Source organism: Strongylocentrotus purpuratus, unplaced genomic scaffold, assembly GCF_000002235.5.
Source record: "Strongylocentrotus purpuratus isolate Spur 01 unplaced genomic scaffold, Spur_5.0 spur5_scaffold_8, whole genome shotgun sequence".
NCBI lineage: Eukaryota > Metazoa > Echinodermata > Echinoidea > Camarodonta > Strongylocentrotidae > Strongylocentrotus > Strongylocentrotus purpuratus.
The window spans coordinates 22,898,530-22,970,618 of NW_022145614.1; the positions used below are offsets into that span (position 1 = coordinate 22,898,530).

At 37.5% G+C, this 72,089-nt stretch overlaps 2 protein-coding genes across 2 annotated transcripts; one reads left to right on the forward strand and one right to left on the reverse strand.

Moving 5' to 3' along the window:
- Positions 1-25,668: 25,668 nt before the first annotated feature.
- On the forward strand, positions 25,669-26,187 carry LOC115920383. The gene has a single exon (XM_030976103.1). It carries the CDS (start codon positions 25,669-25,671, stop codon positions 26,185-26,187), a length of 519 nt encoding a protein of 172 aa, XP_030831963.1.
- A 16,054-nt stretch (positions 26,188-42,241) lies between these two features.
- LOC115920166 lies at positions 42,242-52,516 on the reverse strand. The gene is made up of 3 exons (XM_030975184.1): positions 50,452-52,516; positions 49,266-49,367; positions 42,242-48,288 (listed from the first exon to the last, which is right to left on the reverse strand). Exons 1-3 carry the CDS (start codon positions 52,274-52,276, stop codon positions 47,993-47,995), a joined length of 2,223 nt encoding a protein of 740 aa, XP_030831044.1. The 5' UTR covers positions 52,277-52,516; the 3' UTR covers positions 42,242-47,992.
- Positions 52,517-72,089: the final 19,573 nt, after the last annotated feature.

Consider the following 72,089-nt stretch of genomic DNA (forward strand, 5'->3'; position numbering starts at 1 on the left):
TTTTTTTTTTTCGGGGGGGGGGGGCGGTTTGTTGGGTGACCTTTGTAGACAGGTTTAACTGTATTTAAAACTCGTTCTGTGTCCTACCGGTACTTCATGGAATAAATTCGTACTCCGGCTCAGTATTTCCATTGGCCACTCCTAAGTTTGATTTCTTCACTCCATTTGTTTGATTCACTATTGTTTGATTTTCATTTTCTAACCCCTCAATTGCATTTGTGTGGCCTCTATTTCCATCTCTAGTTGCGTTTATGTCCTCGTAGGCTGCCTGCTTCATAGTTGTTGCATCTAAGGACGTGTAGGGATCAAGTTCCTGGCCCTCTCTATCACTGACCGACTGCTTTAGAGCGATGTTAGAGCGTCTGAAATAAAGGAAAGAATGATTTTTGGTGAAATATAACATTGTATTCTTTTGAGATTAAAATGACTATATATATCCAATCATTAGCATCAATATTGTTATCATTAAATATATTTTATTGTTATAATTTATATCATCTTGATTGTTATTATTATTAATATCTTTATATAATTGATATTTTTATTATCATTGTTATTATCATTATCATTGATATTAGTATCATTATCATTATTATCATCATTACAAATGTTATTATGTTAATTGTAGTTCTTCTTTCTTAAAGTTATGAATATGATGATGATGGTGATGATAATATTATCAGTATTTTTTAGTTATTGTGTGAGGAAGGGGGAAATTATATTTATGTACTATTTTTACTCAATTTTTGCTCAGTTATATATATACTGCAAATGTTTTTTGTTTAATTATGTTTATGTACAAGCAATCAATGTTGAAAAGATTTATTAATTTTATTCAATTGTATGTTTGCATTACACGATTGGAGGAATAAAAAAATATATAAAACTAGAATTTAATTCGTCACGAAGACGAATAAGGTGGTCTGTCTAAGTCTTATGATAGATTTGAGAACGGGAGAAGTTATATAGACATGTAAACAATGATGATCATGATGAACTTGATGATCATGATAGTAAAGATGATGATGATGGTGATAATGATAATGTTATATGACGATAAAAACGATAATGTTAATGATGATCATGATCATGATGAACATGGTGATGATCATGATAGTAAAGGTGATGATGATGATGATAATGATAATGTTATATGACGATAAAAACGATAATGTTAATGATGATGATAATGATCATGATCAATGATGATGTTGATGATGATCATCTTCAGACCATGATGATGATGATGATGAGCATGAGCATGATCCTGACGTCTGATTGAAAAAATGAGGAAATATTTAGATAGCAAATAGTCTCATCTACAACATACTAAAATTTGGGAGAAAACTTTTGAATAATAACCGACATACTGGTCAAAATACATTGTCATGCAGATTCATGTTTTGAAAAAAGTGACCTCCCATAGACATAACACGCAAATATGACAAATTATGCATTGTCGCCTTTAATCGAATATTTAACTATGATGACGTCATCCAAATGAAAAATAAATGACATATTTCTAATAGAAAATTATCTCAGCTACAACATATCAAAATCTGGGAGAAAATCGATCACAAATAAGTGAGATAATTTCAATTAAACAAAGACAAAAATGACGTCATCAACAAAATACATTTGTTTGAGTTTAGATGCCAATATGATGACTTTGTTTCACTTTGTACGAGTCAGGGTGGTATGAAATCATATCTCCAACTCATTCTTTCTCCAACCATGATATAAAAATTGGGGGTCAATGGACTCTCTGAAGAGCTATTTCGATTTTTAAAATAGCATGTTTTTGATCCAATTTGCATTATATTGCCCATAACAGCACGTGCGGATTTTATACTTTGACGCGCGCTCACGGCCTTATGAAAAGTCAAGAGGGACTGAAATTCATGTAAATTGTCAATTACGTTAAGAGGAATCCAAATCATGTAAACATTTTGAATTTGACCTTTTCCGCGCGCTGTGAGCGCGCACACCGCGCGCGGGGACACGTACGGACGGAAAATTTTGATATGCTTAAAATGACCTGATTCGTATTCTCGTTTAATAGTTAAATGATTTTGAGCAATTTTAAATTTTGACGCGCGCGTTTGCGCGCGTCATGACCTTTGTTTGACCTTTGATGACATGACCTGTTGACCCTTGACCTGAAGTATATGTTGTATGAATATGAATGAACTTTGAGTACGCATCATGAAGATATGATGGATAATGTGATTTCACAAAATGGCGCCTGGATGACGTCACGATAATCTGATGAACTTGAAAAGTTTCCTGTCACGTCTCATGATGATGACCTATGACTGTGTCAAAATAGAGAGAAATTGGGTGGATGGATATTGAGAAATCGGATACACAAAAAAGTGGAGAAATAAATAAAAATAAATAAAGAAAGAAAATTCTGACGAAATCAATAGGTGGTCTGTTGACAAAAGACCACCTAAAAAGTGTGTTTGGAGGGGGTAAGTTTGGCTGTTCTCTAAGTCTATTGGGTAGGGGTGGGTCAAATGTCAACTTTATCTCACCTGAGATGCAGGTACATCAATGTTATGATAAGACCATACAAGGCAACAAAAGCAAGCAGTATGCCCACAGCGATAATGCTGATCATTTCTGGGGAAGAAAAATATAAAATAATGAAATTAAAGACAATGTACAAGGCTGTTAAACTTCACAATGCACAAACATCATAATCTTTATAGTCACTACCCCATATGGATACCTAGAATCACAGCAACTTTTGTGTTTACACTAATATGAATTTTCACCATTAAAATATGTTTCTAAGTATAATCTCGTTGTCTAGGCTAGGGGCCATTCTAACAACTTTCATGACTTTACCTTTAAAGGAATCCGGCAACTTTTTCTCAGATTCTGAAACAGAATCCTGGATTTAGCTCATGCTGCAATGGTAATTATAAACCTGTTGGTCAGTCAGGAATCCCATGACTTTTACAAGCCGATCGCCTGTCTGGTTATCAAGATATTTATGATTGCAAATCGAAACCAAATTTTGCATTTTCCTAACGGTTTTCATAACACTTCTTGATCATTTTCAAGCGCAATTTTTTTTAGGGCTTCAATATTACACATCATAGACACTGATAACATGTAGGGCCATGTATCTCAGATTTAACGTTGTTTAACGATGCCTTTAATATCAATTCACAAAATGATAAACATAATCATGAATCCTACGAATCAAGAATTACATTTGAAAACAACCACTTATGATGATAGCTTAGATTTACTTCATTACTATCGCTTTGTTATTGTTTTAGTTGATCTATTCATGTTAAAGTACAATTGGCTTTCCAATTTTGTATACCGGTTCTGAAATTGAGGGAATGATGTTTGAATTTAGTGTGTTTCATTAGTGCTCTTTATCATGAGGTTCCATTGCTTGAGGGACAAGCCTATCAGATTTGTCACTTAAATCCATTATTTCCCAAAAAAAACTAGAAGTTTATTGTTAAAAAACTGTCCCCCAGAAAAAAAAGAAATTTCATTTTCTTGAGTATACCAACTACTCAATAGCCCTTTTTGAGAGAAACCAGATGAATGATTTAAAGGGATCCGGTAACTTTGTCTCAGATTCTGAAATAAAATTCTGGATTTAGCTCATGATGCAATGATAATTATAAACCTTTAGGTCAGTCAGGAACCCCATGACTTTTACAAGCCAATCGCCTGTCTGATTATCAAGATATTTATGATTGGAATTACAAATTTTGAAAACCGTTCGCCTGACGGTTTTCATAACACTACAGTCTATTGGGGAAAACGAGTATGGTAAAACCGGTCACTCAAAGATTTTTACTTTGTTGAGGCACTTCTTGATCATTTTGAAGCGCAATTTTTTTAGGGCTTCAATATTACACCATATCACAGACACTGATAACACGTAGGGCCGTGTATCTCAGATTTACCACTGTTAAACGATCCCTTTAAGTTATTGACTGAAAAATAACATGAACGACCTTAACAAGATTTGAGAACAACTTTTTGAAAGGCTTTAAAGATATTAATCAAAGGCAATAATTCTATACCATCACGTATAGAAGTGTTTGGATTATTATGTAACATGTCATAGTAATTTTCAATCATTCACAAAAAGGTGACGGACAATTAAGACATTATTATTATTATTATCATTTTCATTATTATTATCATTATTATTATCATTATTATTATTATTATTACTACTTATACCATGCTTTTTCTTTGCTCACAGCGCTTACGGTAAATGACAATCACATAAAAACATTCAATAATAAAAACATTCAATAATAAAAACAATCTTACAATAACAAACTGCAAACAAAAAATTATTTTCAAGGCCTTCCTCAAGGTAATAACCAATGGAGACCCAATGTTTAATTTTAAGTAGTAGATCATTCCAGTATTACAATGAATCTTTAAAAATGTCATTTGTTCTAGCTTAGCAGCGGTATCATTTAGAACCAACCATCTCATTTACAGAATGATGATGAGATAGAAATTGTCATGATATGGACATACCAAATCATACAAATTGATCTTGCATGCATAAGTTAATAGTCACTTGCCATGCTTAGTGCCAATTGCTTGTCTTATCATATTTATTTTCCTTTTATAAAATGTTTAGTGGCTATTAATTTTTATATCATTAATCAATGTAATTTAGCTTTAATTTGTTCATTGCATAATTCATTAAGAAATTATAAGAAAAATCGTATCTCAACTAATCTTAAACAGCTGTGCATGTAAAATGAAAGATTTTTATTTAAAGCTGTGTAAATAATATGATGCAATGCTTTTTAGGAAGATCTATCTATCTCTGTTTCATAATTTGTATCTTGTATGGACATGTTAACATCTACCAGAGATCATGCTTGTATATAACCTGGTTGCTGATGCAAAGATGACGCTCTGAAGAACAGGCTGGAGGCGAGGGAAATTAGCTTGGACTAGATCATTAATCTCAAATAACAAGTCAAACATCAACAACTCTATAACCACCCCCTTTCAGGGTTCTTTAAACAGAACCCGTTGTCCACCCCCCCCCCCTCAACAATAATTTTAGCAAAAAAGCATGTTATAGATTGAGGAGACTGAGGACACATTCAAAAGACAACAAAAATCAAGGTGAAAAATAATCAGTTCATTTCAGCATTCTATTAAAGTAACTATCAGAAAATATCCAAACCTTACGCAGGGAGAGTTTCAAGCTTGATATCACTGATAGTGCAATTTGTCTAAAGAATACAAGATTTTGGAGAATAATAGATATCAAAGACAACTACACGTTTAGATCTGTTATTTAGTTTTACTTTTCTAAGTATAATTAATGCAAGCGTAATCATTCGCTAATTATAGTTATATGAAGTTTGTCTTATTTTTCTAAACAATCACTTCCTTTTTCCTATATGTTCTCGGGATGTGGCTTTCCTCATAATGTCATACAATGAATAGGAATGAAAATGTATTTTTTATATCCTAATTGCATGCTTGTCAAATCATGACTTCATTGAATCCCAATGAATTATGTATTCGGCGTTAGTAACTCTTCCTCTTCCTACTACACAGTGCCACCATTTTGAAAGACATTTTGTTTATTCAATATCAGTCTATTTTTGCATCAACAATTAATTTCTTTAATTTTTTTTTCTACTGTTTAATTTATAGAAAATGTTTTATCAATATTTATGTCATCTTCAATGTGAACACATAATTCCCACACATAGTTGACTATGTGTACAAATTATTTTCATATATTATCACTGTTTAATGTAAGTCATTGCGAACACACTTATTATGTCAACATATGGAAACGTTTGCTTGGATTTGTCTCATAAAAGAACTTATGTGAATGGGTAAATTCTGACAAAAATATAAAACCAATCAATAATAATAATAATATTTTTGCTTATACAGTAAGTCCCAGAAAAAAAGAAACCGAGAATTATCGAAGTTTTATCATAACTTAATCACATTTATAATTAATAAATGACACATATTTGGAAAGCTTAGATCCTCCTCTTTGATTTGATGTAAGTCATAGGATGCATATTTCATGTATGAGTGATTAAAATCAATTTGAAGAGAGGAAACCGAAAAGTCATTTGGCGGGCGGTATCTAAATTTCAAAGAGAAAATCACAATTCTAGAAAGTTGGGTTTCTGCCCTGAGAGGGGTATTATTAGAAAGCAAATTTTCATTTTACTTTTACCTTGGATTTAGGCCTGTTTTGACTTTTTGATTTTATAATGAAGCCAGGAATTTCAGCAGTCTGATGTAGACTCATCTCTAGACCCCCTATGGATTTTATTTTTAATCAAGGCAGTGAATCCCATGGATTTTTTTGGAAGCCTGCAAGGTCTTAGTCTAGAACCAACATAACTCTAGATCGAACTCTCGTACATAGACTCTAACGTAGATCTAAACTTTTGTTTGTTGCTATTTGTGTCGCTATTTTATAAAACAAATAACGCACTTACCCTGTTGTGCGAAACGTAAATGCAGTGTACGCTCGGTTTCTTCAGGTGGTGCGCACTATGAACTCGGCGCAAGCGGCTCGTTGCACAGAGCGGCACCAATCTAAAGAAACCTCGCATGTGCTGCATTCACTGCTTTTGCACGTTGGGACATGCGTTATTTGTATAGTATGTTTATTTGCATTTGCTGTGTGTTTTATGAAAATGAAATGAATAAAGGAACGATTTTGTCATTTAAATTGTATGTTCTTTCAAATTTGACACTCAGTTTTTCATTTTCACATAAAATTATTTTGTGTAGCGCCCTCTGCAACAGTACTCAACTATCCCTTAAGCTAGACTACTTACTTGTCTCACAGTTGGTCCCTGAAAGGCATTCTCTGCAGATACACTGGTAGTTAGTCAGATCTGTTGGTACACATAAGTCACCATTCTGACAGCGATTTGGGTTGCAGGGGGTACCTGAGGGGACTTTTAAAAAAAAAATCATTTGGCAACATACATCAAGATACAAAAAACGATACATTCACATACAAACAAAAATGAAATCGATTGAAAACAATTGTTGTGATAAATTGGCTAGCAAATATACTTGGGGAAATTCAATTCCATTGATATAAAAGTGAAATGCTCAAGGCAGTAATACAGTATATCTGAATGAATATTTCTGCTTTTCTATTGAGAAATATCACAATACCTTTCATCCATTAATCGATAGAATTTCAAATATTTCTTAAATGTCATTGATCCTACTGTTTGCAACCGATGCACGTTTCTTCAATTAACAAGAATTCTTTCAAATCTGCAGCAAAAGGTACCGGTAAGTGTGAAATTGCATCTGGATCAGTGAAGCCATCTGCAGGCCATCATCATTTATCTGGATAAATCTATCTTTGACTCCACATACATGAAATTTCACAGCTATCTCCAGCCGAGTACATGTACATACATATATCAAGTGAAAACCATTAGTAGTCTTTATGGTCCACAAATGGCCGACACAACCTCTAATCTACCCTATGCATTTCAAAGGTTCTTTGACACTTGATGTTGTACATGTAGATACCTGTGTTAATGGTGACTGTGAACGTGCAGCTGTTTGAGTTGCCAGAGAAGTCAGAATATGTGTAGGTGACTGGAGTCACTCCAACGGTGAAGAGGTCACCAGAACTGGAGGAGGACGATACAAACACCACCGTGCCAGAGTTATCCGATACAACAGGAGGGTCCCAGGTTACGGAAGTACCATTTGAGCCTGCTATCACAGTCTGCTGAATGTCTGCAGGACAAATCACTTGTGGTGGTATATTTTCCGCTGTCAGTGAAAGTAAATGGGATGTGTATTGCTGAGAGTTACCTAAATATCTAATTGGATAATGCTATAAACTGCTGTAATTATCTGGAAATATTCAATTAGATAATGCTATACTCTGTAACTTATGTAAAACTATCTGGAAATAAAAAAGCAGTAATAAAGGTCTTATTTGTTTATAAAACAACATTCATTTAATTTAAGTTACAGACGTTGCAATATTTCTGTATGGAAATATTTATGAATGATTTTAATACAAGCCTGACAATTCCAGATGTAACTATACACATTTATTCCAACAAATTATCAAATCATACTCAATTTAAATGTGTTTCACAACATGCACTATCATTGTTAAGTATGGATCTACTGTACATCCACATTTATAAAGTGAATATTAGAAAAAAGTATACCTAAGTTTGCCATGGATAGCTGAGCAGCAGACTTTTAAAAAAATGATGTTAAAATCCTTTTGTACCAAGTTTGTGCTGAAGCAATGAATGAGGGTCAAAAGCCCTTACCCATTGTTATTTCAGTCCGAAAACAAATTGCTGATATCATTAACCGCATTAATTCTGTGCATTATAATAGAAAAGGTAGTGATGTCAACTCCTTTTCAAGGAAAGGCTCATTTACAAGCAATGTTAATGATATCCTCTTTGTTATGATGACACAACCCTGGCAACTCACATGTCCCTTGTTTAAGGTAAGCCTTGTCATTGGGTCATTCAACACGGACACAGTTTACTTGTATGAAGGCTATATCTACCTATCATGTAAGTTTATGAAAGTCTATTGTCAATATCTTCGGTAGTTATTATCATGACTTTCTTTCTTGCATTTACTGAATCTTTAAATATAGTAAACCTCCATTTTGTAGTATGCACCTTTAATACATGCACGTCAAATATTGCAATGGACAAGTATGAAGTGAGATTTTGGATATTATGAAAGAAAAAGTTTTAAGGATGTTTAGAAAAAGTTTAGGTTATCGTGTGGATTGAAACAAGGTCCTGTAAAAGCTTGGATACATTGGATCACCTTAAACAATGAAGCACAGAAATATGTAGCAGTACTTAACTCTTAAAAGGATTTCAGTACGCATACATAATAGCCTGACCCACATTCGGTAAATCAGTCAATACTTGGTGAAAGGAGTTTTTGATAATATCTTTGTTATACCCTGCTGCTCAGTCATCCGTGGCAGTTAAAATATGAATAGGATATCCTTGGACATAAAACAAGTTAATCTTTGCCATGAATTAGATTCTAAGCTCACATTATTTATGACTTTTTTAATTTATGACTTTATTGATACATTACTCGCATTATTTCCAATGGTTCATACTTCCCCCAAAATGAAATATGGGAAAAGATCCTAAAGAAACAGTTAAAACTCTGTTTTATTCAAAATGAAAAGAAGTTGCTAGGGCCTTGTTCAAAATAAAATTGACAATTGAATTTAAAATGCTCATGCTTGAAAACAAAATGGAAGTCAAGCAATTTTACTTGTAAAATCACTGTTTTGAAACCATATTTTTTTTCACGGTTTAAAAGTTATTATCTCCATCCTTTCTCTAGAGTTGAGTTAAATATCAAATGAAAGCTTATGATGTAAGGGGTGTTGTTTCTAATGGCATAAATGAACCAAGTGTAGTAATGTAAGGACACAGTAACCTGTAAGTATCCTATAGGTGGTGATATTAATAATAATATTTAATTTTTATAAAGCGCTTGATACAAATGTCTCTAAGCGCTTTACAAATATACTATTACCCCGGTCATTGGATACACTTAAAGGGATCGTTTAACAATGTTAAATCTGAGATACACGGTCCTACATGTTACCAGTGTCTGTGATATGGTGTAATATTAAAGCCCTAAAAAAATCGCGCTTCAAAATGATCAAGAAGTGCCTCAAAAAGTAAAAATCTTTGAGTGACCGGTTTTACCATACTCGTTTTCACAAATAGACTGTAGTGTTATGAAAACCGTTTGGTGAACGGTTTTCAAAATGTGTAATTCCAATCGTTAATATCTTGATAATCAGATAGGCGATCAGCTTGTAAAAGTCATTGAGTTCCTGACTGACCTAAAGGTTTATAATTATCATTGCAGCATGAGCTAAATCAAGGATTATTTCTAAAGGATCTACAGTGTAAGACAAAGTTACTGGATCCCTTTAATGTGAATTATGTTTAATACTGTGATGATTAAACCAGTAAGTGACTTCTGATTTCTTTCATTCCCATTGGCTTGATGAAGAGACCACCTGGTTCCAATAGGAAATGGGTTAAAGAATGTGTCACAAAATGACAACATACGTTGGATTGTCTTACACATTGAAATATATACAAATCATGGTCTATACAAACCTTGTGTAACTGTGACCTGGAAGGAACAGCTATCTGTCAGCCCAGCTACATCCCTTGCTGTGTACGTAACCGTAGTTACACCAACAAAAAACTGACTACCAGGTTGGAAAGAAGCTGTTATTGCTGGTGTGCCAGAATCATCAGTTGCAGTGGGTGGTGTCCAGAATACAGCAACTGAGTTTGCTGGTGGAATTAAAACTCCAGAAGCAGATGCTGGGCAATTTAAAAGCTGCGGTGCCTGGTTTCCAACAGTTCCTTGATTATGATAAAAACATTGAAAATAGAATGAGTGTGTGTGTGTGCGTGTGTGTGTGTGAGAGAGAGAGAGAGAGCGAGAGATACCGAGAGAAAGAGAGAAAGAGTCGATTGCATTTTCTGAAGCAAATTAGGGAAACTGAAAAGCTAAGTTACCCAGTTAAACAGAAGTTCCTTTAATATGATTGAATCATCAACAAGATAATGTATACGTGTGTGTGACAGTAAGGTACATACATGTATAAATTCTGCAAAGACTTTTTTAAAATAATGGGATATCTGAATACCGTACACTTAACGCCTTTGTACCATATGGTGTTTAATAAGTACTGGTGTATGTAATGCATGTTAACATGTATCCAATCAAGTCATCCTCTGTATTTTGATAATATTCTTTCTGCCCAAAACAGAAGAAAACATGATCCAATAACAAAAATTTCTTGCATCCATAACACAAAATTATCTTTAATCTGACTGATTTTCAGCATTATATCCCAAAATATCATCACTACATTGGTTCAACTTTGAAGATAATTATCTTTTTTAAATCTTGTTTATTTCACGGGAACAGATACTACCGAAAACGATAAACTAGGTTTTATTCAAATTGAAAAATGAGAGCTTTTTCGAAATTAAATTGACAGGAAATTGAAGAAAGGATCAGACTCAAAAAAAAAACAGAAGTCAAACTTTGGAAGCCTTTTTTTCTTCATAAAAACACTTTTTTAGAAATTGCATTCCTCTCAGTTTAAAGCTTTTATCTTTACGAATGCTCCCTCGCAAGTATTGAGTTATATAAGCTTATGAAATGAAGAATAAGAATGAACCACAAATTAGAATTTGAAAAATGCGACTTTTCTCTCATTTTGACGGATTGGTCGTATATTAGGGGTCTTGTGGTTTTTGATTGTTTGCATGGTACTTCTCTGAAGTACAACTCTACTTTGTTCACTTGCAATAATATTTTTAGACAAGTCAGGTCTTCAAACCATATTTTCTAGTAGTTCCCAAAACAATAAAATCATGGGGGATCGATCTTTTGGCCATGCTGGATCAGCTCAATGGAATTACAGCAGCCTCTTAGCTGAGTTGATGAGATAACCACCTGTCAGTGACCATGCTGGGTGGTTTAATCCCTCCAGGCCAAACTAGTACAGATGGGCTTTAAGGAAATATATAATGTAAACTCATTCAAGTCTTCTCTCAAAACTCACCTGTTCAAAACTGCTTTAAGTCAATTCAATATTTCCACAGTTTCATCTTTGTCATTCATGTATATTTTTGTCAACCTATTTTTTCATTGTACCGTATACTTTAACTGTATTGTTCATGTGCTCTGTATTGCAATTTACATCTATAAAATAAAACTATAATTTTCATCTAATTTGACCACCAACATTTAACATTTGGTCTTATTATCCCGAAACTAGCCAACCTATTTCATTAAAGCGCTCTATTGGGATGACACATACATTTATTGCATGAACACTGATATTCAGTGGGAAGAATTTCAGGAACCAGACTTGTAAAAATGTTCGGTCATACAGGATGAATCCAGTTTAAATTGACATCCCAAAAAGTGTCAAATTGGCCATGCATACACAAAAAAAAAGTTTTAAAAAAAGATGGTAATCACAATTTTGCTCGAGGGGGGGGGGGGGTGTGTTGAGTAAAGAAAACAAAATTAGTGGTCATTAAAAAAGGCTTGTCTACTCGTTACTTAATCCAACCTCCACCTGTGTATCCGCAGGGCATGATACAACAGGTAACACTCCATCAACTAAAAGATAAAATTTGGGAAGCATGAAGGTATGAGGAGTTGGACAAATGTCATCAAAAGATTTTCATATCTGTACCGAGATGGTGCTTGCAAGTATCGACCTGCATGGTGATGTAGATATACAGTAGGCTTGCGGTTGCACCATATGAGGGAGAGGGAGGATTGAGGAGTCCTGAAAAGGACTCGGTAATCTTTCTTGAGGATGTGTAGTCCTGAAAAGGACTGTTGGTGTAGTCTTGAAAAAGACTGTTGGCTATCTTTCTTAGCATATAGTTCTAAGGAGAACTATAGTGCTGATTGGAGAGGATGGGTGGCGGGAGTGGCTCGACGTTTCGAACAGGTTGACTATCCGTCGTCAAGAGTGGGGAATAGCTGGCGTGCCTTAGCTTAAAGCTTATCAGTACTAGTTTTGAAGGGATTAGACCGCCCTAAAAGATCACTGGAGAGGTGGTGGTTATCTCATCAACTCAGCTCTTGGTTAATATAAGAAAAAGAGGATCCTGGGGGACCAATGGTCACCGATTAGGCATTGTTTAATATAGAGAGGGCGCAAGTAGCTACAAGTAGGTGCAATGGGCCTTTAAGTCACCGGGGTGCGGACGTGGGGGTACTACATGACCGTGTGGGCTTGAGTCACCAGGTAAGGACTTGGGTTGTCTGCTTGTCCGTTTGGACTTGGAGGTGCCCAAAAACCATGAGTGGGGTGTGTGTTCCTGACGTAGGCGGCGTTGTGGTGTTGGCGAGACGTAATTGTCCCCGACGTAGGCGGCGTTGTAGTCTCTTGTGCATTAAAGGGACACTATTGTGCATTGTAGCTGGGAGGCTGGCGGCTGCTTTGTGGGTTCGGCGGGTGGCGGTGGTTGATGTACAGGTGCCTGCGGCAGAGGTGAAGGCGGTGGTGGAGGTGGTGGTGGAGGTGTGACAGGGTACTTGTTGATGAGTGGTCTCCAGATGTTGTTGATGTATAATCCTGAGTCTTGGGGCACGGTGAATTTCGATGGCTTCTCGGATTCTCGCGTGTATGCCAGTGCTTCATTATGAAGATGAGATGACTGTTATCCCATTTGACGGTGTGTTCGTGTTGTTGGGCGTGTTTGACAGTGGCGGACTTATCTCAACCGCTGAGTCTGAAGCTGGTTTTATGTTCCTAGAGTCTTGTTTCCAGATTTCTCCCCGTTTCACCAAAGTAGACTTTTCCACATTCGCATGGTATTTTGTAGACTCCAGCTTTCTTGTGGTTTGGATGCTTGTCTTTGTGGGAGTGGAGTATCGAATAGAGTTTGTTGGAGGAACTTGAATGTCTGCTGCTTGGAGGATACGTTGAATCTTGTGAGAAGCTTGACCGATATAGGGTAGAACAATCAGTGGTGTAGCTGCGGGTTGGTTCTCTTCAGGGATGGTGTTGGCTGCAGGCTTGCTGGCGGTAGTCCTGGACTTGATATTATGTCTTGGGTATTTGTTGATGGTAGTTAGGGCTGTGGTGACATGCTGGATTTCCTGATCTAGATGGTCGGCATCGCTGAGTTAATGGGCTCGGCGGATGAGGGTGTTGGGGACTGATTGTGGTACGGATGGATGGTGGAAGTATCTGTATTGAAGATATCAATCGGTGTGCGTGGGTTTCCTGTAGACTTGGTGAGCGGCCTTGCTGGATGGCGATTTGGTAACGCGGACGTCTAGGAAGGGGATGCTGTTGTTTTGCTCAGTCTCCATGGTGAATTTGATGCTCGGATGACGCTGGTTGATGAGGGCGAGGAAGTGGTCTAAGTCGTGTCTGCTATGCGGCCAGATGACGAATATGTCGTTGACATATCGGAGCCAGAGAAAAGGGCGTGGAGAGAGAGTTGGAGTGCCGTTGTTTTGAAGTGCTCCATGAAGATGTTGGCTATAACCGGTGAAAGAGGCGATCCCATGACTGCGCCTTGAAGTTGCTGGTAGTAATTGTCTCGCCATTTGAAGGAAGTTGAGTTCAGGCAGAAGTACATGAGGTCATGTATTTCATCCCGTGTCACGGGAGTTCTGTCGGGGAGGGTGTCATCAGCTTCGAGGCGCTCTTTGACGATTCGGCAGGATTCGGTGACAGGAACGTTGGTAAAGAGAGATTCAACATCGTACTGACCATGATGTCTGTATCGTGTATGGTGGTCTTGGAGAGGATTTAGACGAAATGCTTGGAGTTATTGATGTGGTGCTGCGATTGTCCTACGAGTGGTTGGAGACTCAAGGTCAGGTATTTGGCTGTGTCATAGCAAGGCAATCCTCGGGTTGAAATGATGGGGCAAAGTGGAATGGTAGGTTTGTGTATCTTTAGCTGGCCAAACAGGATGGGGCTGAAGAACGAGTTTGAAATAGAGTGGCTTGGATATGAAATTCTGTTCTGTGAAGAGAGAGGAGTCGCTGGTGAGTTTCCTTTCCGTTGTTAGTGTGGGATCCTTCTTTAGTTGTTTGTAAGTCAGAGTCTCGAGGAGCGCACCGATCTTGTTGTAGTCCCCTTTGTTCAGAAGTACTGTAGCGTTGCCCTTGTCTGCCTGTAAAATGTGTATTGGGTTGTGTACGGGTTGCAGTGTAGATCTTTGATAGCGGCTCGTTCTGGTTTGCTAATGTTGGGCTGTGGTGGCTTAGCTGTGGATAGGGCTTGGGTGACTTTGAAACGGATTTTTTCCGCTGCGGTTCAAGCTCAGGAATCTCGGTTTTGGTTCTACTTGTTTGATGACTTCTGCCGCAGGCACCCGTACATCAACCATCGCCACCCGCCGAACCCAGAAAGCAGCCGCCAGCCTCCCAACTACAACAGCAGACGACAGCAGACTACAATGCCGCCTACGTGGGGAACACACACACAGCGTCTTGCCGACACAACGCCCCACTCATTGATTCAAAGCACCTCCAAGCATCCAGCTTAGTGAAGATAGTGCCTCTTCCCAGGGAGGTGAAAGAAAGGAGTCGAAACTCTTGTTATTTATTCAAACGCATTCGTGAGTTCTAAACAGGGTTGGCATATTTCCTGCTTCAGAGGCTAATTTCCCGGACGCCGGGAAATAAGCGGTATTTACCGGTATTTCCTGCTTTTTACCGGTATTTCCCGCTTTTTACCAGTATTTACCGCTTTTTACCGGGGAAATACTGGGAAATATATTTTTCCACTCACTTGTTCATAGGAATTGTCCAATTTTGAACATAATAACAATGATGGTGAGTATGGTTGCTCTGGTGTGTACTATTTGTGTGTGTTTGTTCGTGTGTTTGTCTATGTCTGTTATTATGAAATGCTGGAAAAAATACGGGAAAAAGATCCCAAATATACACCTAATCTTGACATGTTCTTCATTAAAGGGAACCAAAACCTTCATACTAAGTTACTTTTATTGTAAAGTTTAAGATACTGTATTTGAATAAAATCAGTGAAAATTTGAACAAAATCGGGCAAGGAATAAGGAAGTTAAAGTGTGTGTGTGTGTGTGTATTTGGTTTTTTACAGACGTGTATCAATCAGATATGATTATTTACGTCTGGGGACCGACCTTTAACGTCACCATCCGAAAGACGTGACTCAGTTTCGAACCTGCGTCCTCGGCTGAATCAGTTTGTAACTTCCACTGTTAGCTGGATTACAGGCGCACGCCACAACGCCTAGTTAAAGCATTTTGAAATGACTAGTCACTAGAGGGCGATATTCAATTTGATGACATCATTTGTGGACAACTCTCCATGCCTTTTGTACATCAAATTTCACAATTCTTTTGTTTTCTTTGTATTTATTTGTGTTCTTGATCCGACTTCATAACATGTGAAGCAGAATATCATTTTGCATGCTATACCCAGCTTTCAGGAGAGTAGATTATCTCAATCACAAGAAAGAAGGAAAAACATGAAATTTGATGTCCAAAAGGAATAGAGAGTTGTCAACAAATGATGTCATCAAATTGAATATCGCCCTCTAGTGACTAATCATTTCAAAAAGCTTTAACTTCCTTATTCCTTGCCTGATTTTGTTCAAATTTTCACTGATTTTATTAAAATATCTTAAACTTTACAATAAAAGTTACTTAGTATGAAGGTTTTGGTTCCCAGTTGCTAATTACCATATTCATGAATACCTACCTATTAATTAGCATATGAACAAAATGCCATGTGTTTGGGTGTGTACATGTACATGTATGCAGTGAGGGTTTTATAAATCTGTTTGTGTGTTTCTACTACATGTATGAGTGTTGCGCTGCTAATTATTTCAGAACTATATTTTCAGCTGTGAGGCTAAAAACAAGTAAAATTATTAATAAATAGAGAATTAAAATCATATATCCTGTTTTTTACATATTTACCGGACGCGCATTTTATTTACCGGACAGTATTTACCGGTATTTACCACTGGTAATTACCGCCACCGGTATTTACCGCCCAACCCTGGTTCTAAAGCGTAACAATGGGATGTGTAACATTCCACTTGGCTTTGAAGTTCCACGCCCCGAACCGCGCTTCCACTGCGGGGACTTTTGGAAGCCAGGCACCAGTTTTACATTAATTACAAAATATTAAATTACCGGCAAAATTTCACTGTAAAACAAAAACTTTATATGGGGATTTTATTGGGAATAGTGCATCAAATAAATTTTCAAATTTAGAACTCCGTCCTTCCTATAATTTGTGCCAGAGTTGGTAAAAGAAAAATTATATCCTGACAAAAACTCAATATTTTAGGATGATGTGCTAATTTGTGCATGCTTTAATGTCCCGGTATTTGATCCATGATTTACAATCTTCAACGACATCAAGTTTGCTGATGCGTGTTTTCGCATGTTTTTTTTATTTTTGAAGTTAAAAAGGATGAAATTACACAAGTTTGTGTTCGATTGTTCTACTCTTTACACATTCAACAATGGATGAGAAATCATTGGAAGGGACAGCGAACAGTTGCTGTGATGCCATTTTCTGAAGTAGGAATTCTAAATCCTGAAATTTCATGCGCTCTTTTATCTCACCACCTGGTCAACAGTTGCATGTTAGCGCATAACTTTTCGGCGGCTTGGAGCATGGGGTCAAAGGAGAGCGGCTTGATTCCAGTCCTTCTCTATCAGGTTCCTGCTCTCCCTAGCTTGACAAGGCTTTCATCAACTGATACCATGTGATGCACTTCCCGCTCTACTGCTTTGTTGATTTGTGTAAGATCAACACAAATCCTGATTGCTCCGCTAGGTTTTGGGACTGGTACCATTCCGGAGCACCATTTTCTACGCTTTGTTACTGGAGAAAATACTCCTTGTTCTAACATCAAGTCAATTTCCTTCTTCACTTTTTGCAAGAGGGGGTGAGGAACTCTCTGATGTGTGTAGAGATGTGATACTCACATTCTGGTTTCCCCAATCCAGTGAATAGCTGTGGTAATTCAGCCCTGAAATTCGCCTCTTAATTCTGGGTATCTCCAAGCTCCTCGACTCTGGTCAATAGATTCAGCTCTTCACGTAGACAGTTTCTGAGACTCTCCTGTTTTTGTGTTGGAGAATGGCTTTTATCTCTCCAAAAACTTCAAATTTTATTTTTCCTGCTCCACAAAGTCTCTTATCTGCAGGCTTCAGTTTCCTTCCACGAAGCCACTAAAGTCCATCTGACAGGCACGGTCATGCTTCTGTCTCCCACAAAACATACAAACACCTCACATTTGACTTGTACATTTGTCTTGCTGACTGCGTTTTGGTCTTACGTACATTTGTGTCAGTTACATTTCTTTGTTTCACTTTGAACAACAGTTCCATTTGCTTTTCGAGCTTCTGCTTGCCTGGTCAATTAAACGGCTTTCTCTAATGTCAAATGATCCTTCGCTTGGAGTCGACCAGATCCATCATCCAGCACACCGACATGCAACTATCCTATCTCGGATCGCTTCATCTTTTTTATTTTTTTTTGTACTCAGTCTTGAGCTAGCCGCTATATAAATAGTTACCTAAATTATCATCATTTTCCCCAGACTGCTGGCTATGCCTGTTCAACTTTGCCCTTGCAACGATAGTGTTCTTTTTAATGTTGAAACGTGCTTCGAATGCTGCGACAACGCTGGTGTAAGTTGCGGTGCTTTCATCAATAGTCATGTATAGCAACAGTGACGTTTAAAGTCTTCCTAAGTTATAACAACATTCAACATTTACAATTCTATAATCTATGCCACACTTATTATAATGCAAGCATGTTAAGAACACTTACTGGTACAACACTACCGGATTGAAACATAAAATGGTAGAGATATACAAGGTGATTTTTCTGCAAAAGAATCAAACAAAAATATATAATATCTTTAAGTGGGGAAAAAACTACTATTACTTGTCGAATCGACTTAAAGCTGACATTCTAAGCAAATAAATGTCCATGAATTTGGTACCTTAGGCAAGCATATTTTACTCATAAGTTGTTTATTTACATAGTATATCACGAACCAATTTTGGCTACTCGATATCCTCAATTGAAATGTCAAAAATGGCCTCCTCTCTTTTCATAGAAAATCAGTCATGGAGCTGGTCCACTATTTGTGACATCACGACCGGGAAAGAGTATATTTACGTACCCGGATGTTCCATAGAAAGCCTGTGCAGAGAGATACGATTTTCTGATTATTTCAAAGGCTACAAAGTCCAATAAATCATAATTCTATGTACAATTCTTTACCTTCCCCTATTTCAAAGTACTTATATAAATTCCCCTTTTTAGAATTATTACATATATATATACCAACGACGTGCTATTAGTCGATATTTTCACCGTGTAGTTTTTGTGTGTGTGTTAAAATCAATTTGGTGAGATCAATTGTGCGTGTGCTAGCTAGCTAGCACGGTATATGTATCGTATATCCGTCTGTTTGCCTTTATACTTTTCGCGTTCGGTCTATTTGCTCTAGCTAGCTTTATACACGTACGGATAATGGCTGGTGAATTTGACCAACACAATCTTTTTATGGATTTTGAAGAGTTTATGGAGGAAGATGATGAAAGTGATGAAGGAGAAAGGGTCGAGAGTGCAGACGAGGACGATCTTCCAATTCTGAAACCAGTAGTCACTGAGGAGCAGGTCTTTATTATTTGTTGTCCTTAGCTGGTAATGTCGCTTTCATTCTCTTGTAATTGCCGATATACAGATACCTAGTGCACGTATGTTCCACAAGCCGAGAGCAGCGGCTTGGTCTTACCTGCCGATTCCGCTCGCTTCACGAACGTTCGTGCAAGAGCCGTATCACTCCACTCACGGATGAATATTGTTCAATCACTAACCACAGAGGTCGTCAGCTATTATAGAGGAAGCGCGCTTGATCTCGTTCAAGTTTGATATATTAAAAATAAAACATTTAACAGGTACTGTTTCCTCAGGCTTTTTTGAGGCAGTCACACACATCTATTATCATAGTTTTAGTCCAATTCGTTTTACAAATCTACTCCTGTACCTTATCTGTTGACAAGATAATGTATTCAGTAAACTCAAGCAGTCACTCGTCTTAAAACTCTACCAAAAGGAGAATATGAGGATATAAAAAGAAATCAGCGACTGGAAAATGTTGCTTCGTTATTCTTCATTCAAATGAAAACAGATAATCACATGTACTCATTAACAACAAAAATCTAAGCTCTGACAGGATAGCATTTACGTAGGCATATCTGCCATTCACTCTCATGAAGCCCATGATCACCGTTAGTGACGTCACAAATAGAGGCCCCGACTCTACGTGCAATTCCATGTTCCAGACTTTGAGATTTTGGTGGAGTTTACTCGCATAAATTCACCATTCTGAACTTGTTTTGTCGGTTGGACACCACTTAGTGTTATTCTGGGGTTAAAAGCTTTCTATTGATGTAATTATCTCAATATTTTGGATTGTCTTAGAATGTCAACTTTAAAAAAAGATATATGATCATTACATACTCTATTCTATATTTATAAAGGATATCATTTGGTTTTTAGATAGACGTCTTTACATTCAATTCTTAAATCTAACCTTTTTTTTGCCCAGTAATACTGACCTGTATGACAAACAAAGCAGTAATTACTCTAATATGTTGTCCTTGCAATCTACAAATTAAACTGCAGAAAACGTCAGTGTAACAAATTTTAAACATATTTCGCAGTTACAAAGGAATTTGAAGGCTTATACTATGTCTGACCTCAACTTTTCCTTATTTCATTAATACTGACCTTGTACAATAATAACATTGAAGCTGCAAGAATCTTGATTTCCATTGGCATCAGCAAAGGTCCAGGTAACTTGGGTGTTACCAAGGTCAAAGAAATCTGTTGTTGAATGACTTTGAGAAGTAATTGTCGGGACTTGTCCACTGTTGTCTATTGCAGTAGGTGCAGTAAAGAAGACTTGAGTCCTCGTTTGACTTAATCCAACCTCCCGCAGGATATCGGCAGGGCATGTGGCAACAGGTGGCGTTCTATCAACTGAAAGATAACATTGGGGAAGAATAAATGTACGAGGAGTCAGACTAATTTCAAATATTATCACAAGATTTTCACATTTTTACCTTCATACATGTGAACATAGAAAATGTCCTTCCCTACATTTTCTCGATAATGAGACCCACAGTTTTCTGGAAGCTTCATAACATTTTAGTTGTATTATCCCCAGAGCTATCAAAGAGCTGCTAATTATACCTCAAATAAAGTTATGGCCTCAAACGATTCTAGAGTTATATAGCAATGACAAATAACACTAACATTCAGTGGGTAGCATTAACACATATATAATCAGTTATACTAGGAACCAGGATTGTAAAATTATAGTAATACAGATGGATGTACTTTAAATTGACACCCAAAAGAGTCTAAAATTGGCCATGTATGTATAGCAACAGTAACTCTTAATGTCTTCCCAAGTTATAACCACATTCAACTTTTTCAGTTCTATAATCTATGACACAGTTCATATACATGTATGCAAGCTTATAAAGAATACTTGCAACACTACAGGATTGAAACATAAATTGGTAGAGATATACAAGGTGATTCTCCTGCAAAAGAATCAAACTTTTAGTTTTGTTGGATCAAATTTACTATTAAAAAAGAGATGATCATTAGATGCTTTATTCTATTATTATAAAGGATATCATCTATTTTGTAGGTTGATGTCTTTACATTCAATTCTTAAATCAAACTTTATTTCCCAAGTAACACTGACCTGTATGACAAACAAAGCTGTAATTACCTTAATGTTGTCCTTGCCATCTACAAAGCTGCAAAAACGTCAGTGTAAACCGATAATACAGATATTTTGCAGTTACAAAAGGATGTTATTTTATTTCTGAGGAAAATCCATGCAGGTTTATGTCATTAACTCAAATAAGCATTATTTCAGTAATACTGACCTTGTACAATAATGACATTGAAGCTGCAAGATTGGCGCGTAGGGTATTTGCGTATAGTTTTATTTTTGATGAACATTGAATTGAAGGCTGAGGGTAGCGTATTATTATTTAACTGGTACATAAACTGACCGAGGCTATAACGATATAAATCATTTATTTTCAACACATTATTTTTAACAAATAAAACGTCAGTATGAGATCTCCAGGAAGTGTTACAAATAACACGCATAGCTTTTTTTTGTAGAAGTAGTATTCTATGAAGATAAGAATCGTATGTATTACCCCAAACAATAATACCATAATTTAAGTAGGGCAAAATTAATGTCGAGTAAAGCATTAGTAGGGAGGAGGTTGGCATAAAAAACTTAACCTTATTTACAATCCCTATACAGTGTGAGTCAAAAAAAAGTTTACACCTAGAAAATTGCTAATTATTTTAAATATCATCTATGAACGATAAATTATTGCACATCTTATGAAAGAGTGTTTTATCCCAAATCATTTGGTATAATTTTTGTGGGGTATGTGTTCACGCTTGGATGAACAGGGGGCATTGTTTGCGTAAGTGAAAAAAACGACCTGCGCCAAAGTTGCTTGTTTGATGTTTGAATAAAACAATTTGGATTTGGGTATTAATTCTGTCTTTGCAGATCGAAATAACATCCCTAACAAAATTAATCATACCACACATATCAAATATCAAAAATCAAATATCAACGAACATTTTGTCGGCGCGTGTGTGACTTTGCTTTTGCAAAAAACATTATGCTATGCATTTCATTTGATACATTCAACTCATTCTCTTACTCTTTCATAAGATGTATAATAATTTACTGTTCATAGATGATCTTTAAAATAATTAGCAATTTTCTAGGTGTAAACTTCTTTTTTACTCACACGGTATTGCGAGAGATTGTTCGGCAAATGCTATCAATATGACATTTCCATGGGAGTTTATCGTCTATTATCAGACCTAAAAATTTCATGGAAGTGACGGCTTCTATGTCAGTATTATCTTGTTTAACATTATGTGGTAAGTTACCAATAGAATTGCTGAAGAGCATACATTTTGTTTTTTGTAAATTTAATGATAACTTATTAGCTCTTATCAATTGTAACAATTTGTCTAATTCAATATTTAGTGTATTGACCAAAATATCAGGATCTGCATGTGAGAAGAGCACATTCGAATCATCTGCAAATAAGAGGAAGGAAAGGATATTAGAGGAATTTCGGATATCGTTTATATAGGAAATAAATAAAAGTGGGCCCAGTAGACTGCCCTGTGGAACACCACAATCTACATCTTGCATAAAAGAACATTGGTCGTTAATACACACAAATTCCGTAATTGTTCAATTTGTAGAGAAGTATTTTATGATCGATGGTATCAGAGGCCTTGGAGAAGTCCAGGAAAACACCCACAGTATGCTCGAATTTTTCAATAGCTTCTGTAACTTTTTCGACAAGGGTAAGTAAAGCATATGGGATGTACTATGTTTTTGGCGAAAGCCAAACTGAAAATGAGAAATTATGTTGTTTTTATTCAGAAAATTTAGAAGTCATGTGTATATTATTCTTTCCAGAATTTTTGAAAGAGCAGGCAGCAGAGAAATTGGACTAAAATTACATATTATCCCTTTCTCCTTTTTTGTAAACCGGCATAACCTTAGAAATCTTCATACAATCGGGAACAACAACGCTAGTCAAGGATAAATATGCACCAGCGGATAGACAATGTAGTTTATGACGTTTTTCAATAAAATATTATCAATGCCATCGTGTCCAGTACTCTTTTTATTTTTTCAAGTTATGAACTATATCTATTAATTCATTTCTATGTACAGGGACAAAAAATTGTGAATTGGGATTTGCCTGGTCTATTAAGTCTAAAAATGTCTTTTGCGTTGGAGGAATATCCTCTGCAAGGCTATGTCCTATTTGAGAGAAATATTGATTGAACGTATCGGCTAACTGCACTGAATCGTGAATTTCTACGTTGTTATATGTTATTTTTTCTAAAAAAAATTATCGTTATGCTTATTAATGGCACTATTTATGATTTTCCATGTTTTACTAATATTATGTTTGAATAGAATCAACTGATTTTGATTAGTAAAGCGTGTAGATGCGCAACTTCAGCCGGAGTCGCCTTTTCACCCCCACCTTTCCCTTCCCTCTCTGCATGTATCCCTGCATGGCTGTCCCTTTACCTTCCCTCTTGCTTTAATTCCTACTCTATACCCCTCCTTTTCCCCTCTCCATGTTGTATGTACAGATAGCATTTTTAGTCTATCTGTCCATAATCACCTCTCTGCATGTAACTCAACCCCTACCTCCTCGTGGTACTAATCGGATACCTGGGCCTCGCGGTCTGGGGAACTGACAGAGGCTCTGGGTAGGGAAGGAAAACCCGATAAAACCTCAGGTGTGGGGTGGTGGCCTTCTCCTTGAATCAACAGAACATCGTGGTACCAGACTGGGAATTCATTGACCGCGTGCCCAGTTTATGTGCTTTAACACACAGGTCAAAACTCCTTCGGGAAATCTACCAATCATGAACAAAAATCCAAAGCCATGGCCCCGAGTCCCGGTGGCTGCTACACGGCAGCATAGCGGCAGGGGTGCTAAGAATCTGCCGGTATTTTCAAGGCTGCCACCCTCCTTACAGGTACAAGTCGCAGAAGGAACAGCATACAACCCAAGGAAAAAGACTGCAGAGAACACAGCAAAGAAGAGGACAACAGAAGATCCATCAAGGAAAAGTAGGACTGCGCCATCAACAAGGAAGGCCAACAAAGTACAGTCAAGAAGAGCAAGTGTAAGTAGGCCAATTGTGACAATGCATCCCGCTCGTCACGGGAAGCTACCTGATATGACTAAGGATACACCTGGTGGGGTCAAAGTTGGAGAGAAGATGAAAACTAGAGGTTTGAGTATAGCAGCCTGGAATGTGAGGACAATGAAGACAACCGGGCACTGGGACATTTTAATGGAGGAAGCAAGGAGATTTCAACTAGACATCCTTGGCCTTAGCGAGACACACCTCACTGATGCAGAGACCCTCATTACTAAAGATGGGTACACCTTTTTACTGTCAAGCCGGAAAGACAATAGAAGCTGTGAGGGAGTTGGCATAATGATTTCACCAAATATACTCCACTGCCTACTGGGTTATGAAGCAGTATCGTCCAGAATGATTACAGCAAAATTCCAGATGAAAGGAGGAGTCTAGCTTGAATATCATTCAAGTTTATGCACCCACAAGTGGACATAGTGATCAAGAGAGTGATGAATTTTATGATCTGCTTCAACTACATATCCAAAAAATCCCAAAGAAAGAGAAGTTGATAATTATGGGGGACTTTAATGCCAAGATAGGATCAGACTATAAAACATGGGCACCTGCCTTAGGCAAGTTTGGACTTGGAGTGATGAATAGCAGAGGAGAGAAGCTAATGGAGTTCTGTATGATCCATATGCTAGCAGTCAGTAACACATACTTCCAACATAAGGACTGTCGAAGAGCAACTTGGACTTCGCCAGGTGGCCTATATAAGAACCAGATTGACTTTATCTTGGTGTACCAAGATGACTTAAAGAGCGTCAAAAATAGTAGGTCGTTTTGCTCTGCTGACATTGGGTCAGATCACAACCTTGTATTTAGCCAATGTACAGTTTCAGCCACCAAAAGCTAGAAGAATAAAGAGCGTACAGAAATCATATGATGTGGGCAGGTTTAAAAACCCATCTGTTGCTGAAGAATTCCAAGCCCGAATTGGTGGAGCGTTTGAACCATTGTTACTGCTGGAAGATACAGACATAGATGAGCTCTGGTTGAAGTTCATGAATACAACCAACGAGATTACCAAGCAAGTTGTTGGCATCAGGAGAGGGAAACAAGTGAAACATCTCCCAGAACATGTAAGAGATGCTTGTGAACTCAGAAGGAAGGCTAGGGTAACTAAACTGAACTCCCCTCATAATAATCATAATATTATGAAGTACCGGCGCCTTAAAAAAAAAAGTTAACAAAAAAAAAAAAAAAAAAAAAAGTTAAATATGAAGTCAAAAAGTGGAAGAGAGAGAGACTCTCGAGAAAGAAGTAGAGGAAATGGAGGCAGCACAGGCACGAAATGACAGCCATGAGCTATTTAAGAAAGTTAGAAAACTAGCTGGTGAGAAGGAGAAGATACAGCCAGCAGCCAAGAACAAAGAGGGGGTCCTCAAGACTGTTCCAGGAGATGTTTTGGATTGCTGGAAAAAACATTTCAGCACCCATCTTAATACAGAGTTCCCGAGAGACACCAACACACTTCGCAATATACATGTACCCGAACCTCCTCCTACTGAAAACCAGACTTCACCTTTTACCATAGAAGAGGTTAAAGCTGCGATCAAGGCTCTAAAGAATAACAAAGCAACTGGATTTGATAACATAGCAGCTGAAACACTGAAAGCTGGTGGTCCAGCAATGGCACAGATCTTGCTGAAGATCATCAACACTGCTTTTACACAAGGCAAGACACCAGTTGAGTGGAGCAAAGGCCTTATTACCCCTGTGCACAAAAAGGGGGATAAACTTGACCCAGCTAACTACCGAGCCATAACACTGCTATCAGTGCCGGCTTAAGTTTTCTGCAGGATTGAAGAGCATTTATCGGAAGAGCAGTGTGGATTCCGGAGCTCCAGAGGAACCACTGATGCTATTTTTATTGTCAGGCAAGTGCTGGAGAAGGCCAAAGAGAGACACATCCCATCCATTGGAATTTTGTGGACTTGGGATGCTTTATGGAAGTGCCTTCTTTCAATAGGAGTTGAGACGAACCTGATTGACCTCATTAAGTATATGTATGATCAGACCAAATGTGCTGTCATCGTAAATGGTAAAGTTACGGAATGGTTCCAAGTTAAGACAGGCATCAGGCAAGGCTGTCTTCTTTCCCCAAGTCTATTCAACATCTTCCTAGAGTTCGTGATGGCAGATGTCAAAAACCTAGACAGTGGAGTACAGATGGGTGGCATACGCTGTTACAACATCCGCTATGCAGATGACACCACTCTACTCGAACTCATCTATGACAAACTCCAAATATCAACAAACAAGCTGGTGGAAGTTTGTGGCAAATGGGGAATGAAAATCAACACAGCTAAATGCAGAATCATGACAACCGATGATGGGGAGACTTCAATAGATGGCAACCCTATAGAGAAGGTAGAAGACTTTGTCTTCCTTGGAAGTGTAGTCCCCTCTGTTACCAAAGATGTCAAGAGACGCACAAATCTAGCTTCCTGGGCATTTGGCAGACTGAGAAACAATATATGGATCAACCAAGATATTTCAAGAGCCCTGAAGGTCAGGATTTATAATGCCCTCATTCGTCCTATAGCCACCTACGGGTCTGAGACGTGGACGCTAAGGAAAACTGACCAGGATAAACTGGAGACCTTTGAGATGAGATGTCTGCGGACAATAGCAGGAGTCCATCTTCTAGATAAAATCAGAAGCGTAGACATCAGAAAGTCATTGAAAATCTCCAAGACAATAAATGAGGAAATATCCAACCGCCGCCTGAAATGGTTTGGACATGTGGTACGTATGCCACAGGAACGCCTACCAATACAAGTCCACACCAATGAATTTACTGTGCCACGGCCACCAGGACGTCCTCCCCTGAGGTGGAAAGACCAAATCCGCCAAGACTCTGGATTAAGCCTGGAGGCTGCCCAACACCAAGCCCAGGACAGAAATGAATGGAGGCAGACCACCCGTAGGAGCGCAAGGGGACACTCCGTCCTGAGCATTTAAGTCAAGTCAAGATTTGTAAAATATTTTCGTTTTTCAATACGTAATATTTTAGTGTGAATATTTTTGTAAGTGCTATATTTACGGTGAGACTTTTCAGAACGCTGAATTTTGCTTGCGTAATATAAGTTGTTTTTTCGATTGATTAATCTTAAAATTGGTTTGCATGGTCATCCATGGAAGTCTGGGGCTCTTTTTATAATTAGAAAAAATTGTCACTAATGGAATGTGTCTATCTAAATGAGACATAAAAATTGTCATAAATTTATCATACACAGTATTCGTATCATGCGAACTATTAACTTCAGTCCAATCAGCCAATTTGAGACTTTCTTTCAATCACGCTATTTAAATAGGTGTTACTCTTCAAAAAGACTCTTTAAAATACAATGACTTCGTGAAAAAATTGGGTAGTGATCAGATATGTCAGATAAAATTATTCCTGATTCAGGTAAGGGAACAACATTGCAGAAGATATTATCAATAAGGGTTGCTGTTTGGTTGGTAACTCGGGTTGGTTTTGTGATTAAAGGTAATAAGGATGAAGATAACATGATGTCCAACAAATCTTGTGAACTTTTTTGAGCTGAAGATTTAGATGTTTGGATGCATTTCCTGATTTAAATTTTGCATGGAATATTTAAAGGAAATAGCAACTTAGCAGAACAAATGTTTGCTATAAATACCATGCTTACTGCATAATGTACAACAAATAAATAAATACTACGACTACTACTACTACTACTACTACTACTACTACCTTTATACTACTATTCTACTACTCTACTACTACTACTATTACTACTACTACTTAAACACTATTACTACCACTACTACAACAACTACTCCTGCTTCTCATACTTCTAATACTTTAGTATCATTACTAAAACTACTAGTAGTACTACTACTTCTACTACTACTACCTTTATACTACTATTCTACTACTCTACTACTACTACCTTTATACTACTATTCTACTACTCTACTACTACTTCTACTACTACTACTACTACTACTACTACTACTACTACTACTCATACTACTACTTATAACGGAAAAACTGTGCATGTCATTACAAACTCGTAGCTCATGCACAGTTTTTCCTTCATAATCATTTTGCCTTCGGCGTAGACTAGAAGGGATGAGATTTCTGCTTATTGCGCTTCAGCAATGGCGCATCGTGTCGATATAGGTACTGCCAAATGAAGGAAAATTAGCATAATTTACATATTTTAGTCATGTTGGGGGAATTATCATGTTTCGTTTGGGCAATAAATAAACTTCCTTGATTATTATATCGAGGGATTAAGTGAAATAAAGAATCTACTACGACTACTACTACTACTACTACTACTTCTACCTTTATACTACTATTCTACTACTCTTCTACTACCACTACTACAACAACTACTCCTGCTACTCATACTTCTAATACTTTAGTATCATTACTAAAACTACTAGTAGTACTACTACTTCTACTACTACTACCTTTATACTACTATTCTACTTCTCTACTACTACTTCTACTACTACTACTACTACTACTACTCATACTACTACTTAAAATGATTATAACGGAAAAACTGTGCATGTCATTACAAACTCGTAGCTCATGCACAGTTTTTCCTTCATAATCATTTTGCCTTCGGCGTAGACTAGAAGGGATGAGATTTCTGCTAATTGCGCTTCAGCAATGGCGCATCGTGTCGATATAGGTACTGCCAAATGAAGGAAAATTAGCATAATTTACATATTTTAGTCATGTTGGGGGAATTATCATGTTTCGTTTGGGCATATTGTTTGTGTGAAAGTTATCTGATCAAGAATAATGGGTTGTACCGAAGGTTATATATGATAATTTAATGAAATTAGCAGAAGTGTTGTTTTACTAACTAGTACATAATGCATGTGTCATTTGTAAGACGCACCTTTTGACCCCCGGGGATGTTAGTCATGGTTGCGTCATGTTCCCCAAAATCGTGACGCACAGTACCGTCATGGCCGCAAAATGTCCGTCACAATACTGACCCATATGTGCGTCATAGTAAGTCACTTTACCACGTTGCGTCATTTGGTGTTTCAATGGGACCGTCACTTTCTCCAAGCAGAAGCGTTTCTCAAATGTGCGTCATTGGCTAGTCATTTTCATGAAATGGTGTGTCATATGTTTGACTCAAATGTGCGTCGATGGAATGTAATGGTGTGTCACTTTCTGTGACGGAAGGTGCGTCATGGTATCAAAATGTACAACTCACATCGGTACAATGACGCACCATTTCCGGGGGTCAAGAGGTGCGTCTTACAAATGACAAGTGCATAATTGCCTTCTTATACGTGTAAGTAAAGGGAAGATATTCAGGAAAGCTAGTTTTCCATGCAATCAAAACCGCGCTGACCAGATTAAACTTATAAAAAAGCAGAAACACGAAGTTGCAAACCATCCAGAGACTCCTTATAAATTGTGTTACTGACTAATTAATTATATCATTACAAATCTTTATTCTCAGTTTTCTTCTGTATAACTGATTTTCTTATAAAACTGAAGATAGGGCATATACATTAAATACTGAATGAACGCTATTAAAGTTGATACTTATAGGAAATATTACCAACAACAACAACAGGAAGGCAGGATTGTATATTTAGGTATTTCCACTCCATTTAATCCAATACGTCCATCCTGGCCAGCCTCACCGAGGCTAACTTTAAGTTGGTGTTTACAGTCTGCACTTGCGTTGAGTTCACACTAACTGTTGTTTAGGTAAGCATTAAAGCTTTTCGACATATAACTCGAGATTCTGGTCTGATTTCTTTAGAGCAGTGAAACGTAGACAAAAGGGTGAGAATCAGTGACTGTTAGGTGATTACGAAGCATGGATTATTAATTGCTCGAAGGTTGATGCTGTGCATAAGAAGGGTGTAGATTTACTGCCCACAGGGTGTGAAATCAATCATATAGGGTATAAAATTCAACCGCACGGGTGTAAATTTGAACCCATTTTTCATGAAAATGGAACCAAAAGGTGTTAATTAAGCACCATCGGGTGCAAATTTCAATCCTCAAAGGGAGTAAAATCATAACCTTGGGGTGCAAATTTACACCTTCTTGTGGGTTGTAAATTTACTCCCTACATTGGGGAGTAAATTTACTCCCTGAGGGGTGTCACTTATGCATCAAGCATTTACTCCCTACAGGGAGTAAATTCAAACCTCTTTTTCTCTGTGTGTACTTATTCAAATCGTGATATTTCAATCATTATGACTCATGGAATTTACTGTAGATAATGACCAAACTTTTTTTTTTATTGAAGAATAATGTGTTACCTAGTCATCTCAAATAATAACAGACTACCTGCACTCTTACAACTTAACACTTATATGTATCAGGTAATCCTAAGAAGAAAAGAGGAAAATCCAGGACAATACAAGAAGTCCTACAATCAACTGTCAACAAGACAGCTAAATAATCCTGGTCCTCATTTGAATACAACTGTGTAACCACAGAATAAAACTTGTATATAGCCATGTAAAACCATGAAACGTTTACTCTACCTAATGAGAATAAATCAAATAAATAATGAATGAATAATAATAACGAAATGAATAAATAAATCTACTTCGAAACGCAGGCATAATTACAAATCAAAAACTAGAGCTCCAATCATCTTACAAATATATACATGCGATGACATCCATATTTGCTGTCACTGATTTTGAAACAGGTAGAATTGCAATCTTATCACTGGATGAAGAACATGCTAGGGCATGCACTCTCACCCAAATTGCCTCCATATAAACAGCAGTATTCAGAGGATTACCAATGAGGTCGAAACCAAGTGAAATCCAAATTTTTTTCAGAACTTGCGTCAATTGCAATACTTAAAATAATAATAGTAATAATATCACATTATAAAATGCGTCCCAGAAAAAAAGAAACCAAGAATTATCAATGTTTTATCATAACTTAATCACAATTTTTAAAAAAAATGACACATCTTTGTAGAGCTTAGACCCCGTTCTCATTCACTTCGTTGGAGCCGTCTAACTAAGACCCGTTCCTCAGGAGCAGTTCTTAGGTGAGTGAGAACGGTCAAAGTGGTCCAGGAAGTGGACTTCTGGACCGCTCCAGAAGACCACCTCGGGAGGTGGTCTTGAGGAACGGGTCTTATTAAGAGCGGTTTGGACCGCTCTAACGTGCAATGTGAACGGAAGCGTACTTTGACCGGAAGTGAGCTAGTGACGTTCCGTGCAAAACATGTAGTACGGTACATACGGTTTGTATTCCGCGCACGAAAAAATTGACCTGCTGACCTAAGCTGCCATAGCAACAAGACCACTTTGACTCGTGGAGCGGTTTGAGCCATAAAAAACTGCTCGGAGTGTGAACGCTCGCAAACCGTTCCTCAAGACCTGTTCCTCTGGAGCGGTCTAACTAAGACCACTTTCAAAGTGAGTGAGAACGGGGTCTTAGATCCTCTTCTTTCATTTGATGCAACTTATATGAATCACATTTCACGCATGAGTGATTAAAAACAATTTGAAGAGAGGGTACCAAAAAGTCATTTCTAAAAAGTGTATTTTCTGCCCTTTCTTCCGACACCTAAATCAAGAAAAAAGAGCCAGCAATTGCACAGTTCTGTTTGTTTAAAGGAATGCTTGCATTTCCATAATTGACAAAAGACTTAACTCTGTTTTCTTGACGATCAGCCGTGCACAAAGAAACAGGGATCAAGTCATCTCCCTGGTATAAGTTCACAATTTTAGAGCATGTTGAATTTAATTTTAGAATTTTCCTGAAAAGCATGATTTCATAATTGGTAGGATTGTCGTCCTATGGTGATATCAACAGGTTTGAAGCCCATACCTCTTGTGGTTCTTGAGATACCGTGACAATGAGGATAATACCTGTAATGTCATAAATTGACTTCTTACTATGACCTTTGACTTTGATCTACTCAATCTAAAATCTAATCAGACAGTCTTCCTATGGTGAAACATACTATCACCAAGTTTGAAGTTCATACCTTTAAAGGGACTATGTCCCATTTGCAGGCCAAAAAAATGAAAAAGTTAAATTCCAACTGCATTCGAAAGATAATACTAATTTAGAACTTCCCTAAAAATGGTGGGGCTTGAAAATGTCTTCAAGTGGGAAAATAATGACTATTAGTTGTCAAATCGACTTTAGGGCTATAGAGCCCAAAAGTAATAGTCTTGATTTTCAGACAATTGTACCGAATGGTCATACGTTTTATGCTGCGCGAAGATTCAATCAGTTTAATCTTGGCCATCACAAGAAGTGGGTTATTGATGTAGACAAATACTTGTGTACCCTTTACAACTCTTTTCATTTATGTTATTACCAAAGAGGAAAAAAGCCAGTCAGTCACTCAATAGTGTCTGACAGTGAAGTCTAGCAAGTAAACGGTTTTCCTTGCATAATTTGAATATTAGGACACTGCTAACGTTTAAATTTCACAGATAGGACATACATGACATATTCATAATTCCTGCAAAGTTCTACAGCATTTGAGGTTGGCTGCAAAAGGGACATAGTACCTTTAAAGGGTAATCCAACCCTTGTAATAAGTTCATTTGCATGAAAGCAGAAAAATAAGAGAAACATAATGGCGAAAGTTTGAAATAAATCTAACCAATAATAAGAGAGTTTAAATTAATGATTGAAATATGAAAATCACTAAAGCTATGCAAAATCTCAAATTGGCAATTTTGTCAGTGGATCTTAACGTAGTCACGGACTACTCTTCCGTTTGCCGTGTACAAAAATATCATAAATTTCAGTTGTTCACCCTTGGGGCAGTACTCCAAATATGTTATGGATAGTGTATTATTATAGGTCCTTTAAAGAGAAAAGACCCTCCTGAGTCATACATTTTGAAACTAGATGGATGTTCGACTGCAATCAGTCGAAAACGATGCCAAGTTTGGCAGTAATCAATTACTCGGTTCTTGAGATAACGCGATCACAAGCTATTTTTGCATACATAATTAGCTCTGTGACCTTTTACCTTTTACCTCATGACTCCAAAATCTAATCAATTCATAAGCTATGCAAGATAAATACATGACCCAAGTTTGGTGGTAATCCATCCATTTTTTCTTGAGAAAACGCGATCACAAGAACGGGACGTACCGACAACCAGAAAACATACATGTAATGATAAAGACTATATACCGGTATTTTAGTAATTTTGTGTATTGGAACAAATGGGACAGTTGTCCGGCACTACATCACAGTGACATCACTGATTCAGCCAATTTGAAGTACTCATATGTACAGTGATTACAACTAGTTTCAAATATTCATAACTTTTTTATTTTATGTCCGATTTTGTTCAAACTATCACCAGTCTGCTTCTCTGATTTTTTTTGCTTTCTTTTATAAGATAACGAGAAATCGGGACAGATGGACATACGGAAGGACAGATGGACATACATGTAGGGAAGGACAGACAACCAAAAGACAGAATGCCTCTGGCACCACCTCAGGTGGGCGAAGGCATACAAACCTTTTCTTCCTAAATATAAATAAAAAACAACAATTAGGCAATTTAGTTTTAACTAGATGGAACTTCGACTGCGCGCAGTCGAAAATGATGCCTCCGTCATTGAGCAATTTTACAAACCAAAACAGAAGAAATTTTTCATATTCAAGTTCGAAAGTAATACATTAAAAGGTTCTCAGAATATCTTGACTACAAGCTATTTCTCATTTACATGTACATGTATGACCCTTTGATCTTTGACCTCATGACCCCTAAATCTACTCAGTTCATTGGCTCTGCAAGATACATACATGTCTTGAGTTTGATGGTAATCCATCCATCGGTTCTAATGATAATGCGATCACAAGCTATTTTTGCATACACAATGAGCCCCATGACCTTTGACCTCATGGCACCAAAATCAAATCAGTTCATTGCCTCAGCAAGATATATACATGTCCTGAGGTTTATGGTAATCTGTCCATCTGTTCTAATGATAATGTGATCACAAGCTATTTTTGCATACATAATGAGCCCTGTGACCTTTGACCTTGTGACCCCAAAATCTAATCAATTAATTGGCTCTGCAAGATACATACATGACCTAAGTTTGGCCGGAATCTATCAATCGGTTCTTGAGATAACGCGATCACGAGAACGGGACGTACGGACGGAAGTTGAAAATGATGCCCTTGCCATAAAGCGATTTTCCAACCCAAACTGTATTTTTACAACTCAAGTTTGATTGTAATCCATTTCATGTTCTCAAAATATCATGATAACAAGCTATTTTCTATCTTTGATCTTATGACCCAAAATCTAATCAGGTCATTGGCCCTGGGTTTGACAGTAATCTATCCGTATGCTGGGTATGCTTGGATAATTACCATTCACCTCTCTCATCCTAAGAAATCTGGATATTGGACATTGTTGGTACTAGACTATTTTTATGTATTTGAACAAATTATCTAGCAGCTCAAAGATAATTATCTGCACAGCCATCAACATCAGAAGATTAGAATGGGGGGGGGGGGCATATTAAGGAGGAGACTAAATAAAGATATTGTCACCAGGGTCCTAAAGGCAAAATAATATAAATACAATATACTTACATATTGCCGTCCAAGTAACTTCAAAGCCCTGTAGCTCAATATTGCTGTCAGTTTTCCATGTAATGAATGCAGAATCCGTGTTGAACAGCGTTAGAGCTGGTGGCACAATACTATTCTCGTAAAAATATATCTGTTTCGATGGCGTATCTGTCCCGTTCAAATCCAGTATATCATCATACGTTAGACCTGCTCCAATATAAAGTTCATCCTTGCGTGGTTCTACTTCAAACGGATCACTGAAAACGAAGGTGATTTCAGTAGCTCCAGGAATGAACAAGAGGTAGACCCTTATATCCCGGAAATTATATGTATTTGGGTAGTTTGGTGAAGAGTATCTACCGCTTTGACACTGTGTTCCATAGCAAGTGTCTAAAACCCTGGTAACTGGTTATGCAAACAAAAAGAAAGAAAAAACATAAAACAACAACAAATTTAGTTTCAGATTCAAAAGTATGTTATATGTATGTTTTGATAAATATTTGTTCTGCCATAAATACCGGTAAGAAACACTGGTTAAGTTTTTTGTCATATATATATACATATACACACACACGCACACACACATACTCGCGCGCGCAGGAAAACGTGGACCTGCCATTCTTTCTGTCAAACCGTGGACTTCTTTATTTCAGGGGGTATTATCATAATGTTGACTACACATGATCAGTAGATGTTTCTCATTTAAAAACTTCATTTGAAAAAAAGAAGTTCCTTCTAAATCTCTTTCGAATTTTCCAAAATTTCAACAGTACAATTGTGGACTTTAATGTAACCTAGGGCTCAATGTGGTGAACTGTGGACTTGAGATAACGCTTGACCCCTACATGAAAACGCAAACCTGCTCTCTTATTCCTGTCAAAACGTGGACATCTATATTTCAGGGTGTATTTTGATAATGTTGACTTGGAAATGACTAGTACAAATTTCTCATTTAAAAACTTCATTTGGAAAAAAAAGAAATTCCTTTTAGTAACATGTTTAAATCTCTTTCCGATTTCAATAGTACAAAATTAATGTGGACTTTAATGTAACCGAGGACTCGATGTGGTGAACCAGGCACGGATCCAGGATTTCTTAGGGGGGGGGGGCCCAAATTTGAAATTATGCGAGCCAAATATTGGTACGTAATGGTGACTAGCAATGACGTAATGGGGGGGGGGGGGTGCAGGAAGGGGCGATTTTCCCCTCCCTCCTCCGCAAAGCGCCGAAGCTTTGACGTTTCATTAAATTATTAGAGAAAGAAGACGATCCGTTGTACCGCTCTCGAAAATAATCCTCGTCTGAATACAGTTTTCCCCCTCCTGCGCGAAGCGCGGAAGCTTTTACGTTTCATTAGATCATTAGAGAAAGAAGACAATTCGTTGTACCGTTCTCGACTCCTAATCCTCGTCTGAATTCAGTCCCCCCCTCCCCCTCCCGCGCGAAGCGCGGAAGCTTTGACATTTCATTTAATTATTAGAGAAACAAGACGATTCGTTGTACCGTTCTCGAATATAATCCTCGTCTGATTTCAGTTCCCCCCCCCCTCCTCCCGCGCGAAGCGCGGAAGCTTTTACCTTTCATTAAATCATTAGGGAAAGAAGGCGATTCATTGTACCGTTCTCGACTCTTAATCCTCGTCTGAATTCAGTTAACCCCTCTCCCGCGCGAAGCGCGGAAGCTTTTACGTTTAATTAAATTATTAGAGAAACAAGACGATTCGTATTACCATTCTTGACTCTTAATCCTTGTCTGAATTCAGTCTCCCCCCTCCTGCGCGAAGTAGGGAAGCTTTGACGTTTCATTAAATTATTAGAGAAAGAAGACGATTCGTTGTACCATTCTCGACAATAATCCTCGTCTGATTTCAGTTCCCCCCCCCCCTGCCGCGTGAGGCGCGGAAGTTTTTACCTTTCATTAAATCATTAGGGAAAGAAGGCGATTCATTGTACCGTTCTCGACTCTTAATCCTCGTCTGAATTCAGTTTACCCCCCCCCCCCCTCCCGTGCGAAGCGCGGAAGCTTTTACGTTTCATTAAATTATTAGAGAAACAAGACGATTCGTATTACCATTCTTGACTCTTAATCCTTGTCTGAATTCAGTCTCCCCCCTCCTGCGCGAAGCAGGGAAGCTTTGACGTTTCATTAAATTATTAGAGAAAGAAGGCGATTCATTGTACCGTTCTCGACTCTTAATCCTTGTCTGAATTCAGTCTCCCCCCTCCTGCGCGAAGCACGGAAGCTTTGACGTTTCATTAAATTATTAGAGAAAGGAGACGATTCGTTGTACCGTTCTCGACTCTCAATCCTCGTCTGAATTCTGTTCACCCCCCCCTCCCGCGCGAAAGCTTTGACGTTTCATTAAAATTATTTAAGAAAGAAGATGATTCGCTGTACCGTTCTCTTCTCTTAATCCTTGTCTCAATTCAGTCCCACCCCCTCCTGCGCGAAGCGCGGAAGCTTTGACATTTCATTAAATTATTAGAGAAAGAAGACGATTCGTTGTACCGTTTTCGACTCTTAATCCTTGTCTGATTTTCAAAACTGTTTTATTGTCTGCTTCTTTTTCTGCCTACGTCCTCTTCCTTTTCTCTCCTCCCTTTTTTTGGCCAGCGTTATTTTTTGGGGGGCCGCCCCCACAACCCCCTGGCTACGCGCCTGCGGTCAGATGAACATATTTTGCTACTTTGTCCGCCCCCGGAAACTCAGGGGTTTAAGGCAATACATTACACACAGATAAGCATTCAGGGGCCCGCCTTAGGGCCCCTGGTGGGGTCGAGGGTGCGAACACCCCGGAATATCAGGGGTTTTAGGCATTTGATTACGGTCAGACGAGCATATTTTGTATCAAGTACCTTATTTGTGACACTGGCAGAACACTGATTGGCGTGAGGTCCAGCGGGCGGATCTCCAGAAGCTCAAGGGTTTTAGGCACTAACTTACGGTCAGATGAGTATCAAGGGGCCCATCTTAGGGCCCTTGGTTTGGTCCCGGGGGCAGAGCCCCCTGAAGCTTATGGGTTTTAGGCGTTTAATTACGGTCACATGAGCATTTTTTAATACCGTATTTTGTTGTGACACTGGCAGTTAACTATTCTTTCTAGTAGAGGTGTTGTGGTCGAGTGGATACGTCGCCGGACTGTCGATCACAAGGCCCGCGGTTCGAGTCCCGCCGCTGCACTTATGTCCTTTGGCAAGACATTGGTCTACATTTGCCACACTCCACCCAAGTGAAGTAAAATGTACCTGGTAGGAATTTATTCCTTGAAACGCAGCGCGCGTAACAGCTGCACTGCTAAAGCCAGGGTAATTATGCTGCATTATTGTAGAGCGCTTAGAGACTTCTGACAAAGTAAGTGTTAGGCGCTATATAAGCACTGTAATTATTATTATTTCTTTCTTGCTCTCTTTCTTTCTATTTCTTTTTAATATTCTTTTTCAAAAAAGTGGGGAGGGGGGGGGGGAGCTGGAGGCTCCCGAGCCCTGACATGTAGGCATCTCAAGAAGCATATTTCTTGCCTGGCTGTAAATTTAGGAATTTGTCATTTTACAACAAGCGCATAAAAAGTATAATTTACTAAAAAATGAGGAAAAATCTCTGAAAATTATGTAATTTCAGCATTATGTGTAAACCACCGTTATGGAATTAGAAATAAACTACGTTAACATTTGATTTCCCCCGAGCCCCCTCAGTACGCCAGTGCCCCCCCCCCTCCCCCTTCCCCCCCCCCCCCTCTGATCTACACTTTGTTGGCGGAAAAATCGCAACTGATCTCCCTTACCTTTCTTCTTTCTCTTTATTTCTTTCCCTTTCTCTCCTCTTTCCCTTCCCTTCCTTCTCTCTCTTTTAGGTTTGCTGGGGGGGGGGGGGGGAGCAAGGGCGTTTTGCCTCACCCCACCCCGATCCACAACTTGTTGGCGGGAAAATTGCAACTGATACCCCCTTCTTTTCTTTTCTTCTTCCTCAATTTTCCTTCCGTTTATCTCCTCTTTTCCTTTCTTCTTTCCATTTCCTTCCTTCTCTCTTATTTTTTTGATTGCGGGGGGGGGGGGAGGCAACAGCCTGGGAGGCGAGGCCCTTTCGCCCCCGATCTCCTTTTCTTTTCTTCTTCCTCTTCTTTCTTTCCCTTCTTTTCTTTCTCTCTCTCTCTTTTTTTTTCATTCTTTTTTTTTCCCTTCTTTTTCCCCCCTTTTTTTTCCCTTCCTTTTGTCCCACTTTTTTTCTCCTTCTTTTTTGTGCCCAGGGGGGGGGGGCGCCCCCCTGGATCCGCCACTGTGGTGAACTGTGGACTTTGGGTAACGCTTGACCCCTACATGAAAACGTGGACCTGCTTTTCTTCCTGTCAAAACGTGGACTTCTTTATTTTAGGGTGTATTTTGATGTTGACTTGGAAATGACTAGTACTAAATTTCTCATTTAAAAGCTTCATTTGGAAAAAAAAAAAAGGAATTCCTTTTAGTAACATGTTTAAATCTCTTCCCGATTTCAATATTACAAAATTACTGTGGACTTTAATGTAACCGAGGGCTCGATGTGGTGAACTGTGGACTTTGGGTAACGCTTGACCCCTACATGAAAACGTGGACCTGCTTTTCTTCCTGTCAAAACGTGGACTTCTTTATTTCAGGGTGTATTTTGGAGTTGACTTGGAAATGACTAGTACTAAATTTCTCATTTAAAAGCTTCATTTGGAGAAAAAAAAGGAATTCCTTTTAGTAACATGTTTAAATCTCTTCCCGATTTCAATAGTACAAAATTACTGTGGACTTCAATGTAACCGAGGGCTCGATGTTGTGAACTGTGGACTTTGGGTAACGCTTGTCCCCTACATGAAAACGTGGACCTGCTTTTCTTCCTGTCAAAACGTGGACTTCTTTATTTCAGGGTGTATTTTGATGTGGACTTGGAAAAGACTAGTACAAATTTCTCGTTTAAAAATTTATTTGGAAAAAAAGGAATTCCTTTTAGTAACATGTTTAAATCTCTTTCCGATTCAATAGTACAAAATTAATGTGGACTTCAATGTAACCGAGAGCTCAATGATGTGAACTGTGGACTTTGGGTAACGCTTGTCCCCTACATGAAAACGTGGACCTGCTTTTCTTCCTGTCAAAACGTGGACTTCTTTATTTCAGGGTGTATTTTGATAATGTTGACTTGGAAATGACTAGTACTAAATTTCTCATTTAAAAGCTTCATTTGGAAAAAAAAAAAGGAATTCCTTTTAGTAACATGTTTAAATCTCTTCCCGATTTCAATATTACAAAATTACTGTGGACTTTAATGTAACCGAGGGCTCGATGTGGTGAACTGTGGACTTTGGGTAACGCTTGACCCCTACATGAAAACGCAAACCTGCTCTCTTATTCCTGTCAAAACGTGGACATCTATATTTCAGGGTGTATTTTGATAATGTTGACTTGGAAATGACTAGTACAAATTTCTCATTTAAAAACTTCATTTGGAAAAAAAAGAAATTCCTTTTAGTAACATGTTTAAATCTCTTCCCGATTTCAATAGTACAAAATTACTGTGGACTTCAATGTAACCGAGGGCTCGATGTTGTGAACTGTGGACTTTGGGTAACGCTTGACCCCTACATGAAAACGTGGACCTGCTTTTCTTCCTGTCAAAACGTGGACTTCTTTATTTCAGGGTGTATTTTGATAATGTTGACTTGGAAATGACTAGTACAAATTTCTCGTTTAAAAACTTCATTTTGAAAAAAAAAGGAATTCCTTTTAGTAACATGTTTAAATCTCTTCCCGATTTCAATATTACAAAATTAATGTGGACTTTAATGTAACCGAGGGCTCGATGTGGTGAACTGTGGACTTTGGGTAACGCTTGTCCCCTACATGAAAACGTGGACCTGCTTTTCTTCCTGTCAAAACGTGGACTTCTTTATTTCAGGGTGTATTTTGATAATGTTGACTTGGAAATGACTAGTACAAAATTTCTCATTTAAAAACTTCGTTTGGAAAAAAAAGGAATTCCTTTTAGTAACATGTTTAAATCTCTTTCTGATTCAATAGTACAAAATTACTGTGGACTTTAATGTAACCGAGGGCTCGATGTTGTGAACTGTGGACCTTGGGTAACGCTTGACCCCTACATGAAAACGTGGACCTGCTTTTCTTCCTGTCAAAACGTGGACTTCTTTATTTCAGGGTGTATTTAACCCACTTTTCATGCGTCTAGTGCTACATCACCAACCAGCCGGGGCCGAAAACAAAACAAAACACCACATTCATTTTGTCATCAGAGCTGAAATTTACAGTAGGTATGTGGAGTGCATGAAAACAGGTCATGACAAATTTAAACGTGGTGGTAATTTGTTTACGACGCCATTTTCCAAAATGAACTAGTATTTTGTGAATCGGGTACTTCTTCTCCTTATAAGTCTTCATTTTAAATATAATAACTGTCAGGTGAAAAAGGGTGCCTACATTATGGTTCAAAGGGTCGGGACATAGCACAGCACAGCTGCTTCATTGACAAGTTCAAATGTTTCAACTCAAAGACATTTAAAGGGGCATTTCGTGATCCACAACATTCCCCCCCCCCCCGGATTTATACAAAACCACCCCAGATTTTGATGCCATCTGAAACCTTCGCCACCTGTTCTGCAGATCTACATGTTCACGATAGAAATCCTAAAATGTATGAACATTTTAATTTCTTTCCGTTCACAGAACGAAATCATTTCATAATAAATTTCTCAAATCAAATAACTAATAGTGAATATAGCTGTATCAATCCAGTAAATCGTATAATTGGCGAGTGTATCATGCTTAAACATAGTGTAACAGGTTTTCTGAAGATTTATCAGATTGACGAACAAACTTGCAAAAACCCTATCTAAAAATCCTATCTAATGCCTCCTAAGTGTTTCCAAGATAGTCTTATTACCATATTGTTGTTTTTCAGGTGAATATGTCAAAAACCAACCATTTGCAAACTTATAAGTCATCATGTGCATGCAACAAAGGTCGTATCTACATTTTCTTCATTTTGCGGGAGAAGCCATTTTGTGTTCAACTTTGTTTTCTTTGTCTCTTACCATCTTCTTTCTTTTATAAAATAAAACTGTTTAAATTTGAGACTTGAAGTCTAATTTAAAAAATGAATATTTAATTCTTTCAAAATGAAAAGAAAACTAATTTGTGCCCAAAATGTCAGTTACGACCTTGTTTCATTCACATGGTGGAGTATCAAGATAAGCCGGAATAAAATCATAAAAACATGAGATGCCCCTTTAATATAAAATAAAATACTTCGACATGCCTTTCAAATACAGCAAAACTGTTTTTATTATTAAAGACAACTTTGAAAAAATAAGGCTTATAAAACAAGGTTCCAACAAAACATGATACATCTCAGTTCAGAGGACAACGAACACATAGGTGGGCTGTTATACAGGTATGGTAGGAGAGGAGTTACTCGCAACTTGGGGATTGTTTAGACCCATATTCATGCCTTCTTTTGCAGTGAAATCAGCCCCCAGTGACCTTTAAAAACAAAAATTCCCATATAAAAGTGAATCATGGTGTTGCAATATTGAAATTGGAGTAGCAAACTACATAACATTAATATTTACCTCTATCATAATTTGGTATACACAAGAAAGAGTTTGAGTACTAAGCTTCTGAATAGCGTTTTTGCAAAACCTTAATTTTCATGTTTAGATGTTACAAAATTGAAATCTGACATGATAAAAACTAATGTATTTCGCTTCAAGCTGTTAAAAAAAAAAAAAATCGTAAGTGGTGATTTTGCTTTTAAAGGCGGCATGAATATGGATCTGAATAATAACATTTTATTTAAAATCCCTACAAAAACCTTCAGTCCCAGCGAGGGCATTAGTATCTGCTTTGAAAATATCCACTTTGGAATGGCGTGCTGGGCAGTCAAGATGTGTACATCAAAATAAGATCGCAACAGAAATATCAGAGTTGGACAAATATTTCCCAAATATGCCCGTGTCTCTTTAATCAAGATCTTAATTTAAAGAATGAAAGTTACATTTGTTAATAAAAGCAAGTGGAAAGTATCAGCATATTTGTGTTCTGAACCCAGGATTCCGAATTCCATAATCCATTTCATTTTTGTATAGAACTCGGGTTACAAAGTGATATGTTATGAACATATAAACATTACATTTTAGTGGATGGATAGTAACATCAAAACATGACCAATACATCACTTTTGTGCTAATCTTGTCTTCTTTGTACAAAAGTATTGGGCAAAGAAATACAGTCAAACAAAACTGTTCGAAAATGGACTACATATAGACATTTTAAATTATCACTTTCATGTCAGATAATAGGTCACATTGTCCATGGAGTTGGGTTATAGTCCGACGTAGACGACAAACCAGACATAGTGATCATTCATCTCTTCAACCAGCATTATAGTTTTGCACATCATTCTTCATTTTGACTGTCTATGGGTGCTGGGCTATTCCCACTGGTGGGCCCTACAGAGAATCTAAATTCAAATTTGAATACGACGACAATACCCTTTGTTTCACAAAACATTTGTAGTGACGTCAACTAGTTTGCGTTCCAAGCGTATCAACCTGTCCATGCCTATTCAATCACCTTATCTTAACGATCATGAAGCACGCACGAAAAGCATGTGATGTCACTACAGACATTTTGGTAAAATACAGAGTAATGTACAATGTAGTGTAGGTATACCTATAATACAAAACATGATTTATTTTTAGAATGAATTTGATATAAAACAGCTTTTGCCCAAATAATATTTCTTCAATGATAAACCTGACCTTCTGTTTCAACTCCTTTTCTGAAATACCAGCCATTCCACAAATTTTGGTCAACCAGCATTTAACTGCAATAATACTGAACAATCAACTTTTTTAACATGTACACTATGAACGGTGAATTGTAAACTGTATATACCTGATCTAACTATTATAATATGATATACTGTTTAATACAGGCTAGTGGTTACATTTTAATACACAACTAACAAATGTATTACAACATTGCTCATACTAGCTACATCAAATAACAAAATGTTATACATATAATTTGAGAGTGCTCTGGTAAGAATATTTTCATGAGGTGAAAGATTAGTTGCACCATACCAGGAGCTGGCGGAACGGCCAATCTTCCACTAAAATGAAAATATTCTATCCGATGAATAAAACATTTATCATTTGTTGTATAACTCATCTACAGATTCCCATCTAAAATATTTTATAAATCATCAGGAAGACAAGATTCAATTCAATAAAAACTATTTTTTTAATGTTCCTTTAGAAGCAGAACCCACACTTATAATTGGCGGTGGTCATCACGCTTGGAATTCAAACCCAGAAAAAGTGTTCTTTGCAGGTGATGTCACTACAGAAGTTGTGATGAAACAAAGGGTATTCATTACTTAAAGCATACACATTTTTTTCCACATAACAGGAAAAGATTAACAATTGATTGCATTGATTGCATTGCATGAGAACATGTCTTGTTAAGACATTTAACTCACTCTTTACAAAAAACAAAAACAAACACAAACATCAGAAATTCATAACAACAAACTGAACCAAGGGTAAATTTGTAATATGTCACATTTTCATATATGAACAAAACACTCTTGCATGCACTATCCATTTCAGAACTTTATATAGATTGTGTACATGTATGTAAAACTATAAAACTGTTCAAAACAACACTGGATGAAAAATTGAATACACTCAATGGTATATGCAAGATTGGAGGTGACCAACTCTGTAGCTTATCAAAGCTGACCCATAAGTCGCTGTTTGACCAACAAATTACCTCATACAGTGGCAACTCGTTCTTGCAAACCCTTTTCTTAACACAAAGTTCCAAATAATACAAAGAGGAATTCAATTTCCAAGGTGTTCTTGTAAATTTCATTCTATCCTGATAACACAAACCTAAATCCAAACCCCCACCAACTTTGTGTAAATGAGTTGCTACTCTACACAGTACAGGAACGAAGATGCTTCTGATCCCAGCCAAATGAGGAGATATCAAACTTGAATGGGCATAGTACCTTAACAAGTTTGATCAGATCACAGATTGGAGAAATGCAATGGAGCATCTCATGTTTGCAAAGGGACTTTGGGGCTAACTCTTATTATCTCCCCAGCTGGGTCAACACAAGTGAGCATCATATGTCCCCGTTTAAGCTGAAAACCTTTATACATGGGCTATTCAATTCCTAGGACGACCAGCCGGGAGGTAATAATCAAGGTTGGCCTGCAAAGTCCCCATTTGATCTACACAACTTTTAACATCTTAAAACATGTAATTACCTACAACTTAAGGATGCACCCAGCAACGTCAAAGTTTGCCATACCCTTAAATGATTTTTTTTTTATTGCTATCTTCAAACTCTGTTCCATCATGTCAGTAAATTCTGTGATGCTAATATAAACATTGAACCATCAAAAACTGTTTTGTGGACCCTTTTCAGGTTTAAAATCTAACAAAACTACAGATGAAACCTTTTTTAACGCAAAATGACAGTGTCCGTTTATGCGATGCATGCTACGTGTCCCGTCACATTGCAACACGATGTGCAATATCCGCGCAATCTATCTACGTGACACAACGCCCATGGAAACAGCAAGCAATGTAAACAGATGGTGAGACCATGTGGACGTTTACTCTCAAATCCATATAAATTCAATTGGAAAAAATGTCTAATGTACCATCGGATGCAGCATATTGTCGGCAACCGTATACCAAAGTCAGGATCGAGACACAGGATCTTGGGGTTTTCAAGATGAGATTGAAAATGCAACTGAAAATCCATGTTTCTGCATAAAATCATAATTTCAGCCATTTCATTTTTAATAGTTTATATGAGTTTTGAACCCTCAGGACTCAAAAATAAAACATTTCTGATTTAAGATTTCATACAGAATACATTGTACCTACTAAAATCTAGTAACGTTTTTTTGTAATTAGGCCCTAGAACTTTTTTTATAGCCCACAACTCATAAGTTCAAACTTGGTTATTATATTTTTGGTACATTGTGAGTTATATTTTGGACACTAGGAAAATAATTTTTTGTTGCAAGGATATTTTATTTATGGTGGTCGAAAAAAATGGGTAAAAAAAATGATAAATTGTTGTCCAAATTGTATGTGTTCAATGGATTTAACAGGTCATTTTCAGCCAGAAAATGTATACCTTTATACACTTCCCATCAATAGTTTTTGAGTTACATACGAGATGAACTATACTGCATAAAGCATGTTGCTGAGTGCATCCTTAAATAAACAATGTTCTTGGCTCAGAAGCTGATCATAGTTTGTCGCAGAAATATACCCCACTTACCCTGCAAATCTTTATACAAACTGTTACACATTGGTCAATGCTCCCTGATAATTGACTGCAACTGGAAAATTATCGAAGCTGGCAAGCTTTGAGTCCACATTTGATCTGTAAAACTTTATTCACAATTTGGCCTTGACTAACTGGGGATCTGATCATAGATGGTACAAAGTCCCATTTGATCTGCAGACATAACTTAATAGAAACACATTGAACACATGATTATGCTTTAATGGTTATCTGGCCCTACCCAATAGCTGAGTGCGAGGACCTGATTAAATTTCACAAAAGGGGCAAATGGTCTACTTTTTGATGATTTTTTTGAAAAAAAGGGTCCAAACTTAGATGAAATTGGACAAGAGTGGTGAGATATTTATAAAGTCTAATAAAGGCCAAAGGTCCATGGTAATTGACCAACAGTCAAAACCCAACTGCTAACCAAGTTGTCTCATAAATCAAAATTAGACATGTTACTTTTTACACAATTTTCAATTTCATGGGACTTCACCTGGCCTTGACTAATTGAGGATCAAAGGTGGTAGCTATGTCCCATTTGATCTGCAATGTACTTAAAAATCTAAATTTTGCAAGTAGCGGGCCTTTGACGAGTCAAGTTAGCCATAAGTCCCCATTTGACGTGCAAACTTTAGTTTACACAATGTGGATGCTTCCTCATCAGCTGGAACTAGCCAACTGAGGACCTCGATCATCACAGTTGGCTCTTAAATCCAAACATTATACATAGCGGTCCTTTGACGAGTCATCATGGCCCTGATCAACTGGTGAGCCAAGTAAAGTTGACCAAAAGTGCCCATTTGACCTACAAACTTAACTTTCACACAATGTACACATGCGGATGCTTCCTGGTAATCGGACCCAAGCCAACTGAGGACCTGATCAAAATTGCCCATAAGTCACTAGTTGATTGCAAAACATTACATACTGGCCTATTTAACTGGGGAGCCAAGCAAAGTTGGCCTAAAGTCCCTATTTGACCTGCAAACTTTATTTTACATAGTGTACACATGTGGATGCTTCCTTGTCATGGTCTAAGCCAACTGAGGACCTGATCACAGTTGGCTCTTAATTCCCAGTTGATATGGAAAACATTATACATCTAGTCCTATCACGAGTCCTATCAACCATGAACCTAATCTAGGGGAAGTGAGCAAAGTTGGAGTTTGACCTGTAAACCTTTATGCACATTGTTACACATGTGATGCTCACTGACGTTGACCATCTGGTGATATGGGAGCTGATAAAATTGACCTGTAAGTCATCATTTAAACTGCAAAACGTTAACCTGGCAAACTGGGGCTTATCAAACAACTTTAGCACAAAAGTTCCCATTTGCCTTACAATCTTCTATACAGTATACATACTGTTAGACACAAGTCTACTCCCTGGCCCTGACCAACTGGGCAGGTAATTAAGTTTTTCCTATTAAGTTCCCATTTGACTTGCAGAACCATACACTGCTTTACACACAGTATGCTTCCTGGCCATGGAGTTAACTGTTAACCTATATAAAGGTGCACCTCTTCCAAAGCACAGCCCTTCATCAAGGAAACCAGTAAGTGGGTTATATGAATAAGAAGCAACCACATTTTACGCATGTCAGTACCTGAAAAGATTTCATCCAAAATTGCGGAGTGTGATGAACATGATTAATTTCACTCATAACAGGTTGAAAATTCACTAAAAATCCAGTGGATTTGTCTTTCTAATTTGGTTTCTAATGAAATCTTTGACTGTTGTCCACCTTTTAGTACGACCCTTCAGGTCTGCATCCATCTTGCAGTACTTCATTATTTTTTCTTTACCGGGCAGTTGGCGTGAGCGTAGTTCTTCTTTAAAGTGTCTGTGTATTGCTTGTTTTTCTTCAGCTGTCCAAGATTGTCTGATACTCCTTTTCTTTCTGCTGGCACCACGGTCACTTTCCTTGTTTGCAACTTGGTCACTCTTCTTTCTGCTTTGCTGCGGCATGCTCATACCTTTAATAGTGAATTAGACAAATAAGTAGGGAAACACAATTAATGTTTCAGGTTCAATGACAGATTTTAAAAAACTTAACCAAATGCAGAAGATGGTAGCTGAGAGAAGAGTGGAATGGTTATATTTTGATTTTTTTTTTAAAGTTACAATTTACATTACTTTTAGCTAGTTCTTCATTTAAAGCTGTCTGCATTAGGAGTGCCATTTAGCCAGAATTCAAACTAAGCGAATGCTAAAATTCAAATAGTGACACAAGGATAATCACCTGTTGAGGGCATCTGGAATAATCAAAGTAAGGATAAACTAGATGGAACTTCGACTGCGCGCATTCGAAAATGATGCCTCCGTCATAGAGCAAGTTTACAAACCAAAACAGAAGAAATTTTTCAAATTCGAATTTCATTGTAATCCATTAACAGGTTCTCAGAATATCGTGATTACAAGCAATTTCTCATATACATATATGACCCTTTGATCTTTGACCTCATGACCCTAAAATCTACTCAGTTCATTGGCTCTGCAAGATGTCCTGAATTAAATAGTAATCCATCTGTCAGTTCTAATGATAAAGCTGTTTTTGCATACATAATGAGCCCATGACATTTGACCTTTGACCTCATGACCCATAAATCTACTCAGTTCATTGGCTCTGCAAGATACATACATGACCTAAGTTTGGCAGGAATCCATCAATCGGTTCTTGAGATAACGCGATCACGAGCTGTTTTTCATACATAATGAGCCCTGTGACCTTTGACCTTTGACCTTGTGACCCCAAAATCTTATCAGTCCATCGGCTCTGCAAGATACATACATGACCAAAGTTTGGCAGGAATCCATCAATCGGTTCTTCAGATAACGCGATCACGAGAACGGGACGGACGGACGGACGGACGGACAACCCGAAAACATAATGCCTCCGGCTACTTCGTAACGGAGGCCTAACAAAGGATATAACAAAGTAATTCATTCACACCTTCATTTTCTTTGTCTGACATCTCATCCATCAAAACAGCATCATCGGGCCTGTTCACTTCGTTGTCAGGATCATCATCAACATCTGGATCTATGTTGCATTCTGAAAAACAAAAAACAAACACAGATTTAACAAGAGCAGGTGAAAAATAACATACATGTACATTATAATCTTTGCAAGGGTAAGTTCATAGCAGACAGCTGTGGATAGTCATCCCTGTTTTGCTTTTCATGTAAACAGCACAGCTGGTACCACAACTACTCTTCAATACAAAGTGTATTTAGAGAGACAATTCTGCAAGTGTCATCATTTTTTTAAAACACATGAGTATCCAAAATATATCAAAATATGCAAATTAGCTCATTAAATGTCATGATTATGCAAATAATGCAATGAAAAGCATCACACAACATCTTGGCACCTCAGTCTGTCACCCTACCAGGTTTCAAATGAATCAGGTATAGCGTTTAGCCTGCAGAGCATTTTTTTTAAGGTTAACCTAAATTGCATTGCAAATAAGCTAATTGAAATTCATGAATATGCAAATAATACAGCTCAAAGCAACACATGATATTGTGGCACCTCACTCTATCACCCTACCAAGTTAGAAGTAAATCGGGCATAGCGTTTAACCTGCGGATCATCCTACCAAGTTTTGGAGTAAATCAAGCATAGCGTTTAGCCTGCGGAGCATTTTTAGAAGGGTTAACCGAAAACGTTAACCGAATCGGTTAATGGAAAGACGGACATAGATAATTTGGATTAGTATGTGCCACCATGAACGTTCAGTAAGGCGACACAAAAATCAAATCACATATTCAAGTATTTGAAATGTTGGCAGCTTCCCATATATTGTATCTCGGATCAATTCTTATTAAAACTGGAGGTACTAATGAAGACATCCCAGTTTGCTTACCAAAAGCATGGAACTTCACAAACTGAAGGATATAGCAAGCATACAAAACTAAGGAAATTATACAATATAAAAACTGTGTTGTATGAGAGTGAAATGAATGATTGAGATGTAACATAAAAGTTTTCTGGCCTAATGTAATCTCAAACTAGAAACCGTTATGATCTCACTAACCAATCAGATATCACTTCAGATAAAAGTAGAAGGAAATGAAAATGGTATGGCATATTCTCAGCCATTCTATCTAGCACAAAACATAAAAAATAGTCATACCTTCATCTGCATCTACACGAACATCATCCAACGTCTTTCCTGCCATTGCCTTTAGGTCTCCCTTCTCCATGCTGAAGAGTACTTTAGAAATCTTTGCTACTTGCAGTGACGCATCTGGCAGGCGGTAGTAGGCTCTGTGGGTTCTTATGTCATGGCCCATGAAGGTGGCTAAAATGTCCACTTCATTATCCTTCAAATTCATGATCTGAGAGCTGATAGCAATGTGCTTCCTGAGTTTTGTCAATCTAAGCTGATCTGGATACTTTGCTCCACACTTTTGGGCATGATTTCGCACTGTATCAGTTGCTCTCAAGTGGCCTCTTCCATCGGGGTTTGCAAACAAGTAGGGATTTCCATCATTGACTACTTGTGACCTTTTCTCCATCAACAAGTCAATGCTGCCTTTCATGTCATCTGTTAGCAAAACGGGTACAGTGTTATTGCATTTCCCATTAATCTCCACCCTCCATACCACATTGCACAACGCCTTTTCCCATTTGGTTAGGCCTTCACCAAATATTCCACCTTCTCCTTTTGTGATACACTTGTAATCACTGAGGGGCATCTTTGAAACTTCTCCCGGACGCTTCCTGTTGAAAACACACACCTGGGTCAGGGTAACCTCAGCCAACTGTTTCCATCTGTCAAGGGTCTCATCACTACTGCAGCTGTTCAGCTTCTGTTTTCCCTCTTTTGTTTCTTTTCTCACATAATTGGACAGTGCAACAACATCTGTTGTCAAAGGAAGCAGCCTTGATGTATTTCTCTTGTTTACTTTTAATGTACGCAGTGCATGTGTGCTTACTTCTGCTTCCCACTTGAGAGTATATGATTTGATGAACTGTTTGCATTTCTTTTCCAAACCAGCATCTGCTTGCAACAGAGCATTTCCCATAAGGACTTTGGCAGCCGTCACCAGTGTATATCCGACTTTCAGTGCCAGGCTAGGTGTTGTGTACAAATGTGTATCCTCATTAAATCCTGCAGCCTTCCTAGTTGCAGCTATGACCTCATTAAATTTGGTAGGACAAATCAAATCTACCAATGAAGCCGATGGGTGATCATTCAATTTTCTGTACTCACGAACCAGTCGTGCAAGTTCACGCAATTTTTGCCGTATATATGAATACTGGTCTTTGTCATGCCCATGCTTCAATGTCAGCCTCTCTGCTACTTGCTGCATTAATCTATCTGATTTCACAACTCTCAATATATCATCATCGACTCCCATTGATAATATCATGTGCACCTTTGGGCTTACTCCTGATGGGCCTGGAAGCATCATTCTACCAGTTTGAACATGTAAGGTTCTTTTTTTCTTCTTGGGTGGTTCACAGGTCTCATCCTCATCCTCAACATCTGGTCGCAATTTACATCTATGAACATGCCTGTACAAATCATCCTTGGAATAGAAAGCATAACAATGACTACATGGCAAATATTCTTCTGGATCCACATCATATTTCGGTCTGTATGCAACAATCAAGGTACCTTTATTTTCTTGAAGGACTTTGACATTGTGACGATAGTTTCCGTAATTTCTCATTTTAGCTAGCAAGTTTGCCTTTTCTTTCATGTCTTTAGTTGCAATCCATTGCTGAACCTCAGTCTCGTTGACATGTTGTGGTGTAAGCAGATGCCTCGGCAGTTTCTTTTGTGGTTGACTACAAAATTTACAGTACTGAGGTTTGTCCCACTTTCTACAGTTGTTGTTTGAAGTGGTCATCACATTAATACTGCAACTGGAGCTTGAGACTTTTGCACTTTGAACACTTGCAGAGGCATGGGCAGGTGAGGTATTAGGTACTGAATGGTCAACAGGCATGGCTTCACTCTCCTTATTATCACTGACAGAAACTGCCACAGAGTTACTTTGACGTCCACGTACAAACCGAAATGGAATGAAATCAGCCTCATCACTGCTACTACCTTCTGGATCAGATTCGGCTTCATAATCACTATCGGAATCATCTCCAGATGGTTCAGATGCGACAGGAGTGTCGTCATCTCCAGATGGTTCAGATGCGACAGGAGTGTCGTCATCTCCAGATGGTTCAGATGCGACAGGAGTGTCGTCATCTCCAGATGGTTCAGATGCGACAGGAGTGTTGTCATCTCCAGATGGTTCAGATGCGACAGGAGTGACGTCATCTCCAGATGGTTCAGATGCGACAGGAGTGTCGCCATCTCCAGATGGTTCAGATGCGATAGGAGTGTCGTCATCTCCAGATGGTTCAGATGCGACAGGAGTGTCGTCATCTCCAGATGGTTCAGATGCGACAGGAGTGTCGTCATCTCCAGATGGTTCAGATGCGACAGGAGTGTCGTCATCTCCAGATGGTTCAGATGCGACAGGAGTGTCGTCATCTCCAGATGGTTCAGATGCGACAGGAGTGTTGTCATCTCCAGATGGTTCAGATGCGACAGGAGTGTTGTCATCTCCAGATGGTTCAGATGCGACAGGAGTGTCGTCATCTCCAGATGGTTCAGATGCGACAGGAGTGTCGTCATCTCCAGATGGTTCAGATGCGACAGGAGTGTTGTCATCTCCAGATGGTTCAGATGCGACAGGAGTGTTGTCATCTCCAGATGGTTCAGATGCGACAGGAGTGTCGTCATCACCGGTCCAGTGAACATTTGAGCCAGATGGTGCAGCATCCAGAACTCCCACCTGAAATTATCGGAAACGGAAACAATTCATGAGTTTAGAAATTAAGAATTAGCCATAATATGCAAAAGTTTTGCATGCATTTCAATTTCGCGAGCAAGACAATTCACAATTTTTTTAAAATGCATTTTCGAACATCAATTGGTAATATTAACAAATCGCTAAATTTGAATGCCACTACAATGGCCAATTGCCACTATCCATGGTGTGTAATTCCAAACTCAATCAAAGACATAAAACTTTGATTCTGTAGTAAGATGAGATTCATTTTTAAACAAGTCAACGCAAAGCGTAGCATCCCTCGCAGGGTACAAATGGCCTATATACGTCAGAACAAGTTACCTCCATTGGACTATATTATTATATTTCTAGGCAAGGATTTTCACATATATAATTACCGGTAGGTGTTTTTGCATATTTAATGAGCTATGACCTTTCACCTTTGACCTACATACTCAGAAATCGAAATTAGGCTGTACATGTATTTTGATACCATGTACCTTCATATCAAATTTCATTAAAATCCGTCAAACATTACTCAAGTTATCGAATGGAAACCAGATTTGCATATTTAATGAGCTATGACCTTTGACCTACATACTCCGAAATCGAACTTAGACTTTGTTTTAATACCATGAACCTTCATATCAAATTTCATTAAAATTCGTCAAACATTACTCAAGTTATCGAATGGAAACCAGATTTGCATATTTAATGAGCTATGACCTTTGACCTAGGTACATACTCCGAAATCGAACTTAGCCTGTATTTTGATATCATGTACCTTCATATCAAATTCCATTAAAATTTGTCAAACATTACTGAAGTTATCGATCGGAAACCAAATTTGTTACGAACGGACGCACGCACGGACGGACGCACGCATGGAAGGAAGGACGGACGGCAGCGTTACTATATCCCCTCCGACTTCGTCGGCGAGGGGATAATAAAAGTTTTATTTTTTTTTAAACCAAAAAGTGCGACAAAAGGCAGATTTTGGCACTTTTGGTCACAATAAAAAAAAAAAAACTTACATAAAAATATCAAGATGAAGAATCTACAAACTAACGGTAGGTAAGAATGACCACAATTTTGACCAAGTTGTGGTAATTCTGACCAATAAATTGCGTAGCTTTCCTGTTAACTATTGAGCAGCACTTTTGGTCAAATTTGAGGTCAGATATGGAACTTATGACTTCTTTCCTTTCCCCAAAAATTGTACTTTCATGATCTTTGCATAATGTTTTGCACACTTTGAACGTTGGCACCCCCCTTTAACATATTTAAACTGATTTTTTGTCGTACAGTGGAATCTCTTTTACACAAAATCGAGCTAAAACATGACATTTATTTTTAACTGTCAAGGTACCTTTATTTACCACTAATCTATGAGACAGGGCATCTAAAGATCTTAAATTGATTTTTAAATTATCAAAATGAGCAGAAATAGAATTTACTTGAGCCCGGGGTCAATTAACGTACTCTCCTATCCCACCTTGGCCTCGCAAGTCGTTTTTGGCTTGCACCTTCTCATTTTTTAACCGATTTTTTAAAGAAAGGTGTCGAAATGCTTGGTATGATATGCCCCTCTAAATGAGCAGAAACCTTAAGGATTTTGACCCCCTGTATAGCCCACCACTATTATAAAGTGCACCTACTTCTGATATCTGTAATGCACTTGAAGTATCTGCTTGGCCGAAATCGAACTTAGCCTGTATTTTAATATCATGTACCTTGATATCAAATTTCATTAAATTCTGTCAAACATTACTGAAGTTATACAGTAGGCTTGCGGTTGCACCATGTGAGAGAGAGAGGATTGAAGTTATCGATTGGAAACCAAAATTGTTAATAGGAAGGACGGACGGACAGCAGCGTTACTATATCCCCTCCGACTTTGTCGGCGAGGGGATAATAAAGCATTACTACAAGATATCAAGAATCCAAGAAATATAATTCAGCATCATACAAAGGTAGGACATGTAAACATGATACAGCTGAACCTCGGAGCGGAACCTCTTTAACACAAAATCAGTAGGACCACAATATTTTGTTTGTGTTATAAGGATTTTGTGTTATCCACTTAAAATTGCATACAAAATACATGGTTCGGCCAGATATTTACTTTGTGCTATCAGGGTTTTTGTGTCAACAGATTTTGTTTTTATAAAAAGGTTTCACAATTCACATTGTACATCGCATTTTCCCCTTTTTCATGACATTTGGGCTTTGATCACATATCTTGCAGGGAGGGTCAGGTGAAAAGTTTATAGATTATTTTTGGCTAATTACGTTGCAAATTCAATAACCAGAACGTCAATGATGTAGCGCTCATCCGCATCTCGCAACAACAAATATCATAAATTTTATGTGGTACACTTTTGAACTGGTCAAAAAATAAAAATTTGATGCCCTGGAAGGGTTTGTGATTTTTAAATTATTTTTGGAATAAATTTGGCAAACCAAATCAAAATCGGTCAAGAAATGAGGGAGAAGAAGCAATTTTTGTTATTTTTGGAATAAATTTGCATAAATTACCATAAATATTAATGGAGAACAATTTCAAAATTCTGTGTAGAAGTTTAGTGTACCAAAGTTAGCTCTACGATATAAAGCAAACCAAATCAAAATCGGTCGAAATATGGAGAAGCAATTTTTGTTATTTTTGGAATAAATTTGCATAAATTACCATAATTAATTAATGGAGAACAATTTCAAAATTCTGTGTATAATTTTAGTGTTCCAAATTTAGCTCTACCAAATAAGGCAAACCAAAAAATGTTAATTCGATATCAAAGCCTTCAAGATTCAAAGCCTTCGAAGTTTGTTAATTATTATTTGCGAGAGCTAATTCAAAGACTTCATATGCAGTCAAAAATGTTGACTGCTTAAGCAGTCAGTAGAAAATATTCAGATAAGCAGTCAAAATAAGCCTCAAAGATAAGCAGTCATTTTAAAGAAGACCGCGAAGTTCATTTTAAATGTGCTGATCTAGTGGTAGAGCGAATAGGCCAATTAATTTTCAAATTCAAATTCACTGAGACTCTGAGCTGAGCTGAAATTTCAATCATTACTTTGCAATTTCGTCTTCCTGTAAAACACAGTATAGAATAATAGATTATTTACACCAGGAAAGAAGAATTTTGAGTATTCTAGAGCAAGAATTTAACAAAATGAGAAGGATCGAATTTTGACCAAGATTACAGTCCCACACAAGCACTTGTTGGAGAAATACGATCAACTTTGCTTTGCACTGGACTGCTAGCTGCTGGAGCTACTTTAAACATCTTCATTTGTCCAGAAGTAATACAATTACACAATACAAAATTGAGTTTGCTTTCTGTACAGATTAGGAAATTGCATGGTCAGATTTGTAAATACTTGTTCACAAATATATTGAGCAAATTAGCGCAGCTGCAGTTGATGACGGAAGGTTTAGGTAATATAGGCAGTCGAAGTACACAACGCTCGAAGGTTTAGGATAAGCAGTCGACGAAGGTTAAGGTGATTCAACGACGAAGGTATAAGCAGTCAATGATGAAGGCTTAGCTAATTTGCATATTAACTTGGCTGTGGAAGGCCTATGGACTGCTTATAAGCCTTCGAAGGCTTAGGAAGGTTTAAACACGACTGCTTATATAGAGCTTCATTATAAGCAGTCGACTGCTTATTTAGAGCTTCATTATAAGTCGACTGCTTATTTAGAGCTTCATTATAAGCAGTCGACTGCTTATTTAGAGCTTCATTATAAGCAGTCGAAGCTAATTTGCATATTAACTTGGCTGTGGGAAGGCCTATCGACTGCTTACAAGCCTTCGAAGGCTTGCAGCAATACATTGACATGCATGTTGCAAATGAAGGCTTGCGACTGCTTATATCGACTGCTTGTGACTGCTATGCGACTGCTTAGCGAAGGCCTTCAGTTCGGTAAGGGAAATCAAAATCGGTCAAGAAATGAGGGAGAAGCAATTTTTGTTATTTTTGGAATAAATTTGCATAAATTACCATAATTAATTAATGGAGAACAATTTCAAAATTCTGTGTAGAAATTTAGTGTACCAAAGTTAGCTCTACCAGATAAAGCAAACCAAATCAAAATCGGTCGAGAAATGAAGGAGAAGAAGCATTTTTTGTGATTTCGAATCAATTTGCATAAATTAGCATAGATAATGAATTTGACGATTCTGTGTCGAATTTTTAAATTCCCGTCCTAGCCCTATCATATGAAACAATCAGAATCAAAATCGGTTGAAAAATAACGAAGAAGAAGCATTTTGAAAACTGTAGACGGACGGACGAACGGACGACGGACGCCACGCCATGGCATAAGCTCATCGGGCCCTTTGGGCCGGATGAGCTAAAACAAGACTTTTAGAGTTATATAGACAATTAGAATTTTGACAATTCTATAGCGACAGAACATCACCATGTTTGAGTTTCTCTTGGACCCGAGAGAAAACACGCTGTAGGATATGGAGCAATGTAATGCACACACTAATGCATAACTGACATTTTGGAAATGAGGTTTTCTTGGGCATATCTACTACATGTATGTCATTAAGAGGTGGTCCAACTCAGGGAATATCCTTAAACATGACATTAATAATAACACTGCCCAATTATTATAAGGACCATTCTAATTAATGGTATAAACCTGTCGCTACGTACAGATGAAGATGAATTAGATGAAGGATAGCCTATGTGTCTAAGTATAAGATACAAATTAGAAAGAAATGGTACATACCGGTACCTGTCGCCATGGCATATCCAGCATCCCATAGTCGTACCTGATTTCTTCTCCAATTTTGATATTGGATAAAGTATACAAGCAGAGATGTATCATTCCTGAGAGAGAGAACTTCTTCATAATGGAGTTGGGTCTTTTGTGGCAGTCGTTGATATATCGAGCAAGGCAGGAGTTAGGGCATGTGGCGTCGATCCTTTTGACCAAAACATAAGGAAAGAAAGTAAATTTTGATAGATTTTCTTAAAATTATTTAAAGGGGTATTCACAGATTCTAACATGCTCTTATTTAGAACATTAATCAGCAGGTAAACACAATGAAACCTTGTTTAATACCAGTTGATTTCGATTTACATGTAGCATTTGTGAAGTAAACCCAAACTGTGTAAAAACACTGGACCACAGGTTATTATGTTTTACTACTCTTGAATACAAGAAAAACTCATACAAAGTGTTGTTCTGTCAACAAAAAAACAACAAAAATTTTACAAGTCGACCTTAGTATTTCTTGTTATTCAATGTTGTAGTGCACATTACAAAAGGTGTCATTGCTGGTCAATTTGGTCACGCTATCTTGGTTTTGAACCACTGACCGATCGCAACACAAAACCTAGATGGTATACCATAATTCAAACAGTTGCTTGACCCGAAACTTGAACCATTAATTAACCAATGGTTAGTTATATGCACTATGCAAGTGAATTTGTGATGTTCTTCATAATCAATAACAAATTGTGAGGATGTAGAATTCCATTTCACTGGTGATTTCTAACTGCTACTCCTTGCATTGAAAAATAACTTTCAATTATTCAAAAGTGGAGAGTCACACTCATTAAATTCATGTGTAATATATCCACATTTGCCTACACATTTTGATGCAAACCATTGATTGTTGATATTTGCCTAATTAGCTACACATTTTAATGCAAATCATTGATTGTTGAGATTGGCTTCTTGGCAGCTCCCAATGCTGAAATTGTGTTGAATCAACAACTGGCTATATAATAATAACAAGATTACTTTAAATTAGTTTAAAAACTTACAGCATATCTTTCCCATTATGTCTGTACTCAAACACATAGGTGTTATCAACATCATCTGTTTCAGCAGCTGTATCAGGTCTGTGTACCCCTCTATATTCCAATAAGAAATCGCCTTTGGAGAAATCTCTGGTTGCAAAGAGACCATAACCTGTGCAGAAGACAACACATGAAATCCTTATTTAATCCAAAGGTAGATTGGGGCAGAGCAGATATGAGTTATTCAGGTAATAACACTTCCTTATTTTGCCTGGGTGAAACCCGGCATAGATCTTATGCAGGGTGCAAAATAACCAAAGGCATCAAAGGCAATTGCCGTCGGTGCCACTACCAGTTGCCTTGATGCCCCAGAAGTTACCATATTGTTTTGCTATACTTTTAATATTTTTGCCTTCTAAATTGATGCGCCCTTTAATAACTGCCTTAAAATGGTGTGCCCTTCAGACTCCTTATTTTGCACCCTGATCTTATGCTATGAAGGGTGTTTAGTCTTCTCGATCTTCTCCTCCTTCTGAAGACTCTTTGTATAACCACCTCTAGCATAAAAATTGCAAAACTACAGAGCTCATACTGTAAAAGGATTTAATTTTGTGAGGGTATAAAATTCGCGAAATTAAATCCCTCGCAAAATTTACATTAAAACTAACAGTAAATTTTCTGTATTCGCAAATTTAAAACTCTCGCCAAATCCTGCTTTTTCTAAATTCGCGAAAAAAAAAAACCTATGAAATTAAATCCTTTTACAGTATTTGGCATACGCATAGCCCCTTGACCCCATGGGGCAAGGGGCACGGTCTACAGAGGGCAAAATGTCATCTATGCCGACCGCATTTTGGTATGCCAAGCTGGACACGTCAGCAACTTGCACACTCTAAGAGCACGGTTGGCATAGGACATTCTTCAAACACTTTGTCTAGCGGCTTAACATAAATGTATATAACTTGGATAAGAGTTTATAAACAAAATGTCATTAACCATTTTGTTCATTTAATTTTGGAGTTTAATTGAAGTGATTTCGGAGAGGACATTTTTTGACGGAATGCGTCACAAAATTTCAAATCAATGGAGCACATTACCAAATAACCAAATATATTCATGTTTTTTAGTTATTAACTACCGTGCTTCAGTTTCTATTATGGACTAGTAGGTGATACCTAAATGTTGATTTTGACAGAGTTTTATTCACACAAATATTAACATTCATGCACATACCAGTAGGTACATATTTTTGTTATTTATCAAAGATGTCAAACAGATCTTTGTACCTGTAGGTAGTGCTACTGGTGGCCTATAAGTTGGCATAATGGTAATACCATTTTTGAGGAAGTCCATATATTATTTTTATGGATCACATTGTGGACTTCAGCAACAGCGAAAAAAATACACGGGGGCTCGGGGTGAATTAGCCCCCGAAAGATGTACCCTGATTGTAAAACAACCCTTAACGTATACATTAGGGGACAAACCTAAACATAGATGTAAGGAAGCAAACCAAAACATGGACGGTGGAAACAAACCAACACATCGATGAAAGGAAGCAAAACTTATACATGTGTCAGGAAACAAACCAAAACAATGTAAGAAAACAAACCAAAACTAAAACATCAATTTAAGGGAGCAAACCTTCACGTCTGTGTTGGGGGACAAACCAAAACATGGATGTAAGGAAACAAACCAAAACATTGATATAAGGAAACAAACCAAAACATGGATGTCAGTAAACAAACCAAAACATGGATGTCAGTAAACAAACCAAAACATGGATGTAAGGAAACAAACTATGGATATAAGGAAACAAACTATGGAAATAAGGAAACAAACCAAAACATGGATGTCAGTAAACAAACCAAAACATGGATGTCAGTAAACAAACTAAAACATGGATGTAAGGAAACAAACTATGGATATAAGGAAACAAACTATGGAAATAAGGAAACAAACCAAAACATGGATGTCAGTAAACAAACCAAAACATGGATGTCAGTAAACAAACTAAAACATGGATGTAAGGAAACAAACTATGGATATAAGGAAACAAACTATGGAAATAAGGAAACAAATTATGGATATAAGGAAACAAACCAAAACATGGATGTCAGTAAACAAACCAAAGCATTGATATAAGGAAACAAACCAAAACACAGATCTAAGTAAAGTTGGCCAAAAGTCCCCATTTGACCTACAAACTTCAGTTTACACAATGTACACATGAGGATGCGTCGATCCTGGTCATCTGACCATGGACCTATTACGGATGGACATTCATCGTTTTCTTAACAAATTCATTGTGATTGTCTACGTCAATGTCTCAATAACATTCCGTAAATGTTTCTTCACTTTGATCTCATCATGGTCGCCGCCAAAAAGCCGGGACAGAATCAAGATAGTGATTTTACACATGTTAATCTACATGCGCAGAAGATAATAACTCGCCTAAATCATGGAAAATCGATGTGCAGTTCTGGCCTATAATCGGAAATTGTTATTCCATATACTGTGTTCTATTTTTGAAAAACATGTTGATATTACCAGATAGGTTTTGTTTGGATTGTTTGTGATTTAAAATCCCGTTTTCCCCAATTTCCTCATAATATTCCAGAATTATAACACACGGTGCTTATAAAGATCATAGCCTTCTAATTGTTTTATAGGGTCATGGGTGTGTGCGAAAGTGTGCGAATCAGTAATAATACATTTCATATCACCAAAATCGTCTGCTTTTCAACTTTGCTGCTCCCCATTGGGGATGTTTTTATTGAAGACATACTCTTACAGAGCACACCATCCAAACAAAACCCAAGAGAGGGAAACTGCTCCTTTGTCAATGCCCGAAAATGCTTACGCAGTCGTTATTGTTAAAACAGCCGAATGTTCTCATTAAGATGCACATAATCAGAAGGCGGTGACTATCATTGGATCAAAGAAAGAATCACGTTGAATGTCCATCCGTAATAGGTCCATGATCTGACCCAAGCCAACTGTGGACCTGATTAAAATTGCCCATAAGTCAATAATTGATATGCAAAACATTACACATTGGCCTATCATGGCATATAAGTTTACCTGGAAACAGAGCAAACCTTGGCCTAAAGTCTCTATTTGACTTGCAAACTTTAGTTTACACAATTTACACATATGACTGCGTCTTTATCATCTGGTCCTAGCAAACTGAGGACCTGATCACAGTTGGCTCTTAAGTCCCCAGTTGATATGCAAAAATAAAAATATGGCCACAAAGCAGCAAAAAAATAGAAAAAAAAGTGGGCTAAAAATGCAATAAAAAAAGGAATTTCCACGAGCGCATAATAATAATAATATTAAGCTTTTATATAGCGCTTAAATACAAATGTCTCTAAGCGCTTTACAAATATACTATTAGCCCGGTCATAGGATTCAGTGCTTGCCCGCACACACTGTGCACGATCTCCACTCCCTGGGGAGCATTCCAGCCAGGCGTTACTTGATGCTCAAAAAACTGTTTGACAAACAATGACGGCCGCATCCTACTGCTGGGTACCCATTTAACACCTGGGTGGAGAGTAGCAAGTGCAGGTTAATATCTTGCCAAAGGATATTAGTGCATCTCCAGTCAAGCGCCTTAAACCACTCGACCACGACACTCCCGCATAACTTTTTTAGACTAAACCAAAAAACAAACAAAAATGCATAGCGCTTTGGGTTTTGAACCTGTGGAACTTGAGACGAACCTCTTTTTTTTTTGCCTAAAAAAACAACGCATCAATGAAGATTCAGAGAACTTCCAAAAAACACGAAGAAATTAGGAAACAAACCAAAATAACGAAGTTTTGGAACCAAACCAAAACATATATGAAGTTTTAGGAAATTAACAAACCAAAATATAGATGAAGATGAAAATGGCATTAAAGGGACAATGCCAGTGATAAAAAAATACCAATGTATTGGTTGATGTATTTCTTCTGAAACCCTGACTGATCCTGTGATATTTGACACCACTTCTTTGCCACTTGCTCTGGGGAAACCCGCCTTCTTGATCGTTCCTGTATAATACATGCAAGTCAATGATTTGATGAGGTATTGATTCAAGTCAAGATTAACTGCAACCAAGATAGAGATCTTCGATATGATCTACATGTACACCTACATGTACTTTCAACATGCAAAAGTTTCAGAAATTTCTCACAGATGTAATGCTGATATTGCCTGGACTTCATCTATTCTATGGACTATTGCCATACTGACCTGAGTAGACCCATGTTCAATTATAATCCCACCTTAGAAGCTCTTTGCTGGAAGACAATTCTAGTTACAAGCAGTTTTTGCTATTATTACTGTTTTGGTAGTTTCTCTTGTGATTATGCTTCAGTTCATTTGCAGATCTTTGTTAATCACACACCTCATTTGACACTTGAAAATATCTGGAATTCATTTACGTCAGAAAAGGCTGACATTTTGATGCTTGTGTTTTTTTTTGTTAGGATCAAAATGGGATTTTGATCCCACCCTCTAAATTCAAGTTCATTCCAGTGTAAATTTAGGTGGGACTATAATGGGGTTAGTACAGTATTTAGTAACATCCAAAGTGATGGGACAGCAGAACTCTAATGAAACTGAATCATATTTAATCAGCTTTTTGAAAGCAATTTCTCAGTAATACAGCAGGAGATCAAAATGGCAATGTTTCATCACCAGTCAGTATAAGTTTATCAAATAAACAGAAAGCTTAAGGTAACGGACTAAACTACCCAAAGCATATGGTCGTTCGTCAAAGCCTAACAGTACTTATAGTTTCAGTGAAACTTTCTGTGAAAGATTTAAAGGGCGGTGACAACAAATTTAAATATTACAGTTATACTTTTGCAAGTCATATGGTTCTTAAAATAATTAAAGTGAAGAGCATTAAAATGTTGGTCAGTCATGAAATGCTCTATACATTTCAATACCTATAATTAAAAATAATAAAGCAGATGTTTGAAGTGCATGTTATGCATTCTATACACCAACCCGTCGAGCGTTTACTGTATTTGGCCCTCTGTTGACGGAACCACAACTGAATCAGCACGGTACATTTTGATTCTGCAAATTAATACGTGATTGCACATTGCAATAGATCAATTGTGTTGTATTATGTATGCATCAATCCCATGAAAGGATATGAACCCCCTCTCTCGGGACACAGCAGTTTGACAGCGGGGACACAGCAGTTTGACAGCGGGGACACAGCAGTTTGACAGCGGGGACACCACAGTAATAATGGCTTGGCCGGATTGGTGTAAACAAAAGGAATACACACTTAGTTGTCATTAAACCTTCACACTAGACCATGCTTATCATATTTTGTTTGTGACTGAATGACCAATAGGGTAGAGCATTTCCTTAAAGAGAAGGTTGAGTTCTGGGAAGAGGTAAAATATAATTTGTGAGCGTTATCATTGTGGAAGAACATCAGATTAAACATGTTCCCTGAAAAGCATGGCTCTTCAAATGCCTTCATATTCTAAATATGACATAAAATACGTAAAAATCGGGGGGTAGGTTTTTTTCGCCATGTGCTCGTGTAGTCCCATATACATCATTCTGTGTACAGTGATTGTAACTTTGCCAAGCTTTGGCCAAATGTCTCATCATTTTGATGATTCCAGAACCTTGCAATACACACGAATACTTATATACTAGATGATCAACCTTTTCTGATAGATTCCACACCGTTTCTTTCACAATGCAATCACATGACCAGAACTCAACTTTATCTTTAAGGGAGCATGTTATTCAAAAATATTTTCTAGAATAATAAATGTGACCCAACGCGGGTAAATGAGGCTGATGATGATGTGCGTTGACCAACTTCAGATTTTGTTAATACCTGTAATGCATTCTCCACAAGTCTAGGATCATTTTGATACCAAAATCATTAATTTATTACATTCCTTTCCAGAGTTATGATAAATTTCAGATTGCTTTTCTGGAATGCCTTGAATTGGAAATTCAAAGTTATGTGCTCTTGAGAGTTAAAGGGGCATTTGACAATATCTTCATATTTTTATCTTGGGTTTATCCACTGATTACACTCAAAATGTGATGAAATTCAAAAATCTATGAAGAAAAAAAAGCACAAACATGACAACCCCCCCTGGAAAATGAAGAAAATCCACATTTTGGTAAAAGCACACTGGGGATGAGGCTACTTGACATTTTCACGTCGTAGTCGCTTTAACACTTTTAAATACCTAAACGATCATTTTTAAAAGCATACATCTTTTAATGGTCAAGGATTACAACAGATGGTGCAGAATTCAGCACCCTTGTAATTAATTGGTGTCGACTCCGATAAATAGAAAAATGAAAGAAAAGTTGTAATTCTCGGGAAAGGAATTGGAGATGCAAGTCAAATTTGGCATATATTCATTTCACATGATATAAACACATTAAATCAAAATAACATGTTGTTATAATTCAAAATGATTAAATTATGCCGACATCCACCTCATTTGACTGTGTCGAGTCACAAATGATTGACAAAATTATGCAGAAATCACTTTTGGCCTTTAATTTCAAAACAAGCAGTGTACAAAATCCCATTTATCATAAATGCTCCCTTAAGTAATGCATCTCAAGAGCATGTAGCCTCACCCCATGATTGTACATAGCAGACTTGAGTTATAGCATGTCCCTGCAAATTGTTTTTCAATTCATATGGTAATTATTTTCAAACAAATGTTCAATGAATACAAAAACAAACTTACCATGATTTCGAACAAGTTACAGGAAGTATCTGCAACAAGAAAATAGAAAATAAATATCACTGTGGATTCTGGGGTGATGAGAACCTCAGTTGGCTAGGACCAGATGTTGAGGAAGCATCGTGTACTAGAGCCATACGAAACACCCAGAAACCCCGAATGTCCCCGGACCGACCTGGACCAAAACCCAAGTCGGGTAAGGATTTTTAGTCAAATTTACAGTCCTGTCCGGGTCGGGGCAAACATTTTCGGGGCAGTCCATGGGCGGGTTGAATTTGCATTCGGGTAAATTTTGATTTTTAAACAAAATTAGTCCAAACTCAATATAACCACCCCAAAACTAAATAAAAACCATCAGCATTTCACAATGGATGTATTCCGTTGAAATTGTTGTAATTTATTTTTTTGTTGAATATGCTTATTTCAGAATAAAAACTGCCTATTACAGAATGTAAATTGTGATTTTACGCATAATTTTCAAAATAGACATACGTTTACGGGCCGTGACAAAAATCAGGGGTGTGATTGAGGGTTGGAAAAAAATCCAGGAAGATCCAAATATAGAGCGAAGCGAGCATCCTCACCGCCGGGGTCCAGGAAAGGGGTAACCCCACCCCTTTTATGGATTTTACTAGACATTTGGAGAGGCTTTAAACACTTTTAAGAGAAAGAAATTAAAAAATCAACACCAACAAAATCCACAAAAACAAAAATCAAATTTCAAAATCCAGAAAACCAGAGAAATCACACCCCTGCAAAAATGCCCGGTCCAGTCCGGTCTGGTCCAAGAAAAAAACTTTCTGGGTAGGGTGAAAAATTACGGGTCGGGGCTGATGAAACTGGGGTAGTGCCGGGTCGGGGTAGAAGAAAGTCTTGCCCCGCAGGGCACTAATGTGTACATTGTGTAAACTAAAGTTTACAGGTAAAATGGGAACTTTAGGCCAACTTTACTCAGCTCACCAGTTCATCAGGACCATGATGACTCGTCAAAGGACCACTAAGTAATATATTTGTATTTAATGTTTTGCTTAGCAACAGTAAAGTTGGTCAAAAGTCTCCATTTGACATGCAAACTTCAGTTTACACAATGTACACGTGAGGATGCTTCCTGGTCATCTGACCCAAGCCAACTGAGGACCTGATTAAAATTGCCCATAAGTCACCACTTGATATGCAAAACAGTATGATTTGCCAATCATGGCCTATATAATAATAACTCTACTGGGGAACCTAGCAAAGTTGGTTGGCCAAGTCCCCATTTGACCTGCAAACTTTAGTACACAATTAACACATGTTGATGCTTCCTCATCATCTGGTCCTAGCAAACTGAGGACCTCATCACAGTTGGCTAGTAAGGCCCAAGTTGATATGCAAAACATTATACCAGGGCTTTTCAACAACCGCGGGCTGCAATCGTGTGAACCAGGTTCAAGGGGAAATATCTTTGTGCAACTTATTTTCAAGCCAAATGTATTTTTTGCCATTTTCTGTCATAAAAAGGGGGCATGCATACGAGTAGTATTGCAAATACCAAAAATACATGGATGTCGATTTAATGAACATGAAATTTGCATATTATTGATTGATAGCTTTAAAACTATTTTGTCATGAAGGTCTCGCGGGCTGCACAAAATGGTCCCGAGGGCCGCAGGTTGAAAAGCCCTGCATTATACATAGCGGTCCTTTGACGAGTCATCATGCCCTGATCAACTGATGAGCCAAGTAAAGTTGGCCAAAAGTCCCCATTTGACCTACAAACTTCAGTTTACACAATTTACACGTGAGGATGCTTCCTGGTCATCTGACCCAAGCCAACTGTGGACCTGATTATAATTGCCCATAAGTCAATAATTGATATGCAAAACATTACACATTGGCCTATCATGGCATATAAGTTTACCTGGAAACAGAGCAAACATTGGCCTAAAGTATTTGACTTGCAAACTTTAGTTTACACAATTTACACATATGAACGTGTTCTTATCATCTGGTCCTAGCAAACTGAGGACCTGATCACAGTTGGCTCCTAAGTCCCAAGTTGATATGCAAAACATTACCGGTATACATAGCGGTGATCAACTGGTAAGCCTAATAAAGTTAGCCTAAAGTCTCCATTTGACTATAAACGTTACACAATGTTCACATAAGGAAGCTTCCTAGTCATCTGACTGCCAGTGCATTGATGCTCAAGGTAGGATCTAGAAACACACCTTAAGGATCCCTAATACTGTGAAATAGGTGGCACTTTTGACACTTTAAATTTAAATTTAAATATAATATTTGGAAAACAGAAAATCTGTTTAATTCTCATTTAACAACAAATCATAATGGTGTGATTTTCTACAGGACCTGGAATTAGCCCCACTCAAAAAAGCAACTCAAAGATAGCTGACAAGACACTCACTATTGCATGATTACTTTCTATTCTGATACATGATCAATAAAGCTGCACTTGGGAAGTTGGGTCTCTTTGCACTCATTTCAGATAATGTCCTTCAAGATCAGCTCTGAAGGTCAGGGAAAGTTCATTCCTTATGACCTGATATTAGCCACACTCAAAAGGCAACTGAAATTTTAAGATAGAAGATGACAACAAGATACTTAATACTATCACATAATTACATGTATATGCTTATGATTAATTGACTAATTAGTAAATTTTACCATGGGCTTTAATTGGCAGATTTTCTTTTCTAATCAATACACACATCCACTGCCACGTGTAAGGAATTCTGTGCAAAAGTAACCATAGCTGATGGAGCCACCTTAAAATGTAATAAACACATATTTTCATTCCACTGCCTATGTTTAGCCCCACTCAAAATACAAAGCAACTCAAATTCAAAGATCGAAGATGACAACAAGACACTCACTATTTTATGATTACTTTCTATTCTGATACATGATCTATAAAGTTGCGCTTGGTCTCTAGCTTGCCACAATCTTCGCACTCATTTCTAATATGCCCCTTCAAGATCAGCTCTGAAGGTCAGGGAAAGTTCATTCCGCATGACCTGATAGTAGCCACACTCAAAAGGCAACTGAAATTTTAAGATAAAAGATGACAACAAGATACTTAATATCACATAATTATATTCTATCTATTACTTGTATGTGATCAATAAAGCATTTGTAAGCGTCTCACTCCAGTTTTCGCACTTATTTAATTGCAATTTCAAAATCAGCTTTGATGCATTTGTAGGAACGTCAAAACATATATATGCAGCTTAAAAATTAGTTTTAAAAAAATGGAGTATGGTACACATACTTTTTCAGTGATTTGATAAAACCTAATGATTATTTGACAAATAAGTAAATATTATCATGAGCTTTAATTGGCAGATTTTCTTTTCTTATCAATACACACATCCACTGCCACGTGTAAGGAATTCTGTGCAAAAGTAACCATAGCTGATGGAGCCACCTTAAAATGTAATAAACACATATTTTCATTCCACTGCCTATGTTTAGCCCTACTCAAAATACAAAGCAACTCAAATTCAAAGATCGAAGATGACAACAAGACACTCACTATTTTATGATTACTTTCTATTCTGATACATGATCTATAAAGTTGCGCTTGGTCTCTAGCTTGCCACAATCTTCGCACTCATTTCTAATATGCCCCTTCAAGATCAGCTCTGAAGGTCAGGGAAAGTTCATTCCGCATGACCTGATAGTAGCCACACTCAAAAGGCAACTGAAATTTTAAGATAGAAGATGACAACAAGATACTTAATATCACATAATTATATTCTATCTATTACTTGTATGTGATCAATAAAGCATTTGTAAGCGTCTCACTCCAGTTTTCGCACTTATTTAATTGCAATTTCAAAATCAGCTTTGATGCATTTGTAGGAACGTCAAAACATATATATGCAGCTTAAAAATTAGTTTTAAAAAAATGGAGTATGGTACACATACTTTTTCAGTGATTTGATAAAACCTAATGATTATTTGACAAATTAGTAAATATTATCATGAGCTTTAATTGGCAGATTTTCTTTTCTTATCAACACACATGCACTGCCACGTGTTAGGAATTCGGTGCAAAAGTAACCATAGCTGATGGAGCCACCTTAAAATGTAATAAACACATATTTTCATTCCACTGCCTATGTTTAGCCCCACTCAAAATACAAAGCAACTCAAATTCAAAGATCGAAGATGACAACAAGACACTCACTATTTTATGATTACTTTCTATTCTGATACATGATCTATAAAGTTGCGCTTGGTCTCTAGCTTGCCACAATCTTCGCACTCATTTCTAATATGCCCCTTCAAGATCAGCTCTGAAGGTCAGGGAAAGTTCATTCCGCATGACCTGATAGTAGCCGCACTCAAAAGGCAACTGAAATTTTAAGATAAAAGATGACAACAAGATACTTAATATCACATAATTATATTCTATCTATTACTTGTATGTGATCAATAAAGCATTTGTAAGCGTCTCACTCCAGTTTTCGCACTTATTTAATTGCAATTTCAAAATCAGCTTTGATGCATTTGTAGGAACGTCAAAACATATATATGCAGCTTAAAAATTAGTTTTAAAAAAATGGAGTATGGTACACATACTTTTTCAGTGATTTGATAAAACCTAATGATTATTTGACAAATAAGTAAATATTATCATGAGCTTTAATTGGCAGATTTTCTTTTCTTATCAATACACACATCCACTGCCACGTGTTAGGAATTCTGTGCAAAAGTAACCATAGCTTATGGAGCTGCCTTAAAATGAAATAAACACATATTTTCATTCCACTGCCTATGTTTAGCCCCACTCAAAATACAAAGCAACTCAAATTCAAAGATCGAAGATGACAACAAGACACTCACTATTTTATGATTACTTTCTATTCTGATACATGATCTATAAAGTTGCGCTTGGTCTCTAGCTTGCCACAATCTTCGCACTCATTTCTAATATGCCCCTTCAAGATCAGCTCTGAAGGTCAGGGAAAGTTCATTCCGCATGACCTGATAGTAGCCACACTCAAAAGGCAACTGAAATTTTAAGATAGAAGATGACAACAAGATACTAGAACACATAATTATGTTCTATCTACATGTATTACACATGATCACTAAAGCATTTGTAAGCGTCTCTCCTCAGTCTTCGCACTCATTTAGTTGCAATTTCAAGATCGGCTTAAAAGCAGCCTCAGATACATTTGTAGGAACGTCAAAACATGCAGCTTATAAATATTAATATAAATTATACTTTTTCATTGACTTGATAAAACCTGATAATATTACTAATTAGTATTACCATGGGGCTTTAATTGGCAGATTTTCTTCTTTGCCACTTGTAAGGATATATTATGTGCAACTAACCATAGCTTATGGAGCTGCCTTAAAATGAAATAAACACATATTTTCATTCCACTGCCTATGTTTAGCCCCACTCAAAATACAAAGCAACTCAAATTCAACGATCGAAGATGACAACAAGACACTCACTATTTTATGATTACTTTCTATTCTGATACATGATCTATAAAGTTGCGCTTGGTCTCTAGCTTGCCACAATCTTCGCACTCATTTCTAATATACCCCTTCAAGATCAGCTCTGAAGGTCAGAGAAAGTTCATTCCGCATGACCTGATAGTAGCCACACTCAAAAGGCAACTGAAATTTTAAGATAGAAGATGACAACAAGATACTAGCTATGTTCTATCTACATGTATTACACATGATTACTAAAGCATTTGTAAGCGTCTCTCCTCAGTCTTCGCACTCATTTAGTTGCAATTTCAAGATCGGCTTAAAAGCAGCCTCAGATACATTTGTAGGAACGTCAAAACATGCAGCTTAAATATTAATAGAAATTATACTTGTTCATTGACTTGATAAAACCTGATAATATTACTAATTAGTATTACCATGGGGCTTTAATTGGCAGATTTTCTTCTTTGCCACTTGTAAGGATATATGTGCAACTAACCATAGCTTATGGAGCTGCCTTAAAATGAAATAAACACATATTTTCATTCCACTGCCTATGTTTAGCCCCACTCAAAACACAAAGCAACTCAAATTCGCTGGCTTTGGGGATTTTCACCAAACTCTTTTATGAAATGTGCACAAGATCATGTGACCTCAAACACTCTGTCTGTCGCGGTGGAGAAAGAAAAAGTTCAACATTTTGAATTTTCTCGCTTTCCGCGGCGTCTGTGTCGCTGGCATTTTTTTCTGAGACGCTGAAGTCACCAAAGCCTTCGTGAAAGCCTCAGCGGCGTCTCCCACTGGCGTAAAAAACGCCTGAGTATAATCCTGGCTTAACAAAGCTCAGTGTACTTCAGTATCTTGCCAGTCTTATCACATTTTAGATACCACTAGTGAAGACCAGGAAATGTTTGTACCGCATGATATTATCCCCACTCAAAAAGTAGAAAAAATGTGGAAGATGACAACAAGATATTAATAAATGATCACTTATTTGTTAAGTGTCATAT

Coding starts and splice junctions, on each gene's coding strand:
- LOC115920383 (XM_030976103.1), top strand. CDS start 25,669: ATGGAGGCAGCACAGGCACGAAATGACAGCCATGAGCTATTTAAGAAA.
- LOC115920166 (XM_030975184.1), bottom strand. CDS start 52,276: ATGCCTGTTGACCATTCAGTACCTAATACCTCACCTGCCCATGCCTCT. Junction 49,368..50,451: donor TCGTGTAGATGCAGATGAAG/GTATGACTATTT, acceptor TTTGTTTTTCAG/AATGCAACATAGATCCAGAT. Junction 48,289..49,265: donor GTCAGACAAAGAAAATGAAG/GTGTGAATGAAT, acceptor TCACTATTAAAG/GTATGAGCATGCCGCAGCAA.